At 36.4% G+C, this 68560-nt stretch overlaps 11 protein-coding genes across 21 annotated transcripts in view; 4 read left to right on the forward strand and 7 right to left on the reverse strand.

The window, feature by feature from the left end:
- The window catches only part of LOC18775396 (subtilisin-like protease SBT4.3), a 4274-nt gene extending 1140 nt beyond the window's left edge, over positions 1 to 3134 (reverse strand). Inside the window, exons 1-7 of the mRNA XM_007206742.2 lie at positions 2774 to 3134; positions 1785 to 1876; positions 1579 to 1670; positions 1234 to 1480; positions 557 to 1040; positions 376 to 470; positions 67 to 291 (exon numbers count right to left, since the gene is read on the reverse strand). Of these exons, the coding sequence (XP_007206804.2) occupies positions 67 to 291; positions 376 to 470; positions 557 to 1040; positions 1234 to 1480; positions 1579 to 1670; positions 1785 to 1876; positions 2774 to 2800 (1262 nt within the window). The 5' untranslated portion in view covers positions 2801 to 3134. The remainder of the gene's footprint in view (positions 1 to 66; positions 292 to 375; positions 471 to 556; positions 1041 to 1233; positions 1481 to 1578; positions 1671 to 1784; positions 1877 to 2773) is intronic.
- On the reverse strand, positions 5822 to 12591 carry LOC109949909. 3 transcript variants are annotated; one of them, XR_002272232.1, is made up of 4 exons: positions 11908 to 12591; positions 11539 to 11810; positions 11339 to 11429; positions 5822 to 6226 (listed from the first exon to the last, which is right to left on the reverse strand). XR_002272232.1 is itself a non-coding variant. In XM_020566812.1 (4 exons), coding segments are annotated over exons 1-4 (414 nt in total). In that variant the 5' UTR covers positions 12074 to 12591; the 3' UTR covers positions 5822 to 6225. The 3 variants fall into 3 exon arrangements, 2 of the variants coding, with proteins under 2 accessions (XP_020422401.1, XP_020422400.1); XM_020566812.1 differs by having other exon boundaries at positions 11539 to 11694; XM_020566811.1 differs by having other exon boundaries at positions 11539 to 11802.
- On the reverse strand, positions 15190 to 17501 carry LOC18773719 (subtilisin-like protease SBT4.9). The gene is given in 6 exon segments (XM_020566810.1): positions 15190 to 15343; positions 15425 to 15755; positions 16563 to 16788; positions 16791 to 16808; positions 16906 to 16997; positions 17073 to 17501. Coding segments are annotated over 5 exon segments (777 nt in total). The 5' UTR covers positions 17189 to 17501; the 3' UTR covers positions 15190 to 15343; positions 15425 to 15430.
- LOC18774027 (elongin-C) lies at positions 18340 to 20192 on the reverse strand. Its single transcript, XM_007206124.2, has 4 exons — positions 19763 to 20192; positions 19568 to 19673; positions 18820 to 18938; positions 18340 to 18716 (listed from the first exon to the last, which is right to left on the reverse strand). Exons 1-3 carry the CDS (start codon positions 19872 to 19874, stop codon positions 18860 to 18862), a joined length of 297 nt encoding a protein of 98 aa, XP_007206186.1. The 5' UTR covers positions 19875 to 20192; the 3' UTR covers positions 18340 to 18716; positions 18820 to 18859.
- On the forward strand, positions 24277 to 26627 carry LOC18773103 (ras-related protein Rab2BV). Its single transcript, XM_007205822.2, has 3 exons — positions 24277 to 24496; positions 24612 to 24804; positions 25752 to 26627. The coding sequence occupies exons 2-3, from the start codon at positions 24640 to 24642 to the stop codon at positions 26235 to 26237; spliced, it is 651 nt and encodes a 216-aa protein (XP_007205884.1). The 5' UTR covers positions 24277 to 24496; positions 24612 to 24639; the 3' UTR covers positions 26238 to 26627.
- Positions 26931 to 30373, reverse strand: LOC18772826 (metal tolerance protein B). 2 transcript variants are annotated; one of them, XM_020565929.1, is made up of 3 exons: positions 29858 to 30373; positions 28377 to 28472; positions 26931 to 28196 (listed from the first exon to the last, which is right to left on the reverse strand). In XM_020565929.1, the coding sequence occupies exons 2-3, from the start codon at positions 28377 to 28379 to the stop codon at positions 27033 to 27035; spliced, it is 1167 nt and encodes a 388-aa protein (XP_020421518.1). In that variant the 5' UTR covers positions 28380 to 28472; positions 29858 to 30373; the 3' UTR covers positions 26931 to 27032. The 2 variants fall into 2 exon arrangements, with proteins under 2 accessions (XP_020421518.1, XP_007205328.1); XM_007205266.2 differs by lacking the exon at positions 28377 to 28472 and having other exon boundaries at positions 29858 to 30372.
- Positions 32979 to 37605, forward strand: LOC18772317 (myosin-11). The gene is made up of 15 exons (XM_007205155.2): positions 32979 to 33218; positions 33318 to 33405; positions 33490 to 33536; positions 33671 to 33760; positions 33881 to 33934; positions 34217 to 34294; positions 34382 to 34450; positions 34527 to 34682; positions 34766 to 34892; positions 35444 to 35481; positions 35803 to 35892; positions 35980 to 36084; positions 36475 to 36624; positions 37084 to 37193; positions 37297 to 37605. Exons 1-15 carry the CDS (start codon positions 32982 to 32984, stop codon positions 37370 to 37372), a joined length of 1515 nt encoding a protein of 504 aa, XP_007205217.2. The 5' UTR covers positions 32979 to 32981; the 3' UTR covers positions 37373 to 37605.
- LOC18773091 (eukaryotic translation initiation factor 3 subunit G) lies at positions 43445 to 45875 on the forward strand. Its single transcript, XM_007205595.2, has 2 exons — positions 43445 to 43914; positions 45051 to 45875. The coding sequence occupies exons 1-2, from the start codon at positions 43560 to 43562 to the stop codon at positions 45578 to 45580; spliced, it is 885 nt and encodes a 294-aa protein (XP_007205657.1). The 5' UTR covers positions 43445 to 43559; the 3' UTR covers positions 45581 to 45875.
- LOC18773152 (methylsterol monooxygenase 2-2) lies at positions 47957 to 52875 on the forward strand. Of its 3 annotated transcripts, none has more exons than XM_020565556.1 (7): positions 48146 to 48383; positions 49683 to 49820; positions 50783 to 50928; positions 51090 to 51209; positions 51315 to 51527; positions 51627 to 51707; positions 52541 to 52875. In XM_020565556.1, exons 1-7 carry the CDS (start codon positions 48354 to 48356, stop codon positions 52620 to 52622), a joined length of 810 nt encoding a protein of 269 aa, XP_020421145.1. In that variant the 5' UTR covers positions 48146 to 48353; the 3' UTR covers positions 52623 to 52875. The 3 variants fall into 3 exon arrangements, with proteins under 3 accessions (XP_020421144.1, XP_020421145.1, XP_020421146.1); XM_020565557.1 differs by lacking the exon at positions 48146 to 48383 and adding an exon at positions 49126 to 49464; XM_020565555.1 differs by having other exon boundaries at positions 47957 to 48383; positions 51315 to 51707.
- On the reverse strand, positions 54064 to 56276 carry LOC18772600 (probable protein phosphatase 2C 24). The gene is made up of 4 exons (XM_007205231.2): positions 55591 to 56276; positions 55190 to 55498; positions 54887 to 54992; positions 54064 to 54791 (listed from the first exon to the last, which is right to left on the reverse strand). The coding sequence occupies exons 1-4, from the start codon at positions 56053 to 56055 to the stop codon at positions 54472 to 54474; spliced, it is 1200 nt and encodes a 399-aa protein (XP_007205293.1). The 5' UTR covers positions 56056 to 56276; the 3' UTR covers positions 54064 to 54471.
- The window catches only part of LOC18772283 (tropinone reductase homolog At5g06060), a 2569-nt gene continuing 1600 nt past the window's right edge, over positions 67592 to 68560 (reverse strand). For 5 of the 6 annotated variants that reach the window (XM_020565454.1, XM_020565452.1, XM_020565453.1 and 2 more), the window contains one exon: positions 67592 to 68560. This exon is cut by the window's right edge and continues 2 nt beyond it. In XM_020565454.1, coding sequence (XP_020421043.1) covers positions 68374 to 68560 — 187 coding nt within the window. In that variant the 3' untranslated portion in view covers positions 67592 to 68373. The other variant, XR_002272001.1, reaches the window with a different exon arrangement.

The following is a 68560-nucleotide window of genomic DNA, read 5'->3' on the forward strand; positions in this document are numbered from 1 at the left end:
TTAATCATTTAGAGAAAGCAAACATGTTGAGACAATGCCCTTATGAGTATCCAAAAGAAACTATACCTAGTGGAGTTCATGTAGGACATCATCACACTATACTCTTTCGGGTGTAAAGCCGTCGCAGCTAATGGGAGAATCAAAGAAAGATCATCATCGTTGTAGAAATTAAGTACAACTGAACCTAGTGCGCCAGCTTTATACGCCTCAGGAATTGCACTAGTGTATCGATCACATAGCACAATCTTTCCCTTTACTAATTGACTGTCCAGGCAACCTTCTTTACAATATCTGCAATGCAACAAGTCAGACCCTAGAACCTTATTAGTTCACGTCTAGCGTTCGCAGTTAAAATACAATCAGTACGAAAATTACCCTGCGTCTTCCTCTGTGCAATTACTTGAAACATCTTTTCCATGTACCAGAGGGAAACTTGTTCCATTTAATGTAAAAGAGTTCACAGAATTCCCCTGTTTTGTATGAAGATATTAGAAAGTATATAACAGAAAATTGCAATGAAATACACAAGTTTATCGGCGAAGTTGATGAGACTTACAACTACTGTTGTACCCATTCCAAAAACAACTTTGTCAATGATCCGACGATCTATGCTACTTGCTGCAACTGTCAATATCCAGGGAGCTGGACTTGACACAGTACCATCTGAAGGACCATTGTTGCCGGCAGAGTTTGTGGTTAGTATCCCATTTTCCATTGCATGAAAAGCACCAATGGAAATAGCATCCCCATAGACATCTTCCATAAAACCAAGTCCAATTGAAATGGTAATAATGTCAACTCCATCATTAATAGCATCGTCAAAAGCGGCCAAAATATTGTGTGCCATGCACGTTGGAGCACAAACTTTATATGCTGCAATTCTCGCAGACGGTACTCCTCCTCTAGCAGTACCTTGTGCTAGTCCATAAAAGCTTGCATCCTTTACGCCATTCCCAGCTGCCGTTGAGGCAGTGTGGGTTCCATGACCTGTACCATCCCTTGCAGACTCTGCTGTGTAATATCGAGCTCCAATGAGTTTGCTGCAGAAAGATAATTATTGTTATTTTTATTGTGGCTACAACCTTAGTAAGTATTACTAGCAAAACCATTAGAAAAATTATGAAAATGGACAGACACAGGTATTTATAAAAGAATAGGTCTCTAAATTAGTTTCCTGTAATGAAACGGATACTAATGCTACCACAAGATTGATGAATATGGAGGGGCACCTACTTGTTGCAAGTGAAATTTTTGCCACCTTTACAAGCACCTTTCCACCTCTTAGGAGCAGGACCAAAACCTACATCTGTAAAGCTCTCTGATTCAGGCCAAATTCCACTATCAATTACACCAACAATAATGTCACTCTCAACAGTGGCATTTCGATTGATTTTCTCATCGAAACCCATAAAGTCCCAAGATCTTGTTGTTTGGAGTTGATATGTTCTGCTTGGAAAGACAGAGACCACTTCCTTCATGTCTGAAATGAGCAGTTTATAAGCATGATATAATCTCAAACCAAACCATATTACTACTGTGTAATGGGAAGGAAAAAAAAAAGAGTCATGGAAGCATTACTTGCAAGTTTTTCTCTTTCCTGGTCAGTGAGCTTGGCAGCGAATCCATTGAAACTCCGTTTGTAACTTCTCACTAATAAACTTTCAAGAGAACTGAGAGAGAGAGAGAGAGAGAGAGAGAGAGAGAGAGAGAGAGAGAGACATGTAAGAGCCCTATGACTTAAAAGACAAAAACAAAAGGTAACATTAAAGTTTTGCATAGACTACCTTCCCTGGATAACTCTCTGTAGAATACTGTGGTGGTGAGACAATGGAGAGTACACTCCATGAGGAAGTGATCCCAAGTACACAATAGAGACCTGCATCATCATGATCAAATATTCAGTCACATATAAATATAATAATCAATACTGCTGAAAATTTTCTTCATAAAATGGCATTTCCTTTTTATTTATTATCAATCGCAGATCAAGCGAAAGACCAAGAAGACTATTGTTTTACAACAAAGATGACTCCTACCTCTCTATCTTCAGAAGTGGCTTTGGACAATAAACTCATAGTTAGGATGAGAATGGTGAAGGCATGATAAAACAGAAGTGCTAAATGCTTAGCCATTGTTCAATTCTCTTAACGTTTCAGGACCAGGTGAAGAGTGCTTTATAGTGGGACTAAGGATGCAGTATCCCATCACCTCCACTAAGCATCCAGAATTTCTTTTCTTTCTTTTAAATTCACTTTTGGAATTACAGCTAACTTATAAAAGTTATTCCTTGACAAGAATTCTAAATTCATAGAGTGTTATGCACCTTCTACTACATATGTCAACAGATTGGCATTAGCATTGATTCCGGCTACTAGTATTTCTAAAGTTGTTGAAAAAGACTTGATTTCACTCTTCAGGATTATATACAATAACAGCAGTAAAACAACGATTCATTTGGATCGAATCGCTTAGGCAGGCAGCCATCATTATGGCATACCCATTATGTTTGTTGTAATATGTCTTTCCATCTAGGATTATATAAAATTGTTCAAATATTAAATGTGTTTTTCTGCAACAAGAAAGCATAAGTTGCTCCATGTATGGATGAGTAGATCATACCTGGTGATCACCAAATGCACACCAGCACATGACATATTATATTCCATGAAAGAAATGGTACTTTAATTTTTCATTTCTTTCAAATACAACTCATACCCAATTTAATGCTTCTCTGGAAATTTCAGACAACTATTTTCTGGGTTGCGAAGATTACACTTTTATTAGTCGAAGTTCGGGTCATTGGCCAACCTAGAACAAGAAACCACAGTGATTCCCCAACAGAAAAACAAGGAAATATGTGTAAGTATACAAAAATTCTATATTAAAATCTTAATAATGTTTTCAAATCAGAGTGTGTATAGAAAGACAGAATATCAGAAAAGGAAAAAGCCTGATGACAGAAAAAAAAAGAAAAGAAAAAAAGGGAAAATCCTAAATGCACAATGACCGTTGGATTTAATCTTTAAATAACAGTGGTTGATAACAGTTAAAAAAACTAAAGCCAAATTTGCTCAACTTTTTATTCATTCAAACACATTTAAAAACGTAAAACACTATTTCTCAAAGAGTTCCTCAAAAAATCGCTTTTTTTAATTTTATAATGGCAGATTGTATAGCCTTGTAATCTTACTAATGGTCATCAAGAAAAAGAGAAGACTTTGTTTTGCATCAGAAAAAAGATAAAAAAAGCACAAAAGATGCACAGGACTTTAGTTGAATTGAATTTCTCTACTTTTGTTTATTTCATCTAAAGCACTTTAAAAATGTAAATCTCATTGCTCATGTAACCATGTTCTGGTGCTCATGTTGAATATATGCATAAACAACATTTGGACTTCTAACACGGTGAGTCCCATCAGACCAAACCAGTGATCCAGACACTTGTGCTCCATCTGGCAAATCGCTTCTGGCAACGGTCACATCAAAATCCTTCTCCTCATCCAAGGACTGGAAAGAAAGGACTTCAGGCACTACTTTGATATCAGCATTCGAGTTCGAGAAGATTGTGGCCTTGTAAGTGGAGTTTGCAAGGCCAAATTTTTTTAACGCTTCTATGAAAATTAACCGAAAAAGGTTTCATTGGTTCAACTTTAGCTCCCATTGAAGGGTAATTGTGATCCTTTACATATCCTTGAGCAGAACCAGTAGGACATGTCCTGTTATCTCCTGATATGAGTCTAATGATGGACATATTTTATATTATATATTTAACCTCATTCTTAGTATATTTTGGTTAATATTTTGGAAGAATTTTGATACTTTGAATTATATTTTCAATATAGGACTTTCGACTCTCTCTGGAGCAAAACATAATCAAATTGAGGAATTTTGGAGTAATTCCAGTTGGAGGACGTTCTTGAGTCACTTAGCTTGATCGTATCAAAATTTCAGATTTTTCTTCAAAGCGGTTATTTTCTGGCAATAAAATAAAGGAGCAGTGCGCGGTGCTGGAATAGTGACGTGTTGGGCTTTTATTGCGTTTTTGGAGCCCAAGATGACCTCGGATGGGTTCGTGGCCTTCTAGAGAAGTGTTCAGAACATTTTTATCTTTAAAACAAGCTCTCTTGGGCCAGATTTGGAGGAGATTTGGGGCCAAAACGTGGCTGGGCAGATTTTAGGCAGATTCTCCTATTCCAATTTGGACTTTATTTCCTAGTATTATTTTATTTTAATTAGTTTCCTTGTGGGGATAGAAAAGGTGTACATTGGCAGCTAGGTTTTAAGGGGTATTTAAGCTCTTTCTCACAGGGAATTGAGGACTTCTGAATTACTTTTGAACTTTGTATTGTGGAGAGCAATTGCTAGGGTTTTGGGTTTTCACAACTTTCAGGTGTTTTCGTTCTTTTCTTCTTAATGATATTTTCTTACATTGGCAGCTAGGTTTTAAGGGGTATTTAAGCTCTTTCTCACAGGGAATTGAGGACTTCTGAATTACTTTTGAACTTTTAATTGCTTATGATGAGTGCATGCGTATTTTGAATTGTTAATCACTGTTTTAAACTATCTAATTGTCTTAATGCCTGATCACCATTAGGATCTTTAGAAAAGTAATTGGATGCAATTTTGGTCGGAAGGTTCCCTGAAATTGATGCTAGCTTCTTGTGATTAATAATTGTAATTTCACTTAAGATGAACACCACGTCTTAAGGGTTGCATGGTTTTTCAAAGGGTTTTCACAAAACTTAATGAGTCTTTCATGTTCAGATTTGATCCGAACGTCCGGACGGGTTGCATGTTGGATATACGTTCTGTGTTGGAGGTTCCAAGTAGAATATACATTAGGAAAACCTAACCTTCAAAGTGGCATGTGCAAATCATAAGTAATTGGTAAAAGTTCATAGGATTGCTAGGTGATGGTGAAACCCTAGTGTTTTTATAAATTGATATTCAAAACTCTTTCTCTCAATCGTATTTGTTTTTGTTTAATATTTGTTTTTTAGAATCCACCAAATTTATAATCATCTTTCTTGACTTTTTATTTTAAGTAGTAATTGGAATTTGTTTTTACATAAATTGCTAATTAGTCCTTGAGGAAAACGACCTTGCATGAGCATCTATACTACAATAGCCTTGTATTCTTGCAAGTATTTTATGTGATTTTTAACACTGTTTGCACAAGTACTAAAAATCCTATCAAGAAATTGGCGCCGCTGCCGGGGACTATTTTAGACAATTTTTGTTTAACCTTTTTCTGATTTATTTTATTTTATTTTATTTTACTTTTTAATTTTCGTCCAAAATAAAAAATAAAATACAAAATTGAAATTGAACAATTTTGTTTCTGTTGCAGATTTTGCAGACTGCATGGTCCAGACCAGATCAGGAACTGCACAGATTGTACAATTTGATCCAGAACCAGAGCGCACACTGCATAGACAGCGAAGAGAAGTTATTTGGGCTTGGGACTGTTCACTGCAGGGCACTTTTTTGCAGAATTTGTTTGCAAACGAGAGTAACATGGCGTTAGAATTACCTGCGGCAGGTAGACCACTCAGGGAGTCATTGGAAGCCCGTGCCACTGATGTTCCCAATTGCATTGTGTATCCTGAACAAGAAGAGGGTGATTCGTTCGAGATCAGGCACCATATGCTTGAAATTCTACCTACTTTTCGGGGATTGCCTAATGAAGATGCAAACATACATATTGCAAAATTTATTGTGGGTTGCAAGAATATTTTGATTAGGGGTTTTTCTGCTGAGGCTATTAAGTTACGTCTTTTCCCTTTCACTTTGAAGGACAAGGCAGAAACTTGGTTATTCACTCTACCAGCTAATAGCATTACTACTTGGCAGCAGTTACACACAAAATTCCTGAACAAATATTATCCAGCATCCAAGACATTGAATTACAAGAGGGAGATTTTGACATTCACACAGAAGCCCAATGAAGAGTTTCATGAAGCGTGGGAGAGATATACAGAGATGTACATAAAGTGTCCACATGTCAAAATTGATTCAGATACACAAATGAATATTTTCTTTGATGGGCTTAATCCTACATCTAAGAGCCATGTGAATGCATCAGCTGGAGGATCATTATCAAATAAATCTGCAAGAGAGGCATTTGAACTGTTTGATATGATGGCTACAGAATCTCAGCAATGGGCAGCAGAACATTCACAGAAAAGGGGCATTTTTGAGTTATCAGTAGGTTCTCCCAACATGTCTGCACAAATGGAAAAAATGGATAAGAAAATTGATGCAAAGTTTGATATGCTTCTACAACATATAGCAGGTTCTACACAGCAGCCACCTACATCAACAGTTTGCACTATATGCAGTATGGCTACACATGACATAATGGGCTGCCCACATAGAGACTCTTACCCAGAGCTTGTTGAACAACATGTCAATATGATGAACAGCTATCAAAGGCCTAGGAATGATGCATATGAAACTCATTACAATCCTGGATGGAGGGATCACCCTAATTTCAAATGGGGTGACAATCAGACTAATGCCAAACCATTCCAGCATGCACAAAAACCTTTTGTTCCCTCCAAACCATCTCTGGAAGATCAACTTGCTAAACTGGCAGCAACAACTCAATCATTCATCGAGGGCAACAATCAAAGATTTCAAAATGTTGAAGCATCAATTAAAAGTTTGGAGCAACAATTTGGACAGCTAGCTACACAGATTTCAGACAGAGAAAAGGGCAAATTTCCTAGTCAAACAATTCCTAATCCAAATGGACGTGAAGATTGCAAAGTTGTTCGGACTTTACGATGTGGAAAAAGCTATGACAATCGTGAAAATAGCATTGAAAAGGAGCAGCAAATAGTGGAAGATAATACAGAAAATTTTGCAGCAGCAGAACCTGCCAAACCTGCAGAAAAACATAATTCGGCAGATCTAGAAACTGTTCCAAAACAAGTTCCTGAGCGTGTTTATGAGGCCCCAATTCCATATCCAGAACGTTTGAAGCCTAAAGCAAAAGATCAGCAACTTAAGGACTTTATGCAGACATTATCCAAGGTTCAAATCAACATTCCCTTACTGGATGCAATCAAGAAAATTCCATCATATGCCAAATTTTTGAAGGAAGTTTGCAGCAGCAAAAAGAAGCTTTCAGATTTGGAAAAAGTTATTTTGACAGAACAGTGCAGTGCAGTTTTGCTACACAAACTACCACCTAAGAAAAAAGATCCAGGGAGTTTTAATATTTCTTGCACTATTGGAAATTCTAATTTTAAAAGTGCTTTAATTGATTTGGGTGCAAGTATTAATTTGATGCCTTTTTCTGTTTTTCAGCGATTGGGGCAAGGAGATTTAAAGCCTACATCAATTATACTTCAACTAGCTGACCGTTCAATCACTTATCCAAGAGGTGTTATTGAAGATCTAATTATTAAGGTTGATGATCTTTATCTACCGGCAGATTTTGTGGTTTTAGACATGGATGAAGACCTTCAAACACCTATTATTTTAGGGAGGCCGTTTATGGCAACAGCTAGGACCTTAATTGATGTGGAAGCTGGAACATTGACTTTACGGGTTCAAGACCAATCTGTGGTGTTTAATTTGTTTGAGGCAGCAAAACGTCCTGCTGAACAGCAAGATTGTATGCGTATTGACATGGTAGACAGTATGGTGCATGACAGATTTTGTGCTAATTCAAAAACAGATCAGTTGCTGCATGTTTTACAGGGGGAACTTGAGACAGATTCTGAAGATGAAGGTGTTCATGAGTACATACACGCATTGAACAGTCTGCCCACAGTGTTGCCAAAATTTAGGAATGTGTATGAGAGTTTAGGGGAGCCTAAACAGCCCCTTAAACCTTCCAGACAACAGCCGCCAAAATTGGAGCTGAAGCCTTTACCACAACATCTTAAATATGCATATTTAGGAGCTGCAGAGACGCTGCCAGTTATAATTGCAGCAGATTTAACACTGACAGAGGAGGATAAATTGCTTCGTGTATTGAGAAAATATCAAGATGCATTGGGATGGACAATTGCGGACATCAAGGGAATCAGCCCAGCACTATGTATGCACAGAATATTAATGGAAGACGACGTAAAGCCAACAGTTGATGCTCAACGCCGCCTTAACCCAATTATGAAAGAGGTGGTCAGAACAGAGGTTATGAAATTACTTGATGCAGGTATGATTTATCCTATTTCTGACAGTAAATGGGTTAGCCCGACTCAAGTTGTGCCTAAACGAACCGGTATTACAGTGGTGAAAAATGATAATAATGAGTTAGTTCCTACACGATTGACTACGGGTTGGAGAATGTGTGTAGATTACCGGAAGCTTAACGCAGGGACGAGAAAAGACCATTTTCCATTGCCTTTTATTGACCAGATGTTAGAAAGGTTGGCTGGTCGGGCTTTTTACTGTTTTCTTGATGGGTATTCTGGGTATAATCAGATTCCAATCGCACCAGAGGATCAAGAGAAGACTACTTTCACTTGTCCATTCGGTACTTATGCTTATCGGAGGATGCCATTCGGATTATGCAATGCACCTGCTACGTTTCAACGTTGTATGATGAGTATTTTTTCTGGCTTGGTCGAAAATATTGTGGAAGTTTTTATGGATGATTTTTCTGTTTTTGGGGATTCATATGATCAGTGCTTACAGAATTTATCATTAGTTCTTCAGAGATGTCAAGCGACGAATTTAGTGCTAAACTGGGAAAAGTGTCATTTCATGGTTGAACAAGGAATTGTCTTGGGTCATTCAATTTCTAGCAAAGGCATCGAGGTTGACAAGGCAAAGATTGAAGTTATTGCAAAGCTGCCACCTCCTACATCAGTAAAAGGTGTGATATCCTTCTTAGGACACGCAGGTTTTTATCGTCGGTTCATCAAGGATTTCTCCAAGATTAGTCGACCTTTGTGCACTTTATTGGCTAAGGATGCACCATTTAATTTTGATAAGGCCTGTTTAGAAGCATTCAACAAGTTGAAAGCCCTCCTAACTTCGGCACCCATCATTGCTGCACCAAATTGGGATTTACCATTTGAACTAATGTGTGATGCGTCAGATTATGCTGTCGGGGCAGTTTTAGGGCAGCGAAAAGATAAGCTTCCCCATGTCATCTATTATGCAAGTCGTACTCTCAATGATGCACAGCTTAACTATGCAACTACAGAGAAGGAATTGTTGGCAGTTGTGTTCGCACTAGAGAAATTTCGGTCTTATTTGGTTGGGGCTAAAATAATTGTCTATACAGATCATGCTGCACTTAAATACTTGTTGTCTAAGAAGGATGCAAAGCCTAGATTGATTCGTTGGGTTCTCTTACTTCAAGAATTTGACTTAGAGATTAAAGACAAGAAGGGCAGTGAGAATGTTGTGGCTGATCATTTATCTAGATTAATTATTCCAGCAGCTACAGAGGCAGATTCTCTACCATTGAGTGAAAGTTTCCCAGATGAACAGCTATTTGCTGTCAAAATTGACACACCTTGGTTTGCAGATATTGTCAATTATTTGGCTAAGGGTGTGGTGCATCCAGATTTTTCCTACCAGCAGAAAAAGAAGTTTTTATTTGATGTAAAGCACTATTTCTGGGATGAACCGTACTTATACAAGTATTGTGCAGACCAGATTATTCGCAGGTGTATTCCGGAGGTTGAACAGGAAAGTGTTTTAAAGTTTGCTCATCACTACGCTTGTGGAGGACATTTTGGGCAGAAAAGGACAGCAGAGAAAATCCTACAGAGTGGGTTATTTTGGCCAACACTTTTTAGAGATTCACAGAATTGGTGCAAGGCATGTGATAGGTGTCAAAGGGTCGGCAATCAATCCAGAAGGAATGAGATGCCCCAGCAAAGTATCCTAATTGTTGAACTATTTGATGTTTGGGGTATTGATTTCATGGGACCATTCCCATCTTCTAATGGGCACCAATATATTTTAGTGGCTGTGGAATATGTTTCAAAATGGGTCGAGGCCATTGCAGCACCAACTAATCAAGGATCAGTGGTCCTGAAGTTCCTCCAGGGGGTTATATTTCCACGTTTTGGAATACCGCGTGTTATTCTTAGTGATGGGGGGAAGCATTTTATTAATAAACCATTTGCTAACCTATTGGCAAAATATGGGATTCATCATCGCGTGGCTACACCATACCACCCACAGACATCTGGTCAAGTTGAAGTTTCAAACAGAGAAATAAAGCGTATTTTGGAGAAAACAGTGAGCTCTACACGCAAGGATTGGAGTTTCAAACTAAATGATGCTTTGTGGGCATACAGGACAGCTTATAAAACTCCTATTGGGATGTCACCATTCCGACTTGTTTATGGGAAAGCCTGTCATCTACCTATGGAGCTGGAGCATAAAGCTTACTGGGCCATTAAAGAGTTAAATTTTGCATATGACTCAGCTGGGGAAAAGCGGAAATTGCAGTTAAATGAGCTAGAGGAAATTCGTCAAGGTGCTTATGATAGTTCTCGCATCTACAAGGAAAGAACTAAGGCATTTCATGACAGTCAAATTTTACGGAAGGAATTTCAGCCAGGGCAAAAGGTTCTGTTATTTAGTTCAAGGCTCAAGTTGTTTCCAGGGAAATTAAAATCTCGCTGGACTGGACCCTACCTAGTGACTCAAGTTTTTCCTCATGGAGCAGTTCAAATCACTAATGAAGATAAAGGCAACACGTTCAAGGTGAATGGTCATAGGCTGAAACCCTACGTGGAGACACCCTTTGACATTGCAGCCGAGTCTTTGACTCTGAAGGAACCAGTGATTTGACCACCAGGCTTCTGCAAAGTCTAGCTACAGACTTAAAATAGCGCGCTTATTGGGAGGCAACCCAATTTTTCTAAACTCTTTACTTCTTTTATTTTCAAAACAAAAAAAAAAAAAAAAAAAAATTGTTGTTTTCTTTATCTAGTTGTTTCTTCTTTTATTTCTTTATTTATTTATTTATTTATTTTTTCTTTCTTCTTTCTATTCCTAACACATAATTGACTCAATGCAGGCCGTTTATGACTCAATGCAGGCCGTTTATGACTCAATGCAGGACACAACCATCAGCAGCATACATCAAAAAAACAGAAAATCCTACACTGGAATCTTGCACCCAGTAGCAGCTGGAATCTTGCACCCAGCAGCAGCTGGAATCATGCACCCAGCAGCAATCCTATGTTACCATCACCACATCTACACTATACTAGAAGTTACAGCAATTCACATGAGCTCGAGCTCACTCAAAGATTTAAGTTTGGGGGTAGCTGTTGCAAATCCAGCACATATATATCATTTTGAGCAGTTATCCATAACCACACAATTTGCAGGCATTCGAAATTCTACTCACCAGATGCACGGGTCCACCTTTGGCACCCCCATGTGATTCCATGCCCTTTGAGTTTGTGTGTTGACTGCCCTCTCATGGATCTGCATTTTTCCTACACAGTGCACATTAATGTAAGTATTTGCAGGGACAAAGAACTCACATCTATACATCAACCACAGCTCCCAAATCAGGACCACAACCAATTCTGGAATTAATCTTACCTTCAGATGGATATTGGGTCTTGACAACAATCCTTGCAAGATTATTGGTCAAGTGGTTCCTGGGTGACTCAGTGTTCTCAATATTGCTGAGAGTAAAGGTCTCTCCTCTCAGACCAGTTTTGAAGCCTTGAGAATTCTGTGGTTGTGGTTTTGCTCCTGTGAAACACACGAGTGACCAGCAGATTTTTGAAGTCACCAATCTCAACTTCAAGCTTGGCCACATAGGATTCCAATTCTTTGACAATTCAAGTGAGCATCCAATAGCTGGCATCCTTTCCAATTTGGGTTGGGAATCAAGCAGATGGTGTAATTTCAAAAAAAAAAAAAAAAAAAAAAAAAAAAAAATCAGTTCTGGGTTCGACAGTTTACCTACGAGATGCACAAATCTGGGGTCCTTACTGGTGGAGAATAGACTTTTGTTCAGCTTCAGCTTGTTTTCATCTTGGAACAAGTTAGCATCTGGTGACATGGATTGAGACAGATCTGAATTTGAGGAATCCAGGGACTCCAAAACCATCCAAAAATTCAGGTGCATCAGATAATTCAACCCCACTGGTTGTGTTTGCTGCAGATGTGGCCTCCTCACACAGATGAAAATGCTGGTGTAATTGGGTTGAAAGAGAGGAAAGGATCGTGAGTGTTGGAGAGAATGAAGAAGAGCGAAGGCGGAGATGGATGGTCTTGAGAAGAGAGAAATCAGAGATCTTTTCTGATTCTCTGGAACACAGCGAGAGGCTTTGGTTTATCCAAGCAATATTATTTTTCTTCTGCAAAATGGGAATGGACAGAAGAGAGCATTTCAGCTCTGGGCTCGGGCTAGGAGAAGGGAATCCAATATTTTTCAGATGACAGATGCAGCAGCTACAGCAGGTTATATTGTAGCTGTCGCTCATATTTGACGCAAGTGTGGACGTGGTTGAGTTGGTCAGCGCTTCTTCGCAACACGCCCTGGTCCTGCCTTCGAATCCCCTTGGTGTCTCATTTCTGGGTATTTTCTTTCCTATTTCTTTTCTATTATTGTTTTTCTCCTTTTCTTTCTTATTTTATTTTATTTTATTTTATTGTTCTTCTATTTTGCCTTCCTAATTTCTTTTCTTAGAGTATTTTCTTTATTTTTGATTTCCATTTTCTAAGTTTTAGTCGTTTTGTTTCTGCTCTTGTTTCTTTTGATTATTTCCCACACCTTGAGGACAATGTGTGATTTAAGTTAGGGGGTGGGAACGTAATTTTTTTTTTTATTTTTCATTTTTTGAGTCTTGTTTACAAATTTTCGTTTTTTTTCAGTCAATATCCATAGATTATTTTAAACGTTAGAACAAATGGACATGGTGAAAATCAATCCCACAGTAGAGTCTTTTCTATTTATTGTTGCTTAGACACTAATTCATGAATTATACTTTGAAATTTGCACATCACACCAACATGGTTTTTGGGGAGTGAGATTGGAATACTTATTTTTTTGTCCAAGTGTGTTTTAATTTCTGTTCAATATAAATAAAGTTAGTATGTGTTATAAAGTAATAATTGCCTCACCCGAAACTTTGCTAGTAACCGGGCCAGTCCTGCCTAATCAGCAGTGATTCTCGAGACAAAAGGTAGAGTTTTGGCATGAGGCAGGGTGGTTAGTTGGTTTCGTAGCCTTTTCAGCTTGAGTTAATAAGTCCTTAGGGGTGTTCTACACCTAGTGCCCTAAAACCCGAGTAGTTTGGGAGACATTGACCTAAAGCTCGCTACACGGTTGGATCGAAAGCTTAAGGGAACCAACATTGCACAACCACTACTGTTACTATAAAAACAAAAAAAAAAACAAAAAATAGAAAAAAGAAATGGAAATTAAAAAAAAAAAAAAAAAGTGTGGAGTGTGTGAAGTATGAATAAAAGGGATGAGAGTTAAGGGTTTTAGTCGAGTCTCCATAACCATAATGGTTCACTTTACACCGAAGGAAGTTTGTGAATTCTTTTCTAATTGAGTCTAAATAGCTTAGACTCTGTGGTGGGATTACTTGGATCTATTGAAAGGATGTTCTAGTTTTTAAAATTTTCTATGGATTGCAACTTGAAGATGGAAATTTTGTCCTGGTTAAGTGTTAGCCAGATGTCTAGTCTGTTAAGTTTTTTTATTTTTTGTTTGAGTCTTGTTTCGCTTGAGGACAAGCAAAAGCTAAGTTTGGGGGTATTTTGATGGACATATTTTATATTATATATTTAACCTCATTCTTAGTATATTTTGGTTAATATTTTGGAAGAATTTTGATACTTTGAATTATATTTTCAATATAGGACTTTCGACTCTCTCTGGAGCAAAACATAATCAAATTGAGGAATTTTGGAGTAATTCCAGTTGGAGGACGTTCTTGAGTCACTTAGCTTGATCGTATCAAAATTTCAGATTTTTCTTCCAAGCGGTTATTTTCTGGCAATAAAATAAAGGAGCAGTGCGCGGTGCTGGAATAGTGACGTGTTGGGCTTTTATTGCGTTTTTGGAGCCCAAGATGACCTCGGATGGGTTCGTGGCCTTCTAGAGAAGTGTTCAGAACATTTTTATCTTTAAAACAAGCTCTCTTGGGCCAGATTTGGAGGAGATTTGGGGCCAAAACGTGGCTGGGCAGATTTTAGGCAGATTCTCCTATTCCAATTTGGACTTTATTTCCTAGTATTATTTTATTTTAATTAGTTTCCTTGTGGGGATAGAAAAGTTGTACATTGGCAGCTAGGTTTTAAGGGGTATTTAAGCTCTTTCTCACAGGGAATTGAGGACTTCTGAATTACTTTTGAACTTTGTATTGTGGAGAGCAATTGCTAGGGTTTTGGGTTTTCACAACTTTCAGGTGTTTTCGTTCTTTTCTTCTTAATGATATTTTCTTGGATTTCAATTATGAGTATGCGTAACTAAATTTCTTTTGCTAGGGTGAAGCCTTGAACCTTAGCATGAATATGTGATTTTTATTTAATTGCTTATGATGAGTGCATGCGTATTTTGAATTGTTAATCACTGTTTTAAACTATCTAATTGTCTTAATGCCTGATCACCATTAGGATCTTTAGAAAAGTAATTGGATGCAATTTTGGTCGGAAGGTTCCCTGAAATTGATGCTAGCTTCTTGTGATTAATAATTGTAATTTCACTTAAGATGAACACCACGTCTTAAGGGTTGCATGGTTTTTCAAAGGGTTTTCACAAAACTTAATGAGTCTTTCATGTTCAGATTTGATCCGAACGTCCGGACGGGTTGCATGTTGGATATACGTTCTGTGTTGGAGGTTCCAAGTAGAATATACATTAGGAAAACCTAACCTTCAAAGTGGCATGTGCAAATCATAAGTAATTGGTAAAAGTTCATAGGATTGCTAGGTGATGGTGAAACCCTAGTGTTTTTATAAATTGATATTCAAAACTCTTTCTCTCAATCGTATTTGTTTTTGTTTAATATTTGTTTTTTAGAATCCACCAAATTTATAATCATCTTTCTTGACTTTTTATTTTAAGTAGTAATTGGAATTTGTTTTTACATAAATTGCTAATTAGTCCTTGAGGAAAACGACCTTGCATGAGCATCTATACTACAATAGCCTTGTATTCTTGCAAGTATTTTATGTGATTTTTAACACTGTTTGCACAAGTACTAAAAATCCTATCATCTAACTTTGCCTTCATCATAGATTGTGCATAGCAACCTTATGTAATCTTCTTCAGAAGCTTCATAAACAAGCCCTGGGTTTATAGCATTTACAGGACTGATATGTCCAGATCCATAAGCAAATGCACCAGTTGAAACGTTGTTGCTGGTACCATTCATGGGCCAAGCTACATGCAAAAACAAAAAAAGGTGAATATCATAATTTTAGAATCAAGATGTGGCTGTAACAGCTATTATGAGGACAGTACCGGTAGTCATAAGAGATGAAAAGCACCAATTGCCACAGGGTCGTCATCTATACCAGCCTCAACAGTTCCCATTGAAACTGAAATGATGTTAACACCATCAGCAATAGCATCATCAAAAGCAGCCAAGACATTGTAACCCAAGGACAGGCCCCAGACTTTATATGCTACGATTCTCACAGCAGGAACACCTCCTCCTGCAGTACCATTTGCTAGTCCATAAAAGTTTACATCCTTAACAGCATTCTCTGCTACCGTTGAGGCAGTGTGAGTTCCATGACCCAGTTCATCCCTTGCAGACTCTGCTGTGTAACGTCGAGCTCCAATTATCTTGCTGCAAAATAAACATTTCAGAATGTTGATATAATCTTTCTAAGTTTAGAGCTCAACAGTTATTACAACAATGCTGCATATATATTGCTGTCATGCAAGATGCATTTGTCTATTTATGATTTAGTACTAGAAAGAACAACAATAACTAAAAAGTGTTAAATTCAAAGAGATGGGCCAGCAGCCCATTACTAACAACACCGATATTGTCCCCAACTTAACCACCTACAAAACCCAATAGGTGTGAGGTTTTATCACAAAAAGCCTCGGTGATATTAGTAGTTGAACCATTCATTATATATTGTATTTTATTTAGTCAAGTTTCCGATGTGGGACTTATATTCTTTAACAAAAAGTACTAAGTTGGTTTCTATATTTCGGAATTAGTTACATGGATTTGGTTTTCTATATTGGACAACGTCGTGATCCAAAATGCAGGATGAGGGCCAAAAATATATATCAAGATAACAGTTTCGAAATAGAGTAGTTCAGTACACTCTCGGATGAAGAGTGCTTAAACACTTTGGTAGTTCTCCTGGATAGGATTGAATCCAAATAATGAATCAGAGCACATGGAGCCATCTTTTAATCATTCTCTCAAGAAAAAATATGGTAGTCTAGGTGATATTTATATAAGTTGCCTGAAGCACAATGATAGTATTAATTCCCTCTATTTCTGGTTAGTTTCATCATGGTTATTTTTGTGGGCGTTTTCACAACACTTTAGAATATCAGATCTCCAACTAAAGATGATTTGCATGATCCTGTAATATGATTAAATAAGTGAAAAAAAAAAATGGAGGGAACGTACTTGTTGCAGGTGAAATTTTTGCCACCGTCACAAACACCTTTCCAACTCTTAGGAGGAGGACCGAAACCATCGTCTTTAAAGCTCTCAGATTCAGGCCAAATTCCAGTGTCGATCACACCAACAATAATATCACTCTCAACAACAGAATTTCGACTGACTTTCTCGTTTAAACCCATAAACTCCCACGATCTTGTTGTTTGAAGTTGGAAGGTTCTGCTTGGAAAACAGAGACTACTTCCTTCATCTCTGCAATACACAGTTTATTATAAACATTATAAACTCTCAACCCAAACCATACTAATCCTTTTATTAATGGAATAAGAAAGTATCTCAGTGAGCTCACTTGCAAGTTTCTCTCTTTCCTGGTCAGTGAGTTTGGCAGCAAATCCATTGAAACTCCTTTTGTAACTTCTTACCAATAAATTTTCAGGAGAACTGAGATAGACAGAGAGCGCTTGTGACTAAAAGGCCCAAAATGTAAAATAAGCCTAAGGATCCAGATATGCTTACCTTCCCTGAACAATACTCTGTAGAATGTTAAGGTGGTGAGCCATAGGAGAGTACTCCCCATCAGGAAGAGACCCCAAGTACACAATATGGACCTGCATTGTAATTAGTAATATCATCAAGTAAAAAAGAAGACTGTTGTTTTGCTACACAAATAACTCTTACCTTTCTATCCTCATCAGTGGCCTTGCATAAAAAGCTCATGGTGAGTATGAAAATGGAGAAAGCATAATAAACCAGAAAAGCTCCATACTTAGCCATTGTTCAAATTGTTCAATGCTCAAAAATTTCATGGCTGAAGTGCACTTTATATACTCGGACTAATTTAATGCATCCAGATGTTCTCACTCCTAAAAGGCAGTTGTAATCAGATTGGGATTTGCATTAAATTCAGACACCAGATAATTTAAAGTTTGTTGCAAATGAAGGACATGCAGAGAGGGATTCAGTAGTGACAGTCAACCAGCAATTAATTATTATGTCAAAACCATTATCATGCAGAGAGTGCTCTAACAATACTTGGCTTTGCTTTGCAATTAGAAAGCATGGGAATTTCATGTATGGATATAGCAAGGTCAAACCCAGCTATCACCAAAACGGTAATGTTCAAGTACACAGTCTTCTTTTAAAGTTGCTGCAAAGTCCTGGATTTGGCTAATCTGGAATACAAGGGTCAACCATTATCATCTGCTCTAACACTTGCTTCTAACACTTGGCTTGGCTTTGCTACAGGATATTGACGTTTTTCGTAACAATTATATCCTTGTGACGAACCGCTAATTTAGAAAATTTTATTGTCAAAATATTTATTGGAATCGTATAATAAAATATGAGAAATATGAACATTAGTTTGATTTGGCATAGTACTATCTCACTTACACTATAGACACATATATTTGTGTGAAGTCATCTGGTAAAATAGTTATTGAAAATTGTATTAAAGAGAAAAAAAAAAAAAAAAAAAAAAAAAAAGGTGCACACTTTTTATTAATGAAAAACTCACTTATTTGAGGCTATTAAATTGAAAGCTGAATTTATATATAAAAGAGAAATGCATGAATACATGTTAAAATATTTTTTTTTAGTACAAAAGATTATGAGAGGGGATTTGCCCACATAGGTGAACGTTAAAGAGCTCAACCAACTGAGCTATACCTCACTGGCAAAATACTTCTTTTAAATCAAACGTACAGACAACATCATGGCTATTGTAACTCATTTGATATAAGAAAAAGACACTGATTTTTCAAGGCATCACCAAAACACCAAATTCACTCTAAATAAAGTATGTGGGATGTTATATCTCCAAGAATATCAATAACGAGAGGTCACTGTACTTATCTCCTTGCCTTGCCAACAAGCACAACTAACTTACATCAGCTCTGAGAATTGAGTACACATAGAAAACAACTTGCAAAAAGTATTCTACTTATGGTGATGATGCTGAGACTAATCATTAATGTCTCGAAAGTAATGTTACAATATCTTATAAGTTATAACTGCATGAATTTGACTACAATAGTCTTATATATATACTACATTGCAGTCTAGGAGAGAATCCAGTGCTTGACACCAAAGCAGATTTCCTATGCTTTTCACGCCCTCTCAGGTAACGATCACATCCTTGGACATCTTCCTGGGCAATCACTAGAGGTATCCAAATACAAGGACAGAAACTTGACTTAAACCAAGTTAAACTGAAAACTAATGCATGTGTATCTCAGGAAGTGATTCCAAAAAGTTTTCTTACATGTTAAATAGGACTTGGTCACCCAAGGGAGATGGCATGATCATGTATGGAGATAATTGGCTGCCATCATCAACTCCAGAACCAATTCAGGTTCAATATGAAACTCGGTCTGCTTCCCACTGTCAAAAGAGCAACATGACAAGTCAATAATAGGGAAAAGGAGAGTAGATGAAAACCACCTTCTGACCACGCTCTCAAATTTGGATTAGTTCCAACAAAAAACCTTGGTCAATTCAACTTTCCACCATTATCTTGGTAAGAAACCAGCAATTGAAATTGGCGCAAGAGACGATACGCAGAACATTCTAATTATACCGTCTCCAAGTCCAGCAGTAAACAATCAAAATCATTAAATCAAGCATGTAGACCTAACTTACCAAAAAAAGAAAGGAAAGGAAATACTGTTATAAAGCACTCAAAAAACTTCACTCAATATAACATGTCAGACTGAAAGATCCTAGAGTCTCTAGGAGCCTAACATGCAAACTCTAGCAACCTACTATGCAGATTATTTCAAGGGGCCACTGATCCCAGCATAATTCTTAATGTTAACCATTGATTAGGCGAATTTTTGTTTGAATGGGCGGTCTAGAAAGGCAGTTTGGATAGCACAATCTCCCCTAACTTATTCATTGTTCAATATAAATTTCAATTCAGAAACCCATCAATCTTCTAAGCAATAGCATGGATGCTGCAAAAATAATTATAAGCAGAATAGGGGGGAAAAGCAGAGGGAGAGAATCTAAACCTTGCATATTGAAGGTTCCAGTAAAAATACTTGCAGATCTTCTCAAGAATGGTGGTGCTGATCTCAGGGAACGTCACCTCGCCGTGTTCCGTTTCAGCAAAACTCCCTACCAAAAAAACCAAGCCATGTGATTTCAAACCCTAATCCCCTAATTGCTCCTCAGTTAAAACCAATTAGACAGAGAAAAGGCCTTACCTGGAGAAGTGAGCATGTTTCGGATGGTCTGAGAGACCATGGCGGCGTCTTTGTGGATCACGAACTCGAAGCCCTCGGCGCTGATTAGTTTCACAGTCTCTTCCTTCCTCATCTTGCAGTGGAAGTCGAGATTGATTAAGTTTCGAATTGAGTGGTAGAGGAGGGAAGAGATAGAATTATAAACACAGTGAGAAAGCCTGTTTAAGTGATTTTGCTTCTGCGTTGAGGTTGAAGAAGACGAATTTGTCTGATAATCTTATGGAGTTAGATTCTGGCAGCGGCAAGTTCCGTGGAAGCCTTCAGAACCAAGCGTAACAGCGATATTCAACAAGCATGCGTTTTCTAGTGCGAATACATGTTTTGTTATACAGTTTCACACATATACAAAAATAATTCATCAAAAATTTATGCACACATGTTACGTTTTAAAAAATTTCTAATTTTTTATTATCAAATTTCTTTTTTTTCTTTTTTTTTTTTAATAAGTCTTGACTTATAAACTTGTGATTTTAAATTTTTCCATAATACCTATTCTTTATAATTTAGAGACTATCATGTGTATTCAAAATTTCTATTAAAATTTTAAGATATTTGTAGGGGCGTGCATAGTGCGATTTGTTTGGTTTAAGTTTAAAATCACACACTGAACCAAAGAAATTGGGTTTACACTTTAAATTAATAGTTGAACAAACCGAATAAATGCGTTTGAATGAGGGAAATAAACTTAGAATTTTGACAAAACTCAGAATTTCTAAATTGACATGAACCAATTCCTCTGTTTAGATAATAATAATAAAATTTAGAAATTTAGAAATTCTACGTGGAAAAAAACATGGAATTTGGAGATCATAAATCTTAACTTTAAATTCTATCTAAAAGTCGTCATTTCTAAAATCCCAAGAGAGATTGAGTTTTTAAAAAAGATAACTTTACAAATAAAAGTTAAATTCTGTGTTTTAAATCCGTCACCCAAACAAAAATTTTTACAAATTGTAGAACATTAATTTCCGTCATTTTAAATTCCATCATTTAAGAAATTCTTTATACTTTTAAATTTCCTCTCCAAACGTATTGGTGATAAGTTTTAGTTTGGACTGTCTCTCTCTCATGCTAAATTAAATAAATATTATTTATTCTCGAACATATATCAAAGGAAACTTTATACCGCAAATTATATAATAGTTGTAAGAATTTCGTATCAAAAAGATGAAGATAGAGAATGACGTCAAACTGAAATAGTTTAGGGATATTAGTTTTTGGTACTAAATGTTTAATATCAATGTGTGTGATGAACACAATAATAAAATGTCAATTTAAAAAAAAAAAACTAACAAATTTAAGTGGTTTTCAAATAAATCAAAACTAACTAACTCAAATACATTGTGGTTTGGTTTGGTATAAAATTATAATTTTAGTGTAAAAATCAAACAAATCGCTCAACTTAGTTTGGCTTAATCGGTTCGACCAGTTTTTTTCTCAACCATACTACTTGCAAGGCCACGAGGCCATAGTGAGTGTTCATAAGCATAACACACAGGTTTTGGTGGTGAGCAATTCTTCTATGTGGCCAAAATACAGGGGGAATTCAGTCTTTGTGAGGGTGGTCACACTTCCACGTGATTTGCACTACCATATATAAGAATTTATCTATTGAGATTAGAGCAATAGGGCAAAATGTAATTCTTATTTTTAGACAAGCAATATTGAAGGAGAGAGAATCGAATCTAGAACCTCAAATGCAAGGATATATATTTTTAACCACTTAAACTACAAATCCCTTACTAAATGCAATTCATCTTAAAATATTACTTTTCATTAACAGCGACTCGACTGAGTTTTGTTTAGGATTTGTCTGCTATCTTTACCTTTTGTTTGAGTTTTTGTGGGCTTTAGGCTTGTTGTGGGCATTATGTCTTTTATTTGGACTTCTAGTCTTTTTGCTTTGATGTTGCGCTCCGTTTCTTGAGTCTCACTTTTATACTGTATTTTGCACCCTTTTATGAGTTTCTAATGAACTCTAGTTCCGACCAAAAGAAAGAGAGAAAAGGTTATAGAATCTTTGTGCCAATTTTGCACCTCTAAAGTCAACGTGACGATTTGGCGGCAATATTCAGAAATTGATCATTGGACACTACGGTTAATTATTACATTTTGACTTCACATGATAGTTTTTGATTACTCACACATCCAATGATGAAAGCCAATTATATTAACAAAATATTCAAATGGTTAATGATGCTTTTCATTACTTTATACACACTAAAATTCTAAGGGCTCGTTTGGTACACAGGACTGTCTTGACATGGACTATACTTAGGGACTGGCTTGGCTTGGTCTAAGTTGGATAACACTTATCCTGCGTTTGGTGTATGCTTGGACTATTAAATAATATAAACGTACATACATATATATATATAAGTGTATATAGGTGTATATATGTATATTATAATATACATGGGTATAATACATATACATATATTTATATATATGTATGTATATTATAATATATAATATATATATGGGTATGTTATAATAATAATAATATACATGTATATATGTGTATATATGTATATTATATATGTATGTATATATACATATATATTATATATATTATAAAATACATATGTATATATAATATATGTATAATATATGTATATATATTATATATTATAATATACATATATATATACGTATATACATGTATATAATATATGTGTATATATGTGTATATAGGTGTATCTATATATTATAATATATACATGGGTATAATACATATACATATACATACGTATATTATAATAGATAATATATATATGGGTATGTTATAATAATAATATACATGTATATACGTGTATATATGTATATTATAATATATATACATATAGTATAAATATATAATGTATATGTCTATATACGTGTGTATATGTATATTATAATACATACATGGGTATAATATATACACATATATGTATATATACTTATATATATATGTATTATAATAATATATATTACATATATACATGTATGCTATTATTATAATATTAATATGCATATGTATATGGGTATATTATAATAATAATATACGTGTATATATCTATATGTATTTATATATTATATATGTATATATGTGTTTATATATATACATGTATATACGTGTATATATGTACCTTAATATATAATATAATATATGTTACATATATACATGTATACATGTATGCTATTATTATAATATTAATATGTATGTGTATATGAGTATATTATAATAATAATATACGTGTATATATCTATATGTATTTATATATATTATATGTGTATATATATATAGACTTGTATATGTGTATATACATGTATATATGTACATTATAGTATATGTGTATGTAATAATAATAATAGTAATATATGTTATTAGTATTACAATATAATATATGCATCTCATACATTGGTAAACATAGGACTAGCTAATCCTTCCTTTCTACATAGGATTAGTAGTCCTCTCTTAAGGAGGTGTTTTTGGTGGGCCCGGTATTAGCAATCCCATCTAAAACTAGAATTAAATGAAACAAACATGGTACTAAATTTAGTCCAAACCAGTCCAAGCCAACCCTGTATACCAAACGACCCCTAAGATATATATATTGTGCCCCAAAAAAGTCTAAATCATATATAACTACCCGTCACACAAAAGTTTCACCCCACGTAAAGAATAAGGTTAAAGTAATTTAAATTCACCACATGAAAAATGCGAAGCTAAATTCTTCAAGATCAATGCTGAAAGGTTAATGGCTCACGCTTCATGAATGTCATCAACATTTGTAAAAACAATTGTATTTGTCAATGAATATAGATTGCTAATATCATTTGTTTGCTTTTATAATCAAACCAAACTTAGTAAGCGCTTTGATTCGGTCATTTCTCTTCATAAACAATTAAGTAAATATTATATATTTGCTTACATTACCTTCAATTGTGAAATCTTACCATTGAAGATGGAAAATTTTTGAGAGAGAAATTACGTTAAATTGGAATGGTTTAGAGACCTTCGTTTCTTTTTTTTTCTTTTTTTTTTATAAATCTTTTTGTAAAATGCGAATCAAATCACTTGAATACCTTTGTTTGATCGGTTGAGATAATTTATTAATATGTGTTTAGCCAACCTCTAATTTCAACAATTTATTAATATGTGTACAAAAAATTATCAACGTTTGATGTAGGTGGGCTCTAAAATAAAATTTAGGCACAATCAACAATTAATCGGCCGTTCAATTTTGCGCTGGCGACTGTCCAAACAGGAAACAAATCTTAATTAATTAATTAATTAAAAAATTAATTTACGGCGTGGGAAAACACTAATTGAAAATTAAAAACATCCCTCTGGCACCAACCGCCAGGCCAGGCTGCCCCTGTCAGAGGCATGATTCTCACTGTCGTACTCTCACATTGACGAATGACAAAGTCCCAGTTGTCCTACAAAACGACACCGTCTTCCACCCCAGAAAGGAATCTATTTATTTGCCGTTTCAACGTTCAAAAGCCTCCCCTTGGCCCCCTCTCTCTCTCTCTCTCCTCTCTCTCTCTCCACCCACCTCATAGTTGTTTCCGTTCTCTCATTTCCTTGCTCTTTGAAAAGCCCACGCCACACCACAACCCTCTGCTGTGCTCTCTCCGCTCCAATTCGTGCAGTGACTTTGATTGAACACTTGGATCGCATTCTCCCCTCGATCGATTCGCCTTAGGGTAAGTCATGCGATGAGTCTCAGAATTCAGATCTAGATATATATGTATATATACATATGTATAATTGTGTGTGTGTGGTTTTGATATGGTGTGTTTGGATTTGAATTGGTTGCAGGTCAAAGAGATCGGAGAGGAGAGGCTGTATGGCGAGTAGAGTAGACCACGAGTACGACTATCTGTTCAAGATCGTATTGATCGGTGACTCTGGTGTGGGCAAATCTAACATTCTCTCTAGGTTTACCAGAAATGAGTTCTGCTTGGAATCTAAGTCAACTATCGGCGTCGAGTTCGCTACCAGAACTCTCCAGGCAAGTCGCCTTCTCATTTGATCTTGTTTCTAAGTCTTGCTTAGTCTGTTTGTGTGTAAATCTGTGTGAAAGTTGATAAATGTTTCACTTGCTTAATTTTATTGGCGTTGAATGTGATATTTGTTTGTGATGTTTCCTAGGTGGTTTAAGGTTTGGGGTTTTAGGAGTTTGAATTCATTTGGTTGAAGTTGTTTGGATGCTTAAGAGCATGTGATGATTATTTGGATTTTGTTTATGGATTTACTTTGTTTGATTGAAGATCATCAAATTTGTTATTAATAGCTTGGTGGATGGAGCTTGGGTTTGTTTCTTTTAGTACTTTGGTTTTTAGAAGATCAGAATTGGTTGTTCTGGATGGGGTACTCAATGGCCAAATAAGCTTGATGAACTGTTGGGGAAAACATCCAGCAGTTGCCTGTTGATGATATTTAAGTTTGATAATCAAACCAAACTTGCATAGTTTCATGGAGGTATATGCAAGAACATGTGTATCAGTTTTCTTCATCCTTCCTATTTGGAACATAATAAGAGAGTACAAACTGATCACAATTGGAAACTAAATAACAGCCCAATGAGGTTGGGGTTTGTTTAAATCTAGTCTTGAGTTTGTTTGGTGGGTCAGGATACTATGGGTCAGTTAGTTTTGTGTTGTGCATAGGCCTGTTGATTGAACGCTTTGTATACAGACCGATGAGGACACTTTTTTCTAGAACATATACAGCTAATACGGTTGAATGTAAAGTTTCTCTTGTAATATGAATGGCGTAATACGGGTTCCAGAGAATATTCATGAGTTTGAAACATACAATTGTCTTTGTAGTGTACCATTCAGTATGTGTTGATTACTAGAAAAGAACCATAAATACAATGTATAGATGACACAAGTGGGTTTGTGAATTATGGCTTGCAATTTGATCTGAGCTAAAACTCCTTGTCTGGGATTACAGGTTGAAGGAAAGACTGTGAAGGCACAGATCTGGGATACAGCAGGTCAGGAGCGATACCGTGCTATCACCAGTGCTTACTATAGAGGGGCAGTGGGTGCTCTCCTTGTCTATGACATAACTAAGCGGCCAACTTTTGAAAATGTCCAAAGGTGGCTCCGTGAATTGAGGGACCATGCAGATTCGAACATTGTTATCATGATGACAGGAAACAAGTCTGACTTGAACCATCTTAGATCTGTTTCAGAGGATGATGGTCAGACCTTGGCTGAGAGGGAAGGTCTCTCATTTCTCGAGACATCAGCATTGGAAGCAACCAATGTTGAGAAGGCATTTCAAACTATTCTTACTGAGATCTACCATATTGTAAGCAAAAAAGCACTGGCAGCTCAGGAAGCAGTCTCGACTACCCTGCCTGGTCAAGGAACCACTATCAATGTTAGTGATGCTTCTGGGAACAATAACAAGAGAGGTTGCTGCTCTACATAAAAGATGACACCTAGGAGAGGAGACGAAATATTTTCTGGATGCCAGACCTTTTTATTTTTCTTTTCTTTAGTTTTTTCTTCTTCTCTTTTTTGGGTGACAGGGAGGCATGTAGAATACAATTTTACTTCGTTGAGTTGTGATTAAAAAAAAAGGCTTGTGAAAATTAAATTGATAGTAGTATTGGTACATTTTGGGGGTCTGCTTTTACTTATGATTCACCATTTGTTATATGTTGCTTTTTATAAAGTGTTAACTACCGAAATTTGGAATGTTAGGTAGAACTTGGCATCTCAAATTAAAGAATCAATGGAACAGATTCAGAGTTTTATTCAGGGTTTCGTTTCTGAGCCACTTCTAAAATTGTAATAAAGGCTTAATACCTTTTTATTATATCCTAAATTCACTTCTTCTTTTACCTTCTCCCCTGTAATCGATTTGCTTGCAAAGTCTCTGTGGTGGTGGCATTTGCACCGTGCTTTTTTTTTTTCTTCTTGTTCTGGGTTGCAGAGTTCATAAACAGTTTGTGCTCAACTCAATCTGAAGTTCAGTTAACCAAACGTTGAATGTAGTGGTTGCCTGGTGTGTTTGCCAGTTCCTCACTAACTGAGTGGCTTGAAGTTTACGTGCTCAAAACCTGTTCAATTCGTGAGGATGGTAGACAGAGGCATCACACTTTCCATATCTCGAGTTCTCTTAAAAGGTTAAGAGGAAAAGGTAAGAATTTAATAAGATCCAACAAAAGTGTACGTTTTTCACCCAAAAAACAAACAGAGGATAGGCTGAATCTGAAGTCTACTATTCAATCTGTATAGTTACATGATGTATTCTGTAAGTTTTTTCACAGTAATCCCTAATTTTGCCAATTATCTGACTAGAGCTCACTGCCGGCTCTGCCTTTACATGGCAAGACAAAACCGTTTTTCCAACTGTCAGTTCCCAAACATGTAGGTCTTGAATATCCTCAACCCCTTTGATGCACTTGAGGCCTTTTTCTAGATTGGTGATATCAATCTCACTTGGTGTTCTCTCCATCAGTATGCCATATATATTTCTAAGCATCGATATAGTTGTGCTAACAGCAAAAACAGAAAATATGAGTGTGCATATCAGATCAACTACTAACCAATCTGGCTTTGCCCATATGATGCCTCCAGCAATCATCACCCCAACAGACTGAATCATATCAGCGATGACATGCAAGTAAGCTCCTTGGAGGTTTATGTTTAAAATTTTAGTATTTTCTGAAGAACTTGATACCAGACTAGTTTTATCGTCTTCAATTATTGCATATTCTTCCTCCCTGTTGTGATGATGATCGTGATGATGATCGTGATTATGCTCCTGATTATGATCGTGATGATGATCATGACCTAAGCCTCCACAGGCATGATGAGTGTGATCATGACCGAGCCACATGACCATGATTAAGTTGACAAGAAATCCAAATGCTGCAACTTCAAACATGAGGAATCCATTCACCTTTTCATTTTTGTGAAGGATTCTGTCAACTGCTTCAAATATCAAGATCCCAGAGACCAGCCATATTAGCTGCACAGACAGAAGGGCACTCAAAACCTCAAGACGGTGATATCCGAAAGACTGGTATGATGTTGCCTCCCAACCTGAAGCCATTACTGTGAAAAGAGCAATGGAGAATCCAGCAACATCAGTGAGCAAGTGGGCTGCATCCGTGAGTACTGCAAGGCTATTGGCTTTGACACCACCAATAATTTCCACCACCATAAACAAGACAGAGGCAATAATGAGTCCACAAAGTTTTTTTGCTGACTTAGACCGTTCTCTTGAATCCAAACTACAATGTTCTTTTTTGAAGAAAACACAAACAGAAGAGCAAGGTAACTGGGGTGGCACAGGAAGAGCATCACTTCCTTCAGATACTATTGGGATCTCAATTTCCTGAGACTCTGTTCTAGTAAAGGGTACCTCCTCATGGTCCATCTGCTTCAGCAAAGTCATGGTTAACACTTAATTTCTTAAACGAAGAGGGGAAAATATGATAAAGAGATTCATTAATATGATTAATTGATTACGCTCATTCAAAGACAAATAAGCCATACTTGAGTGTTATGGAATGAAGTTTCCACTGGTTTACTTCAGTAAGAGAAAATCAGAACATACCATGGCAAATACTCCCAGATCTCTTAGGAAATTAAATGTCAACTTTTAACTGTTTTGGCATTACAGAACAGGCTGAGATCAAGGGCTTGAATTCAGCTGTGAATATAAGCATCAGTTGATGAACTTCTAACTAGTTTGGGACTTCAAAATATATAGTTAACCATATCACTTTTTGCCCCCGATTTTTTTCCCTGGTGTTTAATTAGAGTACACAAAATCATCAAGTTTCAACCACAAAAGTACAAATATGAATTTATGGGATAGAGCAAGAAAAACAAAATTACAATTCATCTTTCAAACTCTCAATTCATTTGAAAAACCAAGAATTTCCGAACTCAAGATTCAGAAAAGTAGTTAGTTTCAAATCCTAGTCCATCAGAGCTGATAAGCAACAAAATCCATTCACACATCAGAAAAACAGCATCAAGTTCAGCAAAATGAAGCTGCAGAAAGGCAGGTTACCATGTAGCAAAACTGAGCAGCTGTGCAAGCTAGCTAACATACAGCAAGCTAGCACACAGCAAAGTGAGCTGGCACCAAGCTGCTCAGAGCTAAGTCATATGCTAGCTCCAATCCAGCTCAAAGACCACATCAGCTAATCACTGCAACTAATGCAACAGGTTAAATTAAGCTTCAGTTAGTTTCTGTTGGATTAATTACCGGTAGGGATTTCTTCTACTTAGATGGAAATTTCTAATGGTTCGGTTAGCTTGGTTTCATTGTGTGTGTGACTGGAATCCATTTGATTATTGAATGGATAATTCTAATCCTTCCTTCTTCTTTTTTGTAGCAATCTTGGAATTACATCAAGAACCACCTCCAGCATCTCTCCAACCCTTCATTTCTTGTTCTACCTTCTGTCCGAATGCTGCTAGTACATCCAATAACAGCAAACTAATTGCTTCAACTACCAAAGCACATTTGACCTTGGTTATTCTCAGTCATTTGTCAAAAGCACAGACCAAAAACCACTGCTTCATCGCAATCGACCTGTCTTCGCAATATGTACAATGCCCTCTTGAGCATATACTAAAGCAAAGATGATAACATAAAGATAGCACTTCAAAATTCCAAAACCAAAACTCTGCTTCTGTACAACCAGAAGAATATCACTATATCAGCTGGTTCTATCAACTCACTATGTTAGACCCAGAAAATGGGTTGCATGATTTTCTACAATCTCATGCTTCTATGTGCCTCACTAAGAATCCAAAAACTCAAAATCAGGGGTGCTTGATGATCATAAAGAATCAATTTTAACGCCCTGCTCAATCCCAAGCATTCAACTTTGCAACACATCTAATTAACCTAAGAGACCCAAAACTTCAAATTGCGTGAACTACCATTATGCTTTATTTGATACAATCATATAATCAAAATCCACATGAAAATCCAAATACCCACTTCAAAAAAAATCAAAGAATCCAAAAAGTTAAACAAAGATATACAGAATTTTTTTTAAAGTGATCAATTGGAGGTACCTGAGAATCAGAGAAGAGCGAAGAACAGCTTTGACGGGTCTCTTTGGGGTCTCACAGGTTTAAAAAGGGTCAATGGAATTTATAGGGAAAGATTGAAATGAATTAATTTGGTTGTTACGTACATGGAAAGTTGGAAAATCACTCATAATGTGTGTGCTCAGTCGTCAAGAAGTAAAAAAATGCGTGCTCAATGCTCAATCCTCAATTCTCGGGGACTACGATCCTTTCAGGTTTAACGTTAAAGACATCGGAATCAGGACGAAAACAATGGGGTTGAAGGGTCGGCCTGCAGTGGTAAATCAAATTTGAGAAATCCCAAACTCCCCAAAATTAATTGGGGAAAAAGTTTAGAGATTTCCCAAACTTGGGAAGTAGTTGAATTTGGGTTTTAAATGATTTTCACTCAATTTTGATTCGATTCGTTCGAGCAAGAGTTTGAAGAATTCTGTGCTCGCATCAAAAAATATTGGCGAAGAAGTTGGAACCCTTTATTAATTGTCTTTGCCTTCTTTTTCAGGCCAAAAGTTTTGTAATTTGGCATTAATTTTTTAGTTTTAATTTTTTAGTTTTAATTTTAAGGTGTTATTATGGAGGTTCGAATTTGAAATCATTAATTTGTAACTCAAGACTATTTGTCATCCAACTAGACCCCGTTGACAATTAGTTGTCAATCTAAATGATCTTTTTTTTTTCTTCTTACTTTTATTGTTTTAACAAAATGATATTTTAATTATTCAAATGTAAATAAAGGAGATTAAACTCAAGTGCAAAACATAAGGCATATTAGAGCAACTTCATTCATTTGCCTTTAGCCATGACAAGGGGGGAATTAGGGCAGCCACTATTTACGTGAATAGTGGTTGTCCTTACAAATAGTATTTTGTGTTTCCACCCATTGCTATGACTAAGGGCAATTACTATTCCTGTTTTTATTTTTTCACAACTTTTTTTTACTTAAATAATTAATTTGGATAATATTTTCGAATAAGATTTTTGGGTTCCTACGTGTCAATACTATTCATATCGGATAAGATTTTATTTTATTAGTTGTATTGGTTGGTATTTATAGAAAAAAAAAAGTATGAGGATTTGGTGTTAAAGGTGAAGAGTATTGGTTGGTATTTATAGACACGGGCGGACCCATAATTTTTTTAGCGGATGTGCAATATTGACTAAGTATGAAAAATGGTTTTTCGGAATAATCATTTTTCTCAAGATAATTTTTGGTGGCTTTTATTCCTTGCACATCAAATAAGAAAACTTGATTTTATGGAATTTTAATATGAAGTATATATTGACTTAATGAGCCATCATTTTTAGCCTAAATCGTATTTTGCACTAAAACCGATTTTTCATATTTTGATTTGGTGGGAATTTGATTTTCTAGTATTTTTATTTGAATCCAAATGGGGGGTACTTCCGTATTTACATTGTAAACTTAAGTAAATGTAGTAATATAAAAATAAATGAAAGTAAAAGGACAAAGAGATTTACTTAAATGTTGAAAATGGAAATAAGGTATAGAGAAAAAAAAAATCAGTAATTTTTTATAAAGTTTTTACGCTTTTTTTTCTATTTTTTTATTGCAGAAAAATTGGCTGCCATTGGATTGAAGGAAAAAATCATATCGGAGAGCTCAGACGCCGACACGTGGAAGCTAGTCATTGGCGGCTACTGTAGCGCGAGGCTGACGCCAGCGATGACATCACCAGCCCTCGGGCTCGCACTCAGGCCAAACTCCACCTCAGGCCAGCCCAGTCTGGTGGCCCCCACCTCTTGCCCGGGCTGCCTTTTACTGCTGGAAACGCCTTTTTCTCCCAAATCCCCCTAGCCCGAGTTCAGCCTTAGCTGCTGGACTTGCTCTTATGGCATAACCTACGTATGCCAAAAAATTACGTCATAGCAAAGAATCCATTAATGTAGTGATATGAAGTAATTACTCCCCCATACAAAATTCTAAGTTCGAGTCTTTGTATCCGTATTGTTCGTATAAATTTTGTGTATTATCGCCCCTCTAATATGAAAGGTCCCAAAAAAAAGAAGGTCATATTTGCTAGAAAAGACCCCATCATGTTTTGTGTTAACATATTATGAACGTGTAAACAAGGGCGGAAGTGTGATTGGGGTGGGCTATGGTGCAGGATTTGGTAAAAGAAGACTAAAATTTGGTACAACTATTTACAAGCTCTCCCTACTCTTCTACTCTCATAAATATTAGCCCACCCCTCCTTACCAAGTCAAAGCGTAGTTGTTGGGTTCAACTTGTACAAGCAAATATGACGAACAAAAGAACTTCTAGAAACTGAACAAGACATGTTGTTGTATACCTTGGGTTCTTGTTAGGTTCAATTTGTACGAGTAAAATGAGGTGATTCTTGCTCACATCACTTTGCCTAAATGTCCATCTTTATTCTTCATGTGTTTTTATGTGTTTGTTTTGAAAGTAAGTCACATATACAAATTGAACTTAGTTTTCATTTGAATCCCAGAATTCCATTCTAATCTGATAATGCCACTAGCAAATCTATTTTGAATATTTATTTCTTTTGCTTCTACCTTTATTGCCGTAAATATTTGTGTGATGCTTGAAAATATGTACTTGATTTCTTTTTATTTATTTGTATTTGTGCTTGTTTGTGTTATTGTTTAGAATTTTTTTTTTTTTAAAAAAGAAGAACTTGTTTGGTTTTTAAATTTTAACTAGACTACTTTAAAAATAAACTGAATTTATTTTTCTCAATATTGAAGTTTAGGGTTGCTAATGAACATACAGAAAAAAGAAGTTCAAAATTGGATCTTCCTTAAATGCTTCATGTATGAATTGGAGCTCACTTGGATCTTCCTTATATGATTGCTATTATAATAAGAAGAAATGCATTAAGGCTTCTTTAAATAAAAAAAACTTTCTTTGATTTTATTTGTTTAATACAAGCGATAGTCTAACCTATAATAAGAGGGGGTTTCAAGGGCAGGTGCCATGAGGATTCGTACTTGAGACCAATAGTCTGTAAATCAATGTTATTTTTCACTAGGCTATACTCCATTAGCAACTTTCTTTGATTTTCGATTGCACGGGTTTAGGAATGTTTTAAGAAAATGATGAAAAAGGAAATGGGCTTTATCTATGGGCCCAGGCCCAGTACCTGAATCTCTTCCAAAACATAAAAGCGGTTCGATCGTCTCTTTCATTTGGGCCTCCGGACCGTTGGAAACTTTTCAGATCACCGTTCTATCTCCGCAAAACAATTGCAGCGAGAAACACAGTGCAGTCGCAGAGGCTGACGAGAGAGCGAATTCCTCCGCCTTTGCTCGTCTTTACTCTGCCATGGATTCACGCCACGCATCTCTAGGCCGACGAACGGTTGAGATCTCATCGCCCGCCACCTGTTTTTTTTTTTCAAATTTATATCCGAATACTCGTATTTTTCTTCAATTTGTTCATTTGATTTGAAATTTTCAGTTGGAAGATATTCGCCAAAAGAGAGCTGCAGAAAAATTGAGCAAAACTTCTTCGGGACCCGATCTCAGCAAAGCCTCAATCCCTATCGGTTCGTCATCTATATTTTGTTAAATTTCCCAATTAAATTTGCTATTGATTTTGTGAGTTATTGCTAACGTCGTTCATTGCACAGACCATGTAGGAATGAGAAAATCGGAGAGTGCAAGTCGGCTATCTGAGGTAGGAGGAGCTAGTTTCTGTATTTTTTTTTTTAAGAAAAGAAAAAGTTTCTCATTTTTTTTTTTTTGAAGCTTTCGTTTGGTTGCTGAGAAAATCAAGTTCAAATTCTCATGTAATTTTAATGGCTTGTGCAGAGCGACGTTGGGGTTTTGGTTGCTCAGATACAAGACTTGGAGAGGAAGAATGCAGAACTGGAAGAACAAAACAAAAACTTGGCTTCCATGGTAGGTCTATTATTTATGTAGTTTTGTGTTTCTTTCTTAGTTTGCAGTTTAGGAGACTTTTAGTTATGGGTGATGATCAATTGTGGTGTGCCTAATTAGTTAGTTTTCTTGATGTTTCAGCTTGAAACAAAGGAAGCTGGGGGTGACGTGCTGCAGAAACGTTTGAATGATCTGGTAATTGCAACTTTTAAATATCTTCAATTTCCTTTTCAGTAAAAGATTTTGTCTGTTTATGTCTATTGTATTGTCATCTCTGTCTTCCATATATTATGTCTTGTTATGTCTGTGTATATTGTTTTCTTTTCAGGGTGCATATTAGTTTTTTGCTGCTTGTACTAACATTTTTACTTAAAAATATTGATTTGAAATAGATGCACAACTATTGGAGAGAAAAAGGGTTTTCCTAGTTAAATATTTCAGCCTGTTCCCATATGCTTTGTTTGTTGTAAATTGCAGGAGAAAAACACTGTACCGTCTCTCAGAAAAGCTCTCAAGGACGTTGCAATGGAGAAAGATGCGGCAGTTGTTGCACGGGTACTGACCATGTATATGTTAGTTGGTGATTCATCTCACTTGGTTCATCGTGTTTCGTGTCACTCTCAATCTGGTTTCTTAGTGTAGGAGGATCTTTCAGCTCAGCTTCGTACGCTCAAGAAACGTCTGAAAGATGCAGAAGAAGAACAGTATCGTGTATGCAATTAGTTTTCTATTAGTTCTCTTGGAACAGCAGATTATTATGCTTTTCTCACTTGTTGTCTTGCAACAGGCTGAGGAAGATGCAGCATCCTTGAGAGCCGAACTGAATATGATACAACAACAAGCAATGAGTGGTACACTTAGTGCAGTAACCTCAATTGCTAATTCACCAGATCAGATACAAACCTTAGAAAAGGAGTTAGCTAGCTTAAAATTTGAGTTACAGGTGATAATTTGTTTAATGGACCTTGTGTAGTTTTGCTTCTGGTTCTTGTTTGTAGGCATTTGACTTTGTTTCAAATTTTGTAGCGAGAGTCGCAATTGAGGCAGCAAGAGCGACAACAATTAGCAGAGGAGCAAGCCCGGGCATCCACCCTTACATCTGAAAAGCAGGAATTGGAAGAAAAGCTTGCAGCTATTTCTAGAAAGGCTTCAGGTACAAAATCTACCAAATATATATGCAGAGATTACAACACCATAAGGAATTTCAGAAAATCTCCTTTCAGATATTCGATGTACTTTAAAAGGAGAGGACTTTAGGGGCCTACTTTAACTCTTAGGGTGCACATAGTCTCATGTGGAAGAGACTGATAAACAGTAGTACCTATAAGGCTGTTGGTCAAGAAAAGTTAAACAAATTGGCCATTGTTGGCCTGAAATTTTCCTCTTAGGGGATGAGGTTTTCAATAGAGCTACCATTGTATTTTGTTTGCATATTCAGCAATACATTCTTACGTTCCTCTATATCTAATTTAAGATTTAGAACCTAGATCCCTTGACGGCTCGGGGTATATGGGGTTGCAACTGGAACCTAGATCCCTCTGTATTTTGTATGTTCTTGATGCCTTTTGTTGTGTTTTGATTTGTTATGGCTCTGTCAGTTGTGTTGTCATTTGGCCATTTAGTATAATTCATTTCTTGTATAATGGCATTTAAAAAAAAAAAAAGCTCCTTATGAATGTTGTTTCCCTGGTTCATGCACTGCAGAAGTCTCAGAGAAAGTGGCTGGCAAGGAATTTTCATTAGTAAGTTAATTTTTTGATGATCTTGTTAAATCCTTTTATAGTTTCTTTGTCTATGATCACGTGCCAAACAAATAGGGAGGAAAACAAGGAGGCAGCAACTTAATGAGTTCATCTGAGTCACAATTGAGTGTAAATGTTAATGAGTTAAATTTGAGTGGTCTCTTAGCAAGTTCATGTGGTTCTAGTCCACTTGCATTACCTATTTTTGCTATTATTGTTAGTCTGAGTGTGACTCATCAGTTCAACCTCCTTTTGTTCTTGTTGTTCCTTGATTAATTTTATTTGGATAAATGTTTTATTGGTTAATGCATTAATGTTCAGGAGGACAAGGAGAAACTTGAGAAGCAGTTGCATGACATGGCTGTAGTGATTGAGAAATTGGAAAGCAGTAGACAAAAGCTTTTGATAGAGGTTATCCTTGCAACTCTTTCTTATTTTACTCCAATGTGATTTTTTGGTGTATGTCTTTGACAGCTCACTTTTTGTAAATGGTGGCAGATTGATTCCCAATCTTCAGAGATAGAAAGGCTTTTTGAGGAAAATTCTAATCTCTCGAGTTCCTATCAGGAGTCGATGAACATATCAGTGCACTGGGAGAATCAGGTAATTGTCAGTGGCTAAGGTGATGGAGAATGACAGAATGTAGCTTGTGGTTCTAGGAACTGGTGTTGCCTATCTGTTCACTTATCCGTGATACATTTTTCCTAATATTACGTGGCACATTGGATTCCCAATAATTAGGCCAAAACAATTGTCAACTGTACATGGAAAATGGTTGTTATGGCCTGAGCTTACACTATGCTGGACTAGTAAATTCAGCTAATCTGGTGCATGTTTGCAGTATGAAACTGCATTGTGATACTGAATAAGTTATGGTCAACCCAGAGTTTAATTATGTTTGCAATATCTTCTTAGAGTAGTCATTCAGTTTACTATATTTCGCCGCTTTTTTCTTTCTGTGAAACTTCTTAGTTTTTGGCATGTGAACTGCAGGTGAAAGACTGTCTTAAGCAAAATGAAGAGCTCCGTGGAACTTTAGATAAGCTGAGAACAGACCAGGCCAAGGGGACGCCAGAATCCCACGAAGGCAGGGATAATGAGACTGGTTCAGCTGCATATACAACTGAAGTTCTCTCCATCAAGGTTAGTCTGTGTGCTTAGTGTACCATATTTGATCACCAATAAGGTTTTGCAGTAAAACACTCATCAAGAAAAGTGTAGGAGAAAAAAAGTTTTATTTTTGAACTTCCCTTGGTGCTTTGTTTTGTAATAGATTCAAGATGAGGATGTGATTTGTGGGAAAAGTCTCACAACTTTTTTTTAATGAAAAAATTCTGAATAACATAATAGTTTTTTATTTATTTATAATTTTCTTGTCAAACAAGCATGGATTATCCGGAAGAAGGATTTTATATTCTTTGTTTTATGTGGTTGCCGATTTTGAAGAGGTAGAGAAAGACCAATATGTTAGAAGTTTATATAACTTGTCAAGTAATTGTAGCTTTCATTATTTGGGATAAGCTTGTAAAATTGATGATGTCATGATTTTTTCTTGGTTATTTCTCTGTCTGACATCAATGCTACTTTTTCTTTGGTTTGTAGGATCAAATTGCAAAAGAACAAAGCAGAGCAGAGGCATTATCAGCCGAGGTATTGCAGCTGTCCGCACGACTCCAACAATCCACCCAAGCATACAATGGGCTTGCACGCCTGTAATATATATTCTCTCTCTCTCTCTCTCTCTCTCTCTCTCTCTCTGTTTCCATTTTCTTACAAGTTCCATGCTAATGTCTATTTCCTCTAAACCTTTTGCAGCTATAAACCAGTGTTACGAAACATAGAAAGCAGTCTCATCAAGTTGAAACAAGATGGCCCAGTGACTGTGCGGTGAATGCAGAGGCAAATCAGCACAACCCCCTTTGTAGAAAAATTGGTCAAAGAAGCGCATTTTCAGTTGTAAAGTTTTTCAAACCCATTTGGGCTCGGCTTTTTTCATGTATCAAGATGTGCACTAGTGAAAAAAGTGGTATTCTCTGTATCAAACCCATTTGTAGCACCGCATTTCAAAGAAACGATTTAAATCCCAAAAATTTGTGGCCTCGGCGCAAGTATCTCGAAACCTAATTTGCCTGATTCCCTTCGGCAACATGAAAAGGCGCATCACGAGAATGTGCATCATATAGTTCGACAACAACTTGATCCGTTTGTTTTTCAAGATTGCTATAGTAGTATAAATCTGTTGCAATGTGCCACAGGATAATGCTTTTATCAAACGGTACTTCAACCAATCTTCAGTTGAATTTTTCGATACAATTTCTCTGTTGCAGCACATGATTCCCTCTCCAAGTCAACACTTCACTAGCATTGTGTTCTTTTCGAGCAATGAAGATAAATGGAAAGTGATAAATCAATGTGGATGGATGCAGCATGCCCAACAGCTTAGGCATGGGGGAGAGATTCTCGCACATGTATGCCTTCTCTCATGGCAAATCTTGGTTTCAGCCAACAATTTCAGATAAAACGAGGCTCACCAACAATCAGTCTATATGCTGTTACTAAGCAAGCCTAGCTTTTGGCTTTGAAAAGTTCTCCACAAAGTTCATTTGCCAGAGTGAGTCGATGAACTGAGTAATTACAGTGAGGTTTTGAAAGATGGTCACCTGTATAGCTCGTTCACTTGTTATAATATAAGTGGATATTTATTAAAACTACTATACTTTAAAAATGAAAATCTTAAACATGACATGACATCCACCTATATTATGACACATGAACAAGTTATATCAAGTTACCGTATTGCAGTATCATATAAATAATTTTTCAACACGATATGGGTGTAGCTTTGACAAATGATTTTTATGCAAATAATGTCATGTTATGATTTGCCAACAGCCTGTCACAAGTGATGAAAACATAGGCCCATACTTTGAAGGCACCACTTGGCAGCAATCAATGGATGTCATTCATATATTCTTCTCCGTGATACATGCCTCCACAATCGTAATCTTTGCTTAATAAAGATTATATTCTCAGTCCTTTGTCGATTTCAACTGTTTTAAGGAATCTTTGGCTTTTTATCCCATACCTTTAGCTTTTGTAGCATAATAATGTTATCACTTTACCTTGATTATACAGCATTTGCCACATAAACTCTCTTAACAGTTATTACTGCCAATGATAATTTGGTTCACCCGTATTCAGTTTTCACTTTATTGATGAAAGAAGTCTTTAGTTCAAATATTATAAACGATATATATATATATACGTTTATTGAAGAAGATCTTGAATTCAAATAATATTGACGACATATATATATATATGTTGAATTTAAAATAATTAATAAAAATGTTATCTTGCTATGTAGAAATTATAATGGACATCAGTGATTTGATGGTGTAGCACAGCTGGCCACCCGATCATTGATGCAAGTATTAAGCATAATCAAGGTGTGAGGCCAATCCAATGTGGCTGGTGAAAGAAACTTTGAACCTATTTGAAAATGGAAGAATACAAAAGGAAAAAGCAAGCACTAGTTATTCTATGAGATTCCTTGTCTCATGTCATGATCAAAACTTGTTAAATAAGAAAATCATGATACTCAATGTCATTCTCATCCCTTTTTCAATTTCTCTTATAATTAGAATGCTCTGCTGATAATTTCACTCCAGCAAAACATGAAGGGGAAAACCATTTGCTTCTGCATTCCTGCAGGCCGCAAACACAAAGATAATGAAGAGAAGCATGATGAGTCCTCTCATTCCAACTCTCGCCGAAGCCGCAAGAGTAGAGGACATGTTGTTGCAACAGGTACTAGTGATCACGGTGAAGGCAATGATGGAGACACCACGGCTGCCGCTTCAGCGCCAACAATGGCCGCGGCAGCTGTAATGATGAGTACAGCCCACATGTCAACTATGGATGGCGATGGCGGTGGTGGCAGTGCTCATGGTGGCGGCGATGGTTGATGGCATTGAAAGTCGATGCTTTTTTAGCATTTTTGTTCAATTATTGTCTCTACTATTATATTATACCACTTAATTTTGTTTTTTTGTTTCTGGGTTCTATGATTGTGAAGAGTGAAAGAGTGGACCGTCACAATGTGATATTGTGTATTTTCATTTTATATTTTGCAATAATTATGTAAGTTTGATTGTCAATGAACTGAGAGTGGAAGGCTTTCGTTTTTGCAGTTGTCTTTCTCTCTCTGTTCTTCTGTTTATTGTTACTTCTGGAGCCTTTTGTTTGCAAGAATGATTGAGTACATCCCACAAGCTTGTGAGTCTTGTACAAAAAAAACCCTCTTCAATATCGACAATCAAATGGTTTAAGGATTTTAATTTTAAGAAGGCAGCGATTCAAGCCAGTGTACCATTTTTGTGCTGGATTGAGATAAGTTAGTATCAAATTTGATCAAATTTTAAGTTGTACTCAAAAGCCTTCTAGAGTTCTTACATAGGTTGGATCTCAAATTCTCTATGGTGATTCTATGGCCACTCAAAACTTGCCTCCACGAACATCTATGCTCATGCTTTAAACGATAAAAAATGGAAAATTAGACCAATGTCACATACTTAACCGCAGGGAAAGATCTATTCCGACAAAATTTGGCTGGGATAGAACAAATTTGACTGGAAAAGATATCCCAACAAATTTTGCCGGGAAAGATTTATCCAGACAAAATTTATTTAGAAAATATCCATCCACACAATAGTTTCTCCAGGAAAGAACAAACTTCACTAGGAAAGATTTATCCTGACAAACTCTCGCCATGAGAGATTTACCCGGACAAAGCTGGAAAGATATCTGTTGGGAAAAAACAAAGTTGCGGGAAATATTTATTTCGACAAACTTTCGTTTGGCAAGATCTATACAACAATTGTTCGCTGGGAAAAGATCTATCCTGACAAAATTTCTCCCTAAGAGATATATATCGACAAACTTTCACTGGGAAAGATCTATCTCAACAAAATTTAGCCTGCCAAAAACAACTTTCGCCAGGAAAGAATTATACATACAAATCAATTCAGCACCTCAATTTTTGAGTGCTGCTAAACGAACCCTAAAATTAACTGAGTACACCCTATAATCTAAGTTAACCCTAATATTTTAATCAAAATGTAAAATTAACTAAGTACACCCTATTTAACTACCAAAAATAGCCCTAGTACAACACTCTAATACCAATCCTAAACCAGGTTTCTCTTTTTACATGAATTTGTGCCCTCTTTTCAGATTTTAGGTTTCATCAAAATCTTTAATTTCGTAATACCAATCCTAAACTAGTACTCGCTGCGTTATTCGTGAGCACCAAGCAATACGAAGATTTTTCTACGTCTGATAAGGGTTGAATATAGTGAATAAGGTATACTTATTAAAATTTTATTTGTTTCACAATTCAATATATCCTTTTTGGTCATTTTATATTATGGTAAATTAGTAATTCAATAAGCAGTTTGGTATATGGTGTATTCAGTTAATTTTAAGGTTCGTTTAGCAGCACTCTTCAAAAAATTGTTTTTTTCAATGTACAATAACTTACACTCTGTATCAAATAAGTTGCACATGATCAACACGTGAGCCTTTTGAAGAGTATTTTGACATCCAACATATATTCATGCACCATCCTCGTTCTCTCTCTCTCTCTCTCTCTCTCTCTCTCTCTCTCTCTCTCTCTCTCTCTCTCTCTCTCTTCCTACATGGATAATGGAAGGCTTAAGTTACAAAATCTTATTCGCAATCCCGCTCACCTAAGGACCTGAAAATAAGATCAGTTACGTGGACGTTTGGCTACTCTTCTCGGAGGACGCGCAGCAGCAGAATTTGTATATTCAGGTCGTGTATCAACAGGTGCACTTGATGATATACGACGAGCGACTGACATGGCATACAAAGCAGTAGCTGAGTATGGTCTCAATCAAACCATTGCCCCTGTGTCTATAGCAACACTATCTGCTGGTGGAATGGATGAGTCGGGGGGAGGTGCTCCTTGTCCTTGGGGAAGGGATCAGGTCCTGTGTATTTTTATTTTATTCCTTATCAAATAATTTGCGGTAAATACTGATCCTAGAGTGATGAAAACAGGGGCATCTTGTTGATCTTGTTCATGGAGAGGTTAAGGCATTGCTACTAATGGTGTCAAGGGATGGAATGAACTGTATCGTGAGAAAGAGGGACAGAGTAACCTTAGAGTAATGGTTCGATCACCAGGGACAAATGTGTCTTTTTGCAGTGTAGCCGTTCGGCTATACTGTACAGCCGCGCAGCTCTATTTGTTACTTTTGAAAATTTTAAGCCGCGCGGCTATATTTTGAAAATTTCTATTTATAGAGTATAGCCGTGCGGCGATACTTGGATGATATTTTTTTTAAATAGTATAGCCGGCCGGCAATACTCTTCTTAAAAAAATTGTATAGCATAGGCGGGTTCTCTCCTCCAATCGTCTGTGACAATTGTGGGTTCTCTTCCACCTTATCGAGCCTAAAGCAACCAAACACACACCTTCAAACAAAACGACAAAACTTGAATTGCAAAAGATGCTCCAACCTAAAAAGACCACAACTTTCAAATAAATTTGAAAACAAAAAATCAACCCAGAAATCGTGCATGCAACCAACTAATTGAGCAACTAAATGTACGGTTATTATTACGGTGGGCAGAGAGTGAGGTGAGTGTCTTGAGGTTACTGGACTGGAGAGACTGGAGTTGCAGAACAGATCGAGAGGCCATGGCAGCTAGTATAAGGAGGGTGTATCCAATTCAAACTTTTAATGACTTTTATAGAGTTTAAAAGTCTAGAGGTATTCAATTTAGACTTTTAAAGAGTATATAAAAGTCTAGTGGTATTCAATTGTGACTTTTAAAAAGTAGTTAAAAGTTTGGTGGTATTCAGTTATGACTTTTAAAAAGTATTTAAAAGTTTGGTGGTATCCAAAAAGTTAATGACTTTCAAAAAGCTTATTAAATGAATGACTTTTCTATACTTTTAAGGCTAATTGTTAAGAGCAAAAGTTTTGCTAATTTGCTAATGACTTTTATCAACTCTATGAAAGTATTTAAGAATTTGTCATCTCTATGAAAGTCACTCACTTAAAAAAAGTCTTTATAAGTATGAATTGGATACTATTTCAACGGTATAGCCGCACGGCTGTACTATTTAAATATTCTAATATATTTAAAGAGTATAGCAGCGTAGCTGTACTATTTCAATATTCGAATATATTTAAAAAGTATAGCCGCACGGCTATACTGTTTAGATATTCTAATATATTTAAAGAGCTCGTGCATGCAACCATGAATTCATGTATTTTAAAATCCACTGTTAATATTTCTCTCCATCGTATATAGAGTTAGAGGGGGAATGGGATTGAGGAAGGAATTAGAAAGAAAAAGAAGTTCCCCATAAAAAAAAAAGTTTCGACCTTTTAAGTTGAAAAATATTTTAAGCGGTTGAGTCTAACTAAATATAATCTTGTGATTAAGATAAATTTGTTCCTCACATAATCTCATTTTTAGATCTTTATGTGAGCAGTACTCATTTTATTCGTGGCTTATCAATTGAGAGTTATCGTGTTTTCTTATAGTAAATTTAGGTTTTAGCCACAAAAAAACTTTTACTTTTGGAAAAAGTCAAAGCTTTTTCAAAAAATACAAAAAAACCTTTCAACTTTCAAATCAAAGACATGCAAATGTAAATGATTCCTTAAGAAATTCAAAAATAAATAAAAGCAATTTTGTCCATTTTAACTTCTTTTAAAAAATTTGTCTCTCCTTTGAATTTGTCCAAAGTGTCCTTTTTCTTTTGCAATTAGCGTAGCACAAGTTTTTCTTGCCTATTTGTGGCTTGAAATCGAGGTTATTTTTGTTGGGATAATTTAGATTAAAAACTAAAAGGGAGAGAAAAACAAAACATCAACAGCCCAAATAAAAGGGCCCAAGAAACTCAATCCACTCCTTCACGTGCGAAGGCTTTGTCTTTTATCAAACACACACTCGACGACACTCTCACATCCCAAAGCCCTAATCTCTGTAAACCTAAAATCCCCAATCTCCTCATCTCTTTCGCTTACGCACACACAGCCATGGCTCTAGTGAGACCTGGATCAGGGTCAGCCCAGCCGGCGAAGCTTCGATGGGGAGAGCTCGAAGAGGACGACGGCGAGGATCTGGACTTCCTCCTGCCGCCGAAGCAGGTGATTGGGCCCGACGAGAACGGGATCAAGAAGGTGATAGAGTACAAGTTCAATGAGGACGGCAATAAGGTCAAGATCACGACCACGACCCGGACTCGGAAACTCGCCAACGCTCGACTTAGTAAGCGGGCCGTGGAGCGCCGCTCCTGGCCTAAGTTCGGCGACGCCGTGCATGAGGACGTCGGTGCCAGGCTAACCATGATCTCCACTGAAGAGATCCTCCTTGAGCGCCCCAGGGCTCCTGGTATGTCTTGTTCCGATTTTCGGATTGTTGTTGATGGGTGTTTTTATTTTAGGGTTTGTGAGGAGGATTATGTGAAATTTACTTACCCTCTCTGTCTTTTTGGGAATGTTTTTGACAAAAGTTTAATTGTGTATGATTATGTTTTTGTGATTAAAAACCGATTCTTAGAAATATAGTAAAATTATTTGGGGAGATTTTGGTTATATTTTGAAGTTTCTATGTTAGTTTTTGTAATAGACATGTAATGATTCTTGAATTAAATCTCGACTAAATATGTTTTTCTAGGAGTATTTCAAGTAGGTTAACTGGGTTTTCTATTGGAACAAATGAAGCTGTAATTGTGAATTGGATTGTTCGTTGCGTTGTTACTAAGCATTTTGCTTTTCTTTCCCTTGCTTTTACCATGTTCAAGGGAAATTAGTGATGCGTCTGTTTGAGGCAATTGCTATGTTTCAATGAAGGGAATAGGAAAAGGTGCTTTGTTTAAATGAACAATTACTTTGTTGTTCTTGACAGTTAGTCTGTCTAGCTGACCTTGTATGTCTTTTCTAGGTGAGCATGGGGCATTTAGCCTTTCGTCTTGGAATTAGTTCCCAACAGTTTTCCTAATTGGCTTAAATCTCATAACTCGATATGGACAGTATACATGTCTAGTTAAATGATGCAGAAAGATCTTCTAACCCAAGTTCAGCTGTGCCAGCTATCTTGAAATGCTCCTTCATCTGGGCCTGGACTCAAGTCCCTTAATTTAGGTTTATGTGGAGGTTGGATGTTGTTTTAGGTTAAGAAGCCTGCTCAGGGATGGCTACTTTCTCAGAGATAATTTAGTGTAAATTCATTGCATCAATTTGATTTTGAAGATAACGTCTCTTGCCATGTCATTTTCATTTGTGCATGATGCATGATTGACATAGAATAATATTTTGAGTAACTATTTGTTGATGGCCTCCTATATCTCATTGCTTTTGCGGCTTCTCTATTTATGTCTTATGTCAGAGATTTTTTTTATATTTGCTTGTTATCATTCAATTCCAATTGGTCACAGTAACTGAATTTTTGGGGTTTGTGCTTATCATTTATCATCATCACCCCATTTTTATATTTGTTTTTGACTGTGAACTCCAAACTCCAAACAGGTAGTAAGGCAGAAGAACCAAAGGCTGGAGGAGACTCTCTGGCTCAACTCGGAAAAGGAGGGGCTGCTCTCAAACTTTGTAGGACTTGTGGTAAGAAGGGTGACCACTGGACTTCACAGTGCCCATATAAGGATCTCGCCCCACAGGCTGAAGCATTTAGCGATAAGCCTCCTACATCAGATGCCGCAACTGGAGCTGCTGGAACTGGCAAGTATGTTCCTCCAAGTGTGAGAGCAGGGGCAGACAGAACTGGATCTGATATGAGACGAAGGAATGATGAGAACTCTGTTCGTGTCACCAACCTTTCAGAGGACACACGGGAGCCTGACTTGCTTGAACTTTTCCGGCCTTTTGGGGCTGTAAGCCGTGTTTACGTTGCTCTTGATAAGAATACGTCCATTAGCAGAGGATTTGGGTTTGTCAACTTTGTGAACAGGGAAGATGCCCAGAGAGCAATCAACAAACTGAATGGGTACGGTTATGACAATCTCATCCTCAGGGTTGAATGGGCCACACCCAGGACAAATTAGACCCTTCTTACCCCTCTGTTTTCTTAATCTTATAAAGATATTTGCATTAAGAATGTTTTGTAGGATTTTGGTCCTACAATGTTTTTGTTCAAGATTTTGTTGCTCTAAATGGTTATTATAGTTGCTTGTGCGAGTACTAAATGATTAATATGAGTTGCTTCCTGCAAAGCCTTGAAAATGGTATGCTTGCATTCGTTTTTTATTGAACTAGAAGAGAGATGTGGCTAGAGATCTTGGGTACCTAACCTAAACACTGTTGCGTTTTCTAAATAAACTCAAGGGTTTGAGTTTTGTACGCATTGTTTGCGATGAATCATGAGCTGTTTGGTTTGTGCAGCCCCCTGATATTGGGTGCTGCAACTTTATTTTGTTCTTGAAAAAACATTTAGTTATTCACCTGCTCTTTTGTAAGATAAACAAAGCTTCCATGCAAAGGGAGAAAACAAGAAATTGAATATAGCCTATTTTGATTTTTCCAGAATAGGCCACAGCTATCAACATTTAGTTGACCATTGATTGTTAGGATATGAGCGGGCTGGAGGTAGAAGCAGACATTGTGAATTGGATTCCAGGAGAAGCAATGAGTTGGGAGCTTGGGGGAGGACTCATGGCAGAAGCTGGAGACAAGAGGAATTTGATTCCCGATCGATTGGAGCTTGTTGAATCCGCCGGAAGTGGGACGTAGGGCACCGCAGGCAATTCACAGTACCAGGACTCCGCGGGGGTTGGTTGCTCACCAGCTCTATACTGAAGGATAGTCCTGTATAGTAAGGGTAGGAGGCCCTCCATTAGAAAAGAGGAGAGGGGAGAGATGAACTATTTTTCAGTGGGGGTGAGATTTGGGAATGATTTTAAGGCAAAAGGAGAGGGGTGGTATTGTGAAGGAACTGGTACGATGTCATTTTTTCCACGCCTAAAAGTGACCCTGTGAGATAAAATGAAAGCTCATCTCCCACTGTGGGGATCCAAATAAAGAAACTGGGGGCATGATATTATATATTTTACCAAATCTGTCTAAGATCTGTTTTTTAGGTGGCAAAATGTCCCTTTTCCTTAATAAATAAAAAATAAATAAAAAAACATGTCCCTTTTCTTTTATATTTGTGTGACTTATTTATTTATTATAAATCCAAGTTTTATTTCATCTGTGAAGTCAAAGAGATGGTCTCTACCTTCTTCCGGAGGGAGGCTGGGGAGCCATCATTGTTACAATTTTGCTGCCTACTGTCCAACTTGCCATCTTCCCTCTCCAAATGCAATCTCCCTAGGGTTTGATGTGCATACTGTAAAGTTTCTGGGTATATTATGGAGTGGAAAATGGTAATAGAATATATATATATATATAGTTTTCATTGAGGAATTCCTCAAATAAGGTTATTTGAGGGACACCTTTATATATAAGAGTTACAAAACAAGCTTACCTCACTGTTCACTATAAATATAATATAATATAGTACACAAATCCGGCCTTGAAAAAGTACAGGTGGTGCCACAGCACAAGGTAATGCCAACTTGTACTTTGAATTTGTTATGAGCATAATAAGCTAAATGATCTATTAAATAATAACTACATTTCCAAAAGTACGGTATACTATTACTATGCTTGATTTGGAGAGAGGAATTTGAAAGAAAATGATTTGAATATGAAAATAAAGTTAAATTTGGTATAAAATCGAGAAAAACATTAGATTCAATGTACTCGAAATAACTAAATGTAACACATTTAAAATGACTATATATTAGCAATCATTTAAAATCCATTTATTTTGCTATACATTGAATTTGAATTGTAATAGATTAAACCAACAATTTTACCTTATAATATCTAATCACTAAATTTGGAATCATATAATCCAAATGGACACTATTTACATCACAATCTTTCACCATCCTAGAGATCGCATCTTGTAAACGTTACGGTTAATTCCTTGAACACGTGTAGTTCTTCACCCGACATAAATCAATTACTATAAGAGCTATACGTCAAATCTCAAAAGTGACCACGGAAGAGGCCCACGATTATCTATACACCTATAATCAAACGTTCAACTTGACTTTATTCTTCTCTTATTGAAAGGATAAAATTGCTATAGCTACTCCTACTAACCTATTATCTAAAGATAACTTAATCTGCCCATAATCCTAATTTTTTTCTCTGAAATTATAAAAGTTCAAACCTAAAGTCCAGGTTCGAAAAAGACAAAAAGAATTTAAAATGTATCCATTTACGTGTAAAAATAAATATCACTAAACTAAAAACTAGGTCGTTTAAAATGTAATTCATCGGACTATTCCTTTGGTGGATTGAGAGAGGTGCCAAATTTTTGTGAAAATTGGAGAAGCTGCCTATCCCACTTGAATAACATCTAATTCAGATAATTACTGCAAGCCATGTGATCCTATCCTACCCCAAGTAAAACCAAATCATCAATGGGTTAAATAAATAAAAAATAAAAAAATCAAACTGAAAGGAAAAGAGGGCAGATTGGGAAAAACAGAAAGAATCAAAAGAATCCAAACTGGCAGGCAGACGTGCACTCTCTGAACTCCGCTCGTCAGCATCGGTTCATTGGTAATTTTGGGTATATAAAGCAGCAAGGGGCCCAAATCTTAAAGAGCCCAGATTCCCTTTTCGACAGTCTGTCTCAATCTTTCATCTCGTGGGGTGGTTCTTGTGCATTACTGAGCAGAGCTCACCTTCCAGGTTGTACCCACGACCACATTTTCTTGGTTTCTCAGATATCAGCTTCTTCCATCCCTCAGAAACGTTTTCATGGCTTCGCTCGTCGAATCTGGCTGGAGGGTACTTCCTCTTTCAACCCTTTTACTTTTATACCGTGGTCATAGCTTTTTACTGGTTTTTTAAAATAACAAAAATGGTTTCTTGAACCCAGATTTGATCTTTTTGTTGGGTGTTGCTTGCTTTTGAATTACTGTGTGTTTTTCTCCTATATGTGTATATTTTTATAATGCAGGCATGTGGGTTGTGATTGGTGTGATTGGTTTTTCTGTTTTTGTGGGATAACGTAATGATTTGATCTGCCTAGTGCATTTGGATATTGTTGTTACTGAATTTAAGTAATGAGGTCACTGGGTGGTTCTTTTCTTTCTCTTTCTATTTCTTTAAGTAATTTGGATGAGGAATAGTGACATTAAGGCGCATTATGTGTTCAGAATTGATATCAGCTGACGATTTGGAGATATTTTATTAAGATTATGTTTCTTCAAAAAGAAGCAGGTTCGTGTAAGTTGTGGTCAAGCAGTGTTAGTCGTATGATGCTCGAGTGTGAAGCAATATAATTGGATTGAAATGTTATTGTCGATTCCTGGGATAACGCAATGATTTGATGTACCTAGTGCATTTGGATATTGTGGTTACTGTTTTCAAGTAATGTGGTTATTTGGTTACCTTTTATTTTTCTTTTCCTGTCCTTTTCCATTGTAATGACATCAGGCAGCATTAGGTGTTCAAGATTGACATCAGGTGAGGATTTGTAGGTGCTTTATTATAATTATGTTTCTTCAAACCTAAGCGGGTTCATGTAATTTGTGGTCTAACAAGCGTTAGCTATATGATTCTTGGATGTGAAGCAATATAGTTTGAAATGGTATTATTCCACTGTTCTTTTCTTTGACTAATAACTGTACCTAAATGTATATCTGTTTCTTATTTCATGCAACACCAAACTCCTTTTTCCAAACTTCCAATGTCCTTTCTATTGAATCTTGGGACCCTGGATCACATGGACTGGGTCTGAGTCCAGGTTAGGAGCAACACGATGCATAGGCGGGGGTCATCATACTCTGGGTTCTAAATGATGGAAAGTATTTTTCATTCTTTCAATTAAACGATGCATAGGCGGGTGTTATCATAGTGTTTCTCGGTTGGTCCTTGCTTTCATCTCCATCGATCAATTTTGTAACTTTGGTGTGTGAATGTTACCTTTAAATGTTCTCAAATGAAAGGAAAATGCAACTGATTTCTCTCTAGAAACTCCTCTGGTCAGGAATGATTAATTTTCCTTCTTAATTCTCCTAATTGTCTCTATTGTTATCTAATATTTTTCTTACTTTGTGAAATTCTTCTTTCTTTACTGTGCAGTATCTGATCACAAATTTCAACGACTTTCAACTGGCATGTCTAGGAAGTTTCTTTCTCCATGAGAGTGTTTTCTTTTTATCTGGACTCCCTTTTATATTTCTTGAAAGGGCAGGATGGCTGAACAAGTACAAGATTCAGGTTCATCTCTCTTGACTCGGCTTGTAGTTAATTATTTTCATCTTTTTTTTTTTCAGATCAGGAAGTATTTTTTTCTTCCTCAAAGATTTGTCTGACTAGCGCTATATGCCAGCCAAAATGTTTTCCAGCTCTGTTTAACATTGGAGATTGTAGACACAAATGTGTCTTGGAATCTAGTTTTTAGTAGAAATCTCAATGATCAGGGATGAAGTTAGTTGTAGATTTGTTGAAGTCTTTATATGATGCTAAAGTGAAAGGTGATGGAGACTACATAGTTGGGTCGGGCTTTATGTTTTGGGAAGAAATTTGATACCAAAGCTTTTTACTGGGCCTTATTGCAGCAATCACAGTTTTGTTTCCTTTTGGGGAAGCTTATGGGATAAGTGAGGCTCTAGAGCTAGCCTTTTACACATGAACTGCAGCTTAAAAGATTCTTGCACTTGATAGTTTGTGGTTCAAGAGGAAGGATTTTGATTAATAGTTGTTATTTTGGGATAGGTACTAGGTTGGCAGAGGAGGTATTGAGTCATCTTTTGTTTTAAATTGCACTGCTCACATGTATGGGTGTAAAGGGCCATCTATTTTCTGTGATTGGGGTGACTTGGATTATACCTAGTTGGGCAGTGATGTATTAAGAGTTGGCATCGTCGTGTTGCACAAAACAGAATAGAAGAGTATGGACGGAATATTCATTGTGTGTATTTTTGGTCTTTTTCAATGGAGCAGAGAAGCTGATGGGAAGGAGTACGCTCTCAGGGAGAGGAATTATTTTGAGAAAGCTGTTTGCATGGACTAGATGGGCTTTTGCTACTTCTTTTGTAGATTCATGACAATTTTCGTTCTCTTTACATATTTAATGATTGTTTGGGGCCTTTTACCCTTATGGACATAGGTGCTGCGCCATTGGCATTTCAATAGAACTTATAAAAATAGTGCCGTAACTTGATTCTAGTTTTCTGCAGACAAAAAATAACAGCCCTGCAGCTCAGGAGAAATGTATTACTCGCCTACTGCTGTATCATTTTTGTGTCAATCTGCCAGTTATGATCATTTCCTATCCTGTCTTCAAATTCATGGGCATGCGGAGTAGTCTTCCATTGCCGTCCTGGTATTTTCAGGTTCTTTATATGCTAAAGCATATTTTCTCAGACATTGTGGAAGTCGATGCCGTTATCATTTCAAATGATGAAGGCCACAATTTTTTCTACCTTTTTGAACATTCGGACTTTGAAAAGGCATAATTCTGTAATTCTGCATTTGGTTTGGCAGGAAAGTTGTTTCAACACAGATCATTTTCTACTTCATCTTAGAGGATTTTGTATTCTATTGGGGACATAGGGTTCTGCATACAAAATGGTTGTATAAGCATGTGCACAGTGTCCATCATGAGTAAGTGAGATTTCTAAGTGAACTTATTCGGTGTTAACAGTTTTGAATAATGTAATATGCGAGCTGCATTTTGGACCTCTTACTGGTATAACAAAACATGTGCAGATATGCTACGCCTTTTGGACTGACTTCTGAATATGCTCACCCGGCTGAGATATTGTTCCTTGGCTTTGCCACCATTATTGGTCCTGCCATCACTGGGCCCCATCTGATCACTCTCTGGTTATGGATGGTACTTAGAGTGCTCGAGACAGTCGAGGCACATTGTGGTTACCATTTCCCGTGGAGCCTCTCAAACTTCTTACCTGTGTATGGAGGGTATGTGTATTTTTCTATAGCGGTCCTTTTTAGCAGTGTGTATACAATATGTGCTAATTTATTCCTTTGTTTCTGCAATGATTTTCTTTTATCATCCAGTGCTGATTTTCATGACTATCATCACCGTTTGCTTTATACCAAGTCTGGCAACTATTCATCAACTTTTGTTTACATGGACAGGTAAGCTTTTAGCATCTGCTGCTTAAAGCATTAGGAATATTTCTAATGTAGTGTAAACTATAGTGATTGCCAGATTATCTCTGAATTATTTATGAAAAATACTTGGATCAGACTATGAATTAATGTTTCATCATTTTTGTCAGTTGATAGTTCCTTGTTTTCAAAAATGAATATATACCATGGAATATAGTGTTGCTAATCTAACATGAAACCAATATTTGTTCATCTTATGAACTTAGTTGTTATGGCTGACATGTTCTGTTCTGTTAGCAAGTTCTATAAATTGCTCTTTTCGCCTAAAATATCTGAAATATTATTTCCCTGAGATGCGCAAGCTCCTGATTTCGTTTTCAGTATGCGGATGGGTCTTGTTGGTTAGACCAAAGTCTTCGTTGAAAGTATGAGATGTTTAAGGCTCATCCTTTTCATTTGTGTGGATGAATTTGGGTTCCAAAATCTAGCAGTTTTTGGTTTTGGTTTGTTTTTTTTAAAATTAATTGCACTTCATTTTTTCCTTTGTTTTAAGAAAAATTTAGCTTCATTGAATACGTGTTTGAAGAAAAAGGATCTGGATGGGCATGTTCGCATGACAAATAAGGTGGGTTTGAAGGGAGATTGAGAAACTGGTTTGGTGAACGAGGGACAAGGGACAGGAGAACAAACCTTTGGCAATAATCCACTAGTTGAACTTGTAGTTCATCTTGCTATTAGTTTATATAAGAATCTAATTTCTTAATTAAGTAAATAAGTAAACACCAACAGAGGCAGCAATGCCTGCTGAAGTATACCAACCATGTCTCATAGTGTCATCTCTCTTTTGTATGATTTTTCAGGATCTTTGGAACCGATACCGGTTACAGAAAGTTGAAGGCACTGAAGAAAACTGGAGTTGAAGACGACGGCAAGGAAATGTGACATGGGAGCCAGAAATTTTATAAACTAGCTTGACATTAGTAAATGGGTTCTTTGATTTTAAGGGCAGTGCTGAAGAGGTCTCCGTTTCTGCCTCCACCTAATCTTTGTATGCAGCCACCTTTTTTGTGTTTAATTTATTTTTCTCATTTTAGAGCTTATGTTAATGCGGAATCAGTTGAAAGCTTTATGCAGACATTTGTGCCCTCCTATTCCTAACATGAATGAAGATGCTGCATTTTTCTTCTTCCCCCAACGTTCTCTTTGGCCCCTCTGGTGATAATAATCTTATGTTGAGTCATGGAATTTGGAATTCACTAAATCAGCAAAACATTGTATTTTTCTTTATTAACTAATTAATTCCATTAAAGATATAAGAATTTGTAAAAGATAAGGGATAACATTTTGAAATGATTGATCAATATCTGTATATGTTCAAGATTTGTTATTCTTCTATTTCTTTTCTTTTGACTCCCCCTGAAAAACCTACTACAATGTGTTTGGATAATGAAAGATGAAATATATATATATATATAGTCAAAGAATGGTGAAACATTCAAAATACTAGAAAATGCCCTTAGTTAATCCAAGTATTAAGAATTAAAAGAATTAATTAAATCAAAATAATATGGTAAATTCACACTTTTTTATATTTAAAAATTTTAAAATTAAAAGAAAAATCAAATAATGAATACTATTTTTATGAAACACAAATACCTATTATTTTTTTCAATTTTAAAATAAATTTAATTTTTAAAATTAAAAAAAAAAAGCCTCTCGCAGGCGTGTAAACGCATGCAAAAAAAGCAAATAATAATAAAACATTCAAAATACCAAAAAATATCCTTAATTAATCTAAACATTAAAAATTAAATAAGGATAATATGATAAATTCACTTTTTTATATTAAAAAATAAATAAATAATAAATTCTACTTTTATGAAACAGAACTACCCATTATCTTTATTAATTTAAAAATAAATTTAAATTTTTTTTAAAAAAACCTCTCACATAGAAGCGCGTGCTACTAATGTTTTAAAATTTCTTATTTGATTAATAAATTTTTTAACTTAATATTTATCATTTTCGAATTTTAAAAATAATAACTAATTTAAAATTGAAATTTATAACTTCAAAATTTCATGTTTTTTATCACATGAAATTTCTAAATTTCTTTATTATTTTAATCCAAAATTCTAGATTTCTTTGTTTTTCTAATCCAAACATGGGAATAGTGTTAATTTAGAAATTCCGATTTTTATTAAAATCCTAAGTTATTCCCCTCACGCTAATAATCTAAACGCACAAAAATAGTATGACCCGATTGTCGGTAAAATGAAAAGAGACGGAAAAGAAGGGGTTTGATAGAAAGCAGTAGAGATTAACGAGTTTTCTACTCTTCAGCTGAGTTTCAAACCCTCCAAATTCACCAAACCAGTTTCTCAAGCTCCCTTCAAACCCACCTTATTTGTATACAGTATACAATGAAGGTAAATTTTTCTTAAAAGGAAGGAAAAAAATGAAGTGCAATTAATTTTAAAAAAAAAAAAAACCAAAACCAATAATACCACCATATTCACTTGATAAAGCTCCAAACTTTTTTTTTTGATAGCTTTTCGGCTTAGAAAAACTACACTTTCTTACCCCGTTTTTGGAAACAACTAAAACTTACGTTGGGCTTTTAGGAAACAGATTTTCCATTCAAAACGCAACTTTGCTGATCATGACCCATTACCATTACCAAACAGACCCCTCCACTTTTACCATTTTCCCAAAAACCCCATGACCCATTACCAGACCCAATAGAATTAACCCAACCTAAACTTCCAACCCCAAACAAAAAACCCTAAATTCAAGGACACGTGTTACGCCTCAGATTCACCACGACCACGCTCACGTTGTCAGTGCTGTGCCTGGCCAATGCCAGCTTCGTCAGCAGCATCGAAGCGTCGGAGCACGCCCTGTCCGACGACGACGACCCATCGGTCTCCGCCTCCGCTGCCGCGAGTCGTTTCCCCCTCAGGCACATTCTCGCCACCCCACACGCCGTGTCGTTCGACACCACGTCCCACAGGCCATCGCTCGCCAATATCAAACACTCGTCCTCCGCCGTCCGATCCGTGATCGTCACCTCTGGCTCGCAGCTCACGTACGGCTTCAAATAATTGTCACCTGCAAAAAAATTTACAAAATAACGACAATTAAAATCTTGCCGTACGACCTCCTCTCCGAATAATTGTGTTCAGCTTTAACAGTTCCTCACGTACCTATGGCTCTTGACATGGCGAGAACTCCGAGAACCCGTGGACCATCCCAGTATATGACCCGGCCACCCGCCTCCTCGATCCGCTTCAACTCGTCTGGACGATCCGGCTGTTCGAACAATAACATCCAAAACAAAATTAATAAAAATAAAATCAACCGAATTGGGAAATTCACTATAATAAAGTGGACTCGCATATATCACGTATTTTCCTCTTTAGATATAATGCTGCCCTCTCAGATTAAAAAGCCTCCAAATTTTCTCGGCAACCAAACAGATTTTAAACCGTTCAATGAAGGCAATCGACCTTGTGATCAACCGAAAGAGGAAACGCCTTGCCATTTCGGCAGAGCACGGCCCTAGAATCGCCACAATTGGCAACAACGATCTTATCGGGAGTGACGACAGCGACGACGGCCGTGGATCCAACAGCATCGGACTCGGGCGTTTGAAGCTCGCAGCGGCAATGACTCACCCCACCGCCGCCTTCGCTCCACGCAACCACCTCCTTGTCCATTCGCACGAAGCTTCGCTCCATGGCGGTCCTCCACTCCTCCATGCTCTCCACTTCGTCTCTCACCAGCTCATGTAACCGCTCTCTACATCTCGTCGCCACCTAAACAAAAAATCCAAACGACGCATTAAAATCAAAGGACAACAAATTCGAAGTCGTTTATGAATACAAGACTACAGGACTCTGGTAGGTACATGAGAGCAGCCATGGCCATCGTAGACGCCGAAGTAATGCAATTTCCCGTCGGTTTCTCGGCTGCGTCGGCAAAACGATGGGTGTATGGACACCGCGTCCTCCATATCTCGTCGTCTTCCACAAACGGAAGCCAATCCGTACTTCGGAAACTCACTGAAAGCTTCTGGAATGTTCGATGAAGTGGACGGCCGGCACTTGGCCGCAATCTTCAGGCTCGCAACGACTTTCTCTTCGTCGGAAGAGCCGGAACACTCCAAGGCGTTGTCCAGGTCGCGAGAAACCGACGTAGTGCAGGCCTCGACTTTCTTGCGTTTCTCGGCATTTTCTGGCGGTGAGGCCACGCCGGAGACGAATTTGTACCGTCGGATCTCCATCCTCCTCCGCCTTGCGGCACGTGAGCTCTGCTCGCACGGATTCGATGACGTGTCACTCTCGCTCACTACTCCGCAGCAGATCTCCGCCATTTCAAAATTTTAATTCATCTAAATTAATCCCATTTTTGCGCGAAATAAAATGAAATTTTTTTTAATTTTAATTGAAAGCAGGAAGATGTAAGGGAAGGCTCGCGCGCTCATGAGTGAAGCTTATAAAGGCAGCTCCCATGGGCCATGGGCCCACCAATAGCTTTTTACATAGAGACCTGCAACTCTCTTTCTCTCTCTCTTTCTTCCTTTCTCGCTCCTGCCCGTGGCCACGGGCAGACCGGACAGGCGAAATGATGTGTGACGTAGTGCTACTCTGCCTAAACAAACTTGTTCATTTATCACCGTTGATCCCTCTCTTCAACTCTTATCTCGTCCGTCAAAACAAAACACGTGTAGCTAACTCTGCGGAGTAAAAGAGACGTGGCCCAATCAAAAATCGACACTGAAGATGGGAGTGGGCTTCCTTTCCTGACACGCATGTGATCTTGTGCTTTGTCTGGAGTTTAATTCTTTTTTCCGTTTGAAATTTGATGAGGTGTTGCCATGTGTCTCGGCCTCGAATGCGAGATTGGATTTTTGAAAAAAGTTATATCTTTTTGTGGAGCTTGCGACGTGTGGTCCAATCAGAGCGCTCTACGTAGAGGGGTGTGTGTTGACGGGTTGGCCCAGGTGTCTACGTCGTTGACCCCTCCTGGGATATCTAAGGGATGCTGTCTCAGTCAGTACGCGTGGCGAAATCTCATCACCACTCGTTCATCTAAGGCTGGGAACACGTTTCACGCATTGGCATATTCAGTTACAACGTCTATTTTTCATCTTCAAGTTTATTTAATCTTTACCTTTTTCCGCTACGAAATTATTAAATCTTGTTAGTGACAGTTACTTCTCTGTGTATTATAGGTGTATTTTGTTAAATAATATAAGTCTCATATCTATTAAATAAAATAAAATATATAATAAATATTTTTATTATTAATATTATTAAAGTCATTTATGATAAAATTTCACATTTATTGAATTTTATAAATAATTAAATTAAAGACAATATCAATATTGTTGATAATAGACCGCTAACCCGTCTCTCTGAATTTAACATATTTCTCATACCTTCGGTGAAATTAGATAACAGTTCTTTATTGCGTTGAAGTTATATGTGTTTAAGTGATTAAAAATAGTTAGTGTTCAGAGTAACGAACAGGTGGGGACCTTCAATTTTGAGTTAGGCAGGAACGTGGCGAAGAGCTAGCTGGCACAGTACGTTCCGTTGGGAGGACCAAAGAGAGCTCAACTCAAACCTCTAAGTAGAGACCTCCACGTGGAAAACCTTGCTGGCACCTAATTGTACTTAAGTGGGCCACGTGGAAAACAAGGCAAACGCATGAAGTAATCTAACCCTAGTTTTCTTCACCCAAAGGAAACAGCCTAGTATGGTTAACCACACCACACCCTCTCTGATGAAACCCTAAAAAGCTAAACCCAACTCAGAGGGTGGTTTGCTTCTTTCTTTTCTGCTACGCATGGGTCTGAACGGATGACACGTGGCAAGGAGGGTCTTAAGGGGAAGCGTGATGCATGCAATGTTACGTGTCTTCCTGGTCACGACACGTAGGACGTGATGGGCAAGAAGCTGTGGGTTTTGGGTGGGATTAGAGAAGAACAGTTTGGGTCTGGGTTTGGGTGCAGAGAGGGGGGTACGTGGTGGGCTGGGTGGGGTGAGTAGTGTTAGGGTGTGCTGAAAAAAGGGCACACGCGGAGGATTGTAGGAAGCGGCGTGTAGTTTTCAGAGCTCGGGATGCGTAACAGTTGGCTCTGTTTATGTCGTGCAATGCACAGAGAGAGAGAGAGAGAGAGAGAGAGAGAGAGAGAGAGGGATGAGGTAGCCAGTCAAAGCAAAGCGTCCTTTAGCTCTCTCTCTGTGCATGCATTTCTGTTTCTACACAGAAACTAGAGCTTCGGCACATTAGCACACTTTGCGTCTCTTTCTGGCAGTGGATTAAAATTTTGGAAATATTTGCTGCTTCTGGTCGAAAATAAAAATTAAAAAAAAAAAAAGAATTAACGGGAAATTGGGATTTGACTATTTTAGGCACTAAGGTTCGAATTGTTAGAGCTGTGGAGTGTGGCGGGACAACCACTTCAGTTTCAGAGCTTCTATTGTTGGAATGTTAGGGTTGTTCTTCTTTGACTTCCCTGCTTCCAAGTTTGATTAAGTTCACATAATAAATGGTACACGAGAAACACTGTGGATAAATCGGTTGCAATCTTTACGTAGAGTCAAAGTTTTGTATACTATATAGAATATACATGTCAAAAATATATACTGTAAATATGACAGGCGCCCCAGTGCTTTGTTTTATTTTGATTTATTTACTTATTTTGGATATATACATTATCTTCTTTTTTTTTTCTTTTTTTTGTGGTCAGGAAGGATATATACATTATCATGACCAGTAGAATTGGTTTAAAGAATCTAATTAAGGTGACAGTTTGAATTGAGTCTGTGTTGGGTCGAGTTTGAATGGCATGTTATATATGTACATTTGATTGGTTGATTGCGAAGACTAGAATTTGATTTGGAACGATGGAAACTAATTTCAGTACATTAGATTGATGGACGGCTCACTACTCGACGCATCATGATAATAAGAAAGGCAATCAAACGGTTAGTTTAAGAAAACCAAAGCTTGAAATTCACCATAATTGAGAAAACCTCAAAGTTTATTGAATGAAAATAGGGATAATAACCCTAAACCCTTGGCTAAAGTTGGTATAAATACTACCTCAAGTCCAAGAAACCCTAGGAATCCAAAAAGAATAATAATAAAAAATTCCCAAAACTCCCTCAAAAACTAAAATGTTGTTTTGGGCTATTAAATGACGTCAATCACCCCAAAAAACTCATATGTGATTGGAAAGTGGCAAGTTTGACTTGTGACGCCGTTTTCTTCGAAACGACGAATCATTAATCCGTTTTTGAGCTCAAGGCCCAAATATGCAGATTATTACTCAATTTACCCTAATCATATACATCTTTGATGGGATTATCGGTTTAATACTGATGAAAAAAATGAAAAAATTCTCATCAAATATATGATAATACATTGTATATGTAAAATAGAAATTAAACATAGTTCCATGATATGATTACAATTGTTCATAATTTATTCAATTTCTGATGCTATAAGAGGAAAATTCATGAAACAATCTTTTTATTTCTTTTTATTTAGACTACCTACGGCATGAAACCAACTAGATGAGATTGGATTGGTTTCAGTTTTTCAAAAGAAAATATGTCACCCAATTTAAATGTCGATTTTAGAATTTAAAAATCCAATTCCATCCTTCAAATCATCAAAACCAATCAAAATTAAATTGAATTGACCGGTTTGAGCAAATTGGATTTGATCTTTAACAAATGTGCTTCATTGCCCCCTCAAATTTGGATGCCTTTGAGGCTTTTCATGTAAAAGACCTCCTAAGTTAAGGCCCATGGACCAAGCGAAGACCCATCTTGTTTGAGGAGTGCAAGTAACATGGGGTAGGAATGCAAGCCCAACATATTATAAACACGCTATTTAATCCAATTAACAATCCCTTAATTGTAGCAACTGTGATCATTTCTTTCACTTTCATCTAAGTGGGCAGAGGTTCGAAATTTCCAAACATTCATCTGTTTGTACTGAAAAAAAAAAAAAGTGTCAAGAAGTAGAGGACTTCCTTTTTATATAGGAAAACACAACTACAACCACACAAGGCGGAGGGAGAAGAATAGTAATATGGGCTCCAATGTGTATAAATTAGGATCTGGTTCTATCTCGAATTGATGAAAATGATTTGAGAATTCAGTTTGCTTTTACAACTAACTCAACAAAGTTGTCCACACTATAAACCCCACCAAATCTCAGAATAAGGAACACCAAGAGACAAAATAAAACGATCAATCATGCACACAAAGAAATCAGTACATTACTTTCCAATCAGATTACAACGACGAATAAAGATGATCTCAATTGCCTTATATATATACGAAAGTGAAAGAGCAAGAAAAACCGTATCATTTTTTCTTGACACACAAAAATCCCAAATTCACCCAAATATATTAGCTCTCTCTCTCTATTGAAACTTTTTACTTATACATAAGAACTTACCCTTATTATACTTAATAATCTCATCATATATAGTACATGCAAAGGTAAGAGAAAATACCCAAAAAGTGTGGTTCGTTAAAAGGCCAAGAACCGAACTTCAACTTCTATGCGATAATGTGTGTACTACACATTTTATGTTTCTATCTCTCTCATCACCTGTCTTATGACATGAAAAAATAGATAAACAAGTAATATATGTGACATGAAAAAGAACTCTTTAGGTGGGTGAAAACCCTTGCATAAGTTAGCTCGAGCAAGAATAAATAGCTCAACAAATACTCCAAACTTTTTACCATAAAAACAAATTAAATAAGAGGAGGCAAGTGTTTCAAATTTGAATATTAATATTGTGGAGAAATTCTAAGTTCTCATCACAACCTCAACAAAAAGGTTGACAAGTTAATTGAGTAAGAATTAGGAATGTAGTTAGTCAAAAATGCACTTTAATCACCTACCAACATCTATGCAATGCAACACATGAATCGTAGACACCATATTTGAAAAAGCGAAAGATTTGTTAGGTTTCCAAATGTGACCTAGATAACAAGGACCTTTATTTATTTCTCTGGAGTCTGGACTTTGTTCCTGGTTAGGCTAATTTGGGTACCTTTTTGCTTCTTCACTCGACGGGTCACTTTCTTGAACTGAGTTGCATCATTTTCTTGTATCCACCACGTCCTCATCACCACCATCACAACAACCACATACCAGTAGGTGAAGTTTCCCTTTCGACCAAAAAAAGAGAGAAAAGGTGATCTGTCTTTTTCAACCGACACATCATCCCCTATATAATAAGACTGATTTTACTTTTATTTTTTTCTTTATTAAAAAAAATTTAAAAAAAAACTAGAAATGTTGCAAACATTCTTTTTGGGTTGTGGAAAATGTAGTGAACAAATCTTCAAATAAGTTTCCCTTTCGACTCATATGGAAATGGGCTTCAATCACCTGATATCAACAAATTGAACTTCAATTTTGGGTTGTGAAATTAATGGACCAGAAACATTCAGATCCACAAAGGAAGCCTACTTCTTTGTTTCCTTGTTTTAGGTATAAAATGAAAATGACAGCTTGGTATCGGATTCAATCCACAATATTTTGGCTTAAATGCTAAAAAGTACTGCTAAATGAACTTTAAAATTAACTGAGGACATTATACTACTAAATTATTTATTGTATTATTAATTTACTGTAAATGACTAAAAAGGATATATTGAATTATGAAACAAATGTAGTTTCAATAAGTATACCATACTGATCATATTGAACCCTTAAATCTTGCAAGCTTGAGGGTGAGATGAATGGGGAGAATAGGGGACTGGGTAGGTTTATTTTATTTTATTTTTTATAAATAAAACTTTTCAACTATTTCATTTGTAGTTTATTATTAGTTTTTAAAATTATTTAAATATGGTGTATTAGGAGTATTTTTGGTAGTTAAATATGGTGTATTTAGTTAATTTTATATTATGGTGTACTAAGATCATATGGTGTACTCAGTTAATTTTAGGGTTCGTTTAGCAGCACTCAATGCTAAAATAGTCATTGTGTTTTTGCCCATTGGCGAATTTAGTCCACATGTTTTCAATTTAGCCAATTTGGTGTCTGTGTTTAGCCCCGTTAGCCAATATGACCTATTCTGTTAAAATTGTCGTTAAATAAACATGATAATCTCCTTTTTTTCTTCTGTTTTGAAAACCTATAAACTTGTTTGAAATTAATTTAAAAACATTATCACAAATGGTCCATGAGGTTTGCGAAATTATCACCTTTCGTCTCTAATTTTTTGTGACACTAATTAAGGTTACCCTCCATACATCAAAATGGTCCATACTGTTAGCTTCCGTCAAATATTCTGTTAAATTGCTAACGTGACATATATGAGGTGCCCACACATCCAATGGTATAAAGCACATGGCTTTAAATATAATATAATATATTTTAAAACAATTTAAAAGAAACTTAAGTCTTTTTATAAATAAAAAAATATTAAAACAAAAACAAAAAACAAAAATACCTGCTCCATGTCCATCCCTTCTGAGTTATCCCTCTTCCAGCGCCTCCCCCCATCCCCCCCTCATAGACCCACTCCGCTCTCCCTCCTCTTCCTCTCTTCTCTTTCTCTATCTCCCTCTTCCAGAGCCTCACAACACCGTTCCTTGCACTACAACTAATCATTTTTCCTCCTTAAACATTGGATTTTTCTTTCAAAACCCGAGTCTTAATTGAAATATGGATCCTCCAAACCTAGATAGTTCTCTCCTTAACTACTCGTTGCTGTTAACAAACTGTCACAACGCCCCTAATAAAAAAACTCTGGCAACCTTCAGACCATCGAGACTTAGGTTGGTATTGTTCTACTTGTAGAAAACATATACCTTTTTCTTTTTTTTCTTCTTCTTCCTTTAAAGATGAAAGTTTCAAAACCTTTGGAAGTGTGTCAGTTTATAGGCACAGCAGGGACTTCAAAGAAAGAGGAGGAATGTAAGGCCAGTAAGAGAGAGAGAGTTTGCGAGGGGTCTGGACTCTCTGCTATGATCTGTTTTATTTTCGTTTTCCACATGCCACCTCATTAAAATTTAATCTAATGAATTTAAACTGAACACATCATCCTTAAAATAAAAACTCAATTTACTTCTAATTAAAAATGGAAAATAAAGACTCTAGCTTGACTAACTCCAACTAACTCTCTAGTCTAACAGTTTTTTTCTTCTTCTTCTTTCTCTGCACGCTCCTAGACTTAGACCAAAACTAAATGCTCATATATTATGGCTCTCTTCCCATATGATAATCCCTAGTGTCCAATCCTGCAAGTAAGTTCTTCTTAAATAGTAGAACAACCATAGAAACCTGGTGTGGAGAGAAGGCTGAAGCTTTCAATAATGGCCGAGTATAAACGAACGCACTGTCCAATCCCGCAAACATTCCTCACTGATGTTGTATGTCCTATTATTATAACGATTTGATTTTGCATTATTCAAACCACAAAACGCAGGATAAACACTATAAACATTCTACAATTAAATCAACGCCAAAAAAAAATGTAAATACCTGTAGGATATCTATATATGCCTGGAGATGGTTAAACAAGCTAATTCGAATTTTTTGCAATAAATAATGATCAACCTTTGAAGCAGGATTGATATTAGTTATCAATCCTGAGATGTGCAAAGCTTAAAATAAAAGAACACGCAGAGAATTATTTTACTTGGTAAAACCCCACCTCTGGGGAAAATCCACGGGACTCCTCAGTCCAACTTAAATCCACTATAGAACGATGATTACAAGAAGTACTCACACACTTATCCTGGACTCATTCTAGATAATGTTTACCGACTTCTTCGTAACTCAACTTCTGTCACGGGATGATCTTCGACACTCCTTATGTTGAACGCAATACTGGCCACGATTGCTTCAAGCTCGCCGGAGGAAAACCGCCACCACGGTCTTGGTGCACTCAGCCGTATGAGTCACCGACATGCATATGAATGCAATATGAATGATTAAAGTGTTTGATAAATCACCAAGTAAACATGGAACACTTGATGATTTATCTCAAATATGTGCACAACAGCTTTTGCTTAAGAATTCTATATGCTCAACCCAATATCAAAAACGGTCAAAAACCAAAGAGATGCAAGCTGCTTTTATTCAAAGCTTCCTATACCTAGTCAGATGGCCGCACACGAGTACCAAACCCACTTCAATTATAACTATGAACTTTTAGCTTAATTTGGACTCTTAAGAAGACCACAATTGGTTTTCCAACATGAATATTAGTTCAATATGGATTCTTATTGAAAAACGCCAACCAATCAATTTTTAATAGAAAAACAATATCTATTAAAACAATCAGTCCTGATTTCTTGGACCACAGGAGTCCAAGAGATTGTGGTCACTCACCGTTGGATATTAATCTAATGGTTCAAAAAAGTTTCTTAAAAGGAGTTCAAGATTGAGTGAACCGTTGAATTTACATCCAACGGTGAGTGACCACAAATTTCTTGGACTCCTGTGGTCCAATAGATCGGGACTGTTAAAACAATATCTATTAAAACAAAAAACTCAAACTAGGAATCCTATAATGAATGCATGATTATGTCATGATTTACCTGAAATCAAGTTTCTCATATCGGTCAAGTCAAGCCTCGGATGTATGGGGTTGAATGAGTTGTGCCAAAACGTCCAGTAACAATTCTTCACACACTAATTTTCAACCTATGCCAGTGTCTAGAAAATAACAACACTATTTTCATACTAACAAAAAATATATATTCAGCTCCACTCTTCAGTGACAAAACTCTGGATTCAATGAAGTTAATCTACAAAAGATCAAAAGAATAACATATAAAAAAGATATCAACTCTCCAATATTAATCAAAACAACATTGAAGCCACTATCACTTGGTTTCTAATGAGAAATGAGGAACTTGGATTGAAGAGTTAAGAAAAATTTGGGGGAGTAGGGGGCACTCGCAGAGAAAGGAAGAATAGAAAAGAGGTGGAAACGACGTTAGACTTAGGTTTGACGTTTCAATTAGGAAATCTTTTTCTTTTTTAATGATATTGAAATTTGGTTATTGATGTGTCAACTTTATATCATTTGGATTGAAATTTAAATGATATGACGTGTGGAGAGAGAAAGTCAACCATATTATAGCAAGAAAATCCAAACAGAGAATTCAGATTCTAAGAGAGGGGGAAGGCGCTAGCAGAGGGGGAAAGCATAAGAGATGGTGCATGTCATTTTGTTTTTTTAATTTATTTATAAGACTCTAGTTTCTTTATAAATTTTTTTTTTTTTATGGATTTTTATATTTTAAAAATATTATATTATACGTGGCTCTATACTATTGAATGTGTGGGCTTCACACATATACTAGGTCAGTAATGTAATAGTAAATTTGCCGGAAGCTAACGGCAGAGACTATTTGATGTGTAAAGGATAACCTTAAGGACCATTAGTGTCACAAAAAAAGTTAAGGGCAAAAGATAATAATTTCACAAATCTCCAGGACAATTTGTAATAAAAAGCTTAAAACTTAATTAGAACTAAAACAAAGCATTAGGAAAAAGAAAAAGAAAAATAGGATGGGCATGTTCGAGGAGGGGAGGGATTACTCAGCAATGGAAGAGGGGGAGAGTGGGACTACAACCGCGTGGAGACAAATGGCCAGGGAATGGTTGGGTTGGGGAAGATCTTACTGGGAGATGGTTGAGAGTTAGGGATTGTTCTTGAGAGAGAGAGAGAGAGAGAGAGAGAGAGAGAGAGAGAGAGAGAGAGAGAGAGAGAGAGAGAGAGAGAGAGAGAGAGAGAAGGAGAGGGGTGGGTGGGTGGATTAGAGTTCAGAGGTGGATGTGGCTTGGGGCTTTTGGGTGTGGGTGGGGGGAAAGTAGCTGGGGAGAAAAGGGAGAAGAGAGGGGTGTTGCGGTTGACATCCCTTGGTTTTTAATTTCTTTTAGCTTTTAAATTTTATTTATTTTTTATAAAAAAAATTCAATTGAATTCAAATATTTATAATTTTTTTTATATTAATATCTCAATAATAGTTTAATGGATTGGATTACATTGGCTAATATTGGCTAATCATACTAAACACAAGGATTAAATTTGCCAATGAGCTAAAATACAGGGATCATTTTAGCATTTAAGCCTTATATATTATTTTTTGTTTCTAATATATTGTCCATCTTTGCCAAGCAAAATATAGATGAAGAATCGAATAGAATTTGTCTTCCAGAGTTGACAAAAGCTCAATGGCCTTGAAGTGTGGAAGAAAAGAGAGCTGCAGGAAACTTTATTTTATCTAGTAACTACTCACTGCTACAACTTCTCAATGAGTGACGAAATAAAAGGTCCTCCATATAAAACCACAAACAAGAGCATATTATTAGATGGATCAGGGGAGCTTCCGAACTCAAAAGACAAGGAAACCAGAGAGACCTCTAGCTCCTACTACTAACAAGCACACAAATCACATAAATTTTTTTTTTGAGATATTTAGTTATATATCCATTCTTAGCACTAAAACTATAAATAAACTATACACCATTTAATTTCTATAAACAACTTCAAAAAAAAATCCACAAAATGACAACTGGCCATATTGAATTTAATGTTGATTATTAAATTACTTTGATGCCCTATTTAGTGTTTTGGGCTTTTTATGAGGTTTTGGGGTTGAGTTTCTTTTAAGAAATCAATGACAGTTTTGTTATTTAAAAGAAGTTAAAAACTTTTTTATTATGTTGTAAATGGGCTCGGGTGTGTTTCTAAAGTCCATTTCATATAGGTTTTTTTTTAGGGAGCTTCACTAATATACCCAAAATAGGGGCTGAAATTATAAAAAAACCCCACATGGATTGCACTTTAGAAACACACCCAAAACTCATTTGCTACATAAAAAATTAGTGTTTAAGTTCTTATAAATTACATGACTGCCATTGATCAATTTAAAAAAGAAGACTAACACAAAAAACTTAAATAGCACCCAAAACAAGCCCAACCCAATTTTATAAAAAAACCCAAACAATTCATTACAAACAAAAGGTCTTGAAAACCGTAGTTTCATTAACGTGTCATGTTAATTAATCATTGTAATGTTCTACACCTTTATTGTCATGTTGATTAATTGTTGTAATGTTCCAGTTTAGGGTAATAACACTGCTATGTCATGTTGATTAATGGTTGTAATGTTCCAGTGTAGAGTAATAACACTGCTAATTTCCTATAACATCCTATTTCTAATGCATGTTTACCCCTGTACTGTTCCAGTGTAGGGTAATAACACTGCTAGTTTCCTATGATATCCTATTTCTAATGCATGTCTACCCATGTAATGTTTCAGTCTAAGGTAATAACATTGCTAGTTTATTGTCATGTTGATTAATGGCTGATGTTCCAATCTAGGGTAATAATATTGCTAGTTTATTGTCATGCTGATTAATGGTTGTAATGTTCTAGTTTAGGGTAATAACAATACTAGTTTCATATGACATCCTATCTCTAATACATGTTTACTCTTGTAATGTTCCAGTCTAGGGTAATAACACTGCTCGTTTCCTATGATATTCTATTTCTAATGCATATCTACCCCTATAATGTTCTAGTCTAGGGTAATAGCACTGCTATTTCCTATGACATCCTATTTCTAATGCATGTTTACCCCTATAATGTTCTAGTCTAGGGTAATAACACTGCTAGTTTACTGTCATGTTGATTAATGTTTATCATGTTGCTATTTCTAATACATGTCCACCAAAGAAAAGATGAAGAAAGAACAAACCAGACCAACTCAAAACAAGCTGAGCCCAGATTGTTAATACTATTATATCATAGAAGTATATTGTTAATACTCTGTCATAGAAGTACATTGTTAATACCCTATCACAGAAGTACATTGTTAAACAAAAATGAGATTCATAACTGAAATAGTAACAAAAGTTGAATCGATCATCAAAGCTTCAAATACATTTCGAAAATCAACTAAAATCCGAAGAGAAACACATAATTGAAGCAAAAGATCAAAAATCTCAAGTACAAACCAAACGACGACGACGACGGCGACGACGATAACAACGACAATGATGTGGCGAAAGAGGAGTAGAGCTCGAAGATGAGGAGTAGAGCTAAAAGCATCTGATCGAGGTTTTTTCAAGGTCTTGAACAATCCGAAAAAAGAAAAAATCAATAGAAGCACGATTTTAGAACAAGAAATTGAAGGTGAAATATTGAAAATTGTAGATTAAAGATGAATAATATAGTTGGACCTGAGACTGAGCTTCAATGGAAGCTCCTCTTGCTCCAACACCAGAGAAAACACCAGCGAGAAAGGAGAAAATAAATATGATTTGATTTTTTGGCAGATTTGGTTTTTTTGGCAGATTTGGTTTTTTGGCAGACATGGAAATATTTGGTTTTATGGCAGATCTGGGCAGATCTGATTTTCCTCTCTTAAATCCATAGTACAAGGACAATATAGGTATTTAACACACACAAATAAACTAAAAAACAACTATTAAATTAAAAAAAATTGATAGCTGTCAATTTTTGGATTTTTTTTGGGTGTGTTTATAGTTTTTAAACGGTGTAGGGTTTCTTTATAAAACCATGTCTAAGATTGGGTATATAACTAAATTTCTATTTTTTTTATTATATAAATAATTTGGGCTCCTATATTTGGTGTAATAGTGAATCTCCCTAATTTTTTCATGGTCCTTGGAAGAGGAGGCCATTGACAGTGAACCCTCCATCGACGCAGATAGTTTGGCCAGTTATGTAAGACGCTGCAGGGAAGCATAGAAATGCCACCAAGGCGGACACCTCTTTTGGCTCTCCAGTTCGTCCTAAAGGGCATCGAGAGTTGACAGCCTCCAAAAATTTTTGGTTACTCAGA

This window comes from Prunus persica, chromosome G6 (assembly GCF_000346465.2).
Source record: "Prunus persica cultivar Lovell chromosome G6, Prunus_persica_NCBIv2, whole genome shotgun sequence".
Classification (NCBI taxonomy): domain Eukaryota; kingdom Viridiplantae; phylum Streptophyta; class Magnoliopsida; order Rosales; family Rosaceae; genus Prunus; species Prunus persica.

Excerpts from the sequence above, each read along its gene's own strand:
- LOC18773152 (XM_020565555.1), top strand. The coding sequence starts at position 48,354 with ATGGCTTCGCTCGTCGAATCTGGCTGGAGG. Across the intron at positions 50,929-51,089 it reads AGTCTTCCATTGCCGTCCTG|GAAAGTTGTTTCAACACAGA; the intron begins GTATTTTCAGGT and ends TTGGTTTGGCAG. Across the intron at positions 51,708-52,540 it reads ACTTTTGTTTACATGGACAG|GATCTTTGGAACCGATACCG; the intron begins GTAAGCTTTTAG and ends ATGATTTTTCAG.
- LOC109949909 (XM_020566811.1), bottom strand. The coding sequence starts at position 12,073 with ATGCACCTGAATTTTTGGATGGTTTTGGAGTCCCTGGATTCCTCAAAT. Across the intron at positions 11,803-11,907 it reads CAGATTTGTGCATCTCGTAG|CTATTGGATGCTCACTTGAA; the intron begins GTAAACTGTCGA and ends AAAGGATGCCAG. Across the intron at positions 11,430-11,538 it reads GACCCAATATCCATCTGAAG|GAAAAATGCAGATCCATGAG; the intron begins GTAAGATTAATT and ends TGCACTGTGTAG.
- LOC18773091 (XM_007205595.2), top strand. The coding sequence starts at position 43,560 with ATGGCTCTAGTGAGACCTGGATCAGGGTCAGCCCAGCCGGCGAAGCTT. Across the intron at positions 43,915-45,050 it reads TGAGCGCCCCAGGGCTCCTG|GTAGTAAGGCAGAAGAACCA; the intron begins GTATGTCTTGTT and ends AACTCCAAACAG.
- LOC18773103 (XM_007205822.2), top strand. The coding sequence starts at position 24,640 with ATGGCGAGTAGAGTAGACCACGAGTACGACTATCTGTTCAAGATCGTA. Across the intron at positions 24,805-25,751 it reads TCGCTACCAGAACTCTCCAG|GTTGAAGGAAAGACTGTGAA; the intron begins GCAAGTCGCCTT and ends CTGGGATTACAG.
- LOC18772600 (XM_007205231.2), bottom strand. The coding sequence starts at position 56,055 with ATGGCGGAGATCTGCTGCGGAGTAGTGAGCGAGAGTGACACGTCATCG. Across the intron at positions 55,499-55,590 it reads ATGGCCATGGCTGCTCTCAT|GTGGCGACGAGATGTAGAGA; the intron begins GTACCTACCAGA and ends TTTTTTGTTTAG. Across the intron at positions 54,792-54,886 it reads CGCCATGTCAAGAGCCATAG|GTGACAATTATTTGAAGCCG; the intron begins GTACGTGAGGAA and ends ATTTTTTTGCAG.
- LOC18774027 (XM_007206124.2), bottom strand. The coding sequence starts at position 19,874 with ATGAGGAAGGAAGAGACTGTGAAACTAATCAGCGCCGAGGGCTTCGAG. Across the intron at positions 19,674-19,762 it reads AAACATGCTCACTTCTCCAG|GGAGTTTTGCTGAAACGGAA; the intron begins GTAAGGCCTTTT and ends TTTTTTTGGTAG. Across the intron at positions 18,939-19,567 it reads TGGAACCTTCAATATGCAAG|TGGGAAGCAGACCGAGTTTC; the intron begins GTTTAGATTCTC and ends CTCTTTTGACAG.
- LOC18772317 (XM_007205155.2), top strand. The coding sequence starts at position 32,982 with ATGGGCCCAGGCCCAGTACCTGAATCTCTTCCAAAACATAAAAGCGGT. Across the intron at positions 35,482-35,802 it reads CTGGCAAGGAATTTTCATTA|GAGGACAAGGAGAAACTTGA; the intron begins GTAAGTTAATTT and ends ATTAATGTTCAG. Across the intron at positions 35,893-35,979 it reads GACAAAAGCTTTTGATAGAG|ATTGATTCCCAATCTTCAGA; the intron begins GTTATCCTTGCA and ends AAATGGTGGCAG.